The sequence below is a fragment of the Leuciscus leuciscus genome, assembly GCF_965113295.1.
Source record: "Leuciscus leuciscus genome assembly, chromosome: 23".
Lineage (NCBI taxonomy): Eukaryota > Metazoa > Chordata > Actinopteri > Cypriniformes > Leuciscidae > Leuciscus > Leuciscus leuciscus.
The window spans coordinates 32,295,412-32,367,500 of NC_138747.1; the positions used below are offsets into that span (position 1 = coordinate 32,295,412).

A 72,089-nucleotide genomic window follows, 5' to 3' on the forward strand; every position below is an offset into this window, starting at 1 on the left:
AAGCCCACCCTGACTTTTTTAATCATAGTTAGGACATGCAGAGCAAATAAAAATTTTCTAGTGGTATGTATTCTAGTGGACTAGTGATGGGGACGAGACCGCCTATGCCGAGTCCGAGTCAAGACCGAGTCTTTGAAGGGTCGAGTCCGAGTCGAGACCGAGTCTTTGAAGGGTCGAGTCCGAGGCGAGTCCGAGAAAGCAGAAATCGAGACCGGACTCGAGTAGCCTACTACATCACTAAGCCTAATAGTCACAATAAAAATAATAATATATATCATAACACAGTCTCAGAGGTGAGAAGTGGATTATCCTTCCCCTGAAATGTTTGTCTTTTCATCCTGAAATGCGAGACAAATGTTGGATCACAATAATTAGGAAGCACAGTTTCCACAAATCCCTTCACTCGACTGGGATGTTCTCTTGTATTCTGGACGGCGAAGGCAGTGACTGTAACATCGAGCGTATTTTGCAGTATTAAAGACGTATTTATACAGCCGAAAATTCTTCAAAAAGAACATAAAGAATGTCCTTCCCAGCTGCCGTAGTGTCAGCTCTTGCGTCATCAGAACAGGGTGTTCGACGCAACACCGTTTCCGCTTAACAAACGCTTGCAACTTTCTGTCGGGGATGAACGTCTTATTGACACATAGAGTGACCAATCATAGCTTGTTTGTTTTTACATGGGCTTCAGGTGAGCTGTCATCTAAAATAGCAGATATAGACTAACATGAAGTAATTGCTCAGTATTCTGTTTTACATCCCAGTCACCGTCCGAGGATTGATAGTCACTCTCATTCCTCAAGGACTGCATGAAGACTCTCCTCTCGCACAAAGCACTTTGGGTGCTTCTCATTTCTATTTCTCACCGGAGTGTGTCAGAGGAGGCATGCAGAGTGGTAAAAGAAAGTGTAATTAAATGAAATGCATTGAAACAGTCCTAATGCAGAGATTTCATCAGAGAGAAAAGCATGATCTCTCACCTCTTCTGTGATTGTTTCAGAGCGTTTCTCATCATCTCATCATACAGACTGAACCGCGACTCAAAACACCCAGCCGCTGCATGTGGATATGAGATGGTTTGATTAGATTTATTAGACAAAAAATTATTGAAATACAGTCATTTGTCAAGCATAAAAACTTGTGTAAAGCACAAACTTCTCTCATAGTGACAGGTTACTTTGGCAGTGCATACTATTATAAATACAAAGGTACAATAGATTTTAACATTTGCAAAGTTTGCAATGATTAAACATCCAGGGGAGGCACCATTGTGTCAGAAGGGAAGCCCACTGTCTTTGACTTTAAAAATCCCTGCAATGTTCATCACTTTACTGGTCTGTACCATCCTTCGTTCCTGCAATAAACTCCCTGTGATTGGGTTCATCCTCAAAAAACTCTTTAAAGGGTTAAGACATTCTGATGGTTTCACATAAGAGGTCATTGTAAACAAATACTGTTTCAGACCTGATAAATCTCTCCTCACTGCAGAAATAGAAAACCATCACAGCTGAAACGTTTGTTTGAGCGGCGTCGCATTTCCTTCAGCCTGAGGCTTATTCATTTCATTTCTGTGAAATATAACTTTGTTGTTGTTGTTATTAAAAATAAAAATAAATCACAAAAAATAAAAAAATCAAGCAAAGCCCAGGTGAGAAAAAGTAAAGCAAAAGTAACAAAACACATTAATTTCCAGAAAAAGTTACTAAGTAATGCAATTAGTTACTTTTTTTTGGGAGTAACACAATATTGTAATGCATTACTTTTAAAAATATCTTTCCCAAACACTGATCACTACACCATATTGAAGTTGAAGTATAGCTCTTAAAAGTAACAGAGAAATTGTTTAGAAATATATTCTGTGTGTTGTTTATTGAGTAGACCTCTGCTGCCATCTGAAACAGTAATGACGGAAGCCCCTGGAGAGGTTATGAGTGATCATATCTGTCTCACGAGGGAGGAGTGTGTGTTAGTGAGTGAACCTCTGCTGTCATCTGAAACAGTAATGACGGAAGCCTCTGAGGGGTTATGAGTGATCATATCTGTCTCACGAGGGAGGAGTGTGTGTTAGTGAGTGAACCTCTGCTGCCATCTGAAACAGTAATGACGGAAGCCTCTGAGGGGTTATGAGTGATCATATCTGCAGGTGAACGTCTGTCTCACGAGGGAGGAGTGTGTGTTAGTGAGTGAACCTCTGCTGCCATCTGAAACAGTAATGACGGAAGCCTCTGAGGGGTTATGAGTGATCATATCAGTCTCACGAGGGAGGAGAAACACGACAACTGATGCCCAGACCTCCTGCTGAATGCAAGCTGCCACTACACACACACATATCTCACAGCACTACTGCACACAGCATGGACAATGATATCTAATGACAGCCTTATGAAACTACAGGGGCAAATCCTTACTGAACTAATCATCAGAAGTGCTCTGCTTTTGTCTTCTTGCAATTCAGACCTCAGTTGTAAGATGAAAGAGCATTCAACATTTTGACCCAAAATACACAGATGGATGGATGGAGCTTTTCATAAAGAGGTTACTACGGGAATTTCTACTCTAATTTTACATGTTTAACAGGACTAAACCTACAGAATGCCCCTCAAACAGAACAAATGAACTTCTGTATAATGGAATAGTGAAATCCCACTAAAGTGAGCGCAACACCAAAAACATGTTCGTAGCTGTTCAGAAAATAAAGAAATAACTCTCTTATCCGCTCAGTTTCTTAAATAGCCTTTTATAAACACTTGTCATGCATATAAGCTCATATATGTAACATATCCTATGGCCATCCTGAATAACAACTGATCTCCACTGATCGTATCATCCTACATTCCTCCTGAGGGTTCATATTCTGTGGCAGATAAGAATCTTTTCCTAATTTATTCTCCAAAAAAACAAAAAAACAAAAACCTTACTGGTTATTCATTGGCTTAATTAACCGGTTGCACATTGTACACTTTTTTTTTTTGGCCAAATTTTAGGAATCATTAAAGATTGATTTTGTGCTACAGTGTGACTGACTCAACAATGCACTGGTTAACTAATATATGATCCGGAGTGCAAAATATAGAGTACATATAAACTGATCGGATTTTTTCAGATTTATGAATAATGTATTATTATATTATTTCACTTGGCATGTTGTTTTAAACATATAGTAAAATAAATAAATAAATAAATAAAACAGGGACATTTCTGGGCACATCTAATAAAAAAAGTAAATGTTTTGCCTTGATATGAAATCAACATGTACCGGAAACCAAAATATTTTCTTCCTCAGTTTTTTTTTTTTTTTTTTGTCTTGTTTTCCAATACAAATATCTAAACATTCTTAAATCGAGACACATTTAAATTTACAAGATACATTGTATAAGATATTAGGTAACTCTTGTTTACTGAAAATCAGATCAAACGTGTAACTTTTGTCCCTCTAGTGGTGAAAAACCAAAACTGCATGTATTTTGCGGAAGAACATTGTTGTGGTCGTGCTTCGGCTCTGAGCGGATGAATATGATTCTCCTGCTGATCATAAAACATTCACTGCTAGAGATATAACCAGTTTAGATGAAAGATCTCAAGCTGAATAGCTGAAGAGTTACTGTAGTTTTACACATTAATAAACTCCAGCGCAACAACCATAATGAACCGATCTTCACGACAGATACTGCTTTACAGTGAACTCTGTTAGAGAGATACTTATGAGTTTATCTGTTTAATAAAGCCAAGCTGATGTTGATTCTTGTTTTATTACGAGTTCTGTCTCGTTACCGCCAATAGTGAATTAGGGTTAGACAAAAACACATATTAGAACAAGGATTGGTGGTATATTTACTCATTATTAAAATTTCGTTAATTTTGAAAAAAAATTATAAAAATACTACACCTTTTAAGTGTGCTTAAAACAAATATTTGCCTTATTATTTTAACAAATAATCTTGTTTTTCCATTTAAATTTTTTTTTTTTTTTTTTTTTTGCAGTGAATATTACACATGCAAACTCAATCTTTCAGAAAGTAGATAGCTCAGTATATGTATATGCATATTTATTCATAAAAATTCACTCTCATTATTCGTAAATATGCCTCTCCATTGACACTTTGTGTGCTGCAATCGTTCACATGCATTAATGGCATGTGTGAACATGAACATCATATGGGTTTGGAAAGACATGGAAAAAGCAATACAACATCAGAGTGATATTGAATAAAAGTGCCATTTCCTTATGAGAATTAAAGTGCGTTTTGTTGACTAAGGCTCTATGGTCCAGTTGTTTGCGAGAAGACTTTATCTCAAGCTTTCTCCGCTGAGAACACACACATTTCCCTGACGTTTAACTTCCTTTTCTGCTCACTCCTCCACCCTTTAACAGCCTGGGAGAATGAGAGAACACAAGGGCTAGTTATTCTCCTCCCTGGAACCAACATTGCCATAGAGACTCACACTGTTTGTGTTGCTCAACCTTGTTTTCAGCTTTGTGTCTCTCCAAAGCCTTCAAAGGAGCTCTTTTGAGTGCTTTAGCAAGGGGCCACCTTTTATACATCATGTCGCAGTGATATATGTGTGTTTCCCGTCCATCCTTTTCATGGGCTTGGTTACACAATGAAAGGAAGATACGTCCAAATTGTAATTGTCCCTAATTACATCTGATTGTGGGACAGAACTTTATGGCTGATGATGTCCATCTCTCTCAGTGGACAGGTTAGGGGCCCGGGGACTTTTAGAAAAGATCACAAATTATTATACAAGTCACATAACCCTAACCATCTGTGCAAGTGCTGCGTAAAGGAAAAAGCCTATTGATCAGTCGTACAGATCTGGGATTTTATAATTGGCATGCTTCACATGATTCCTAGATGGCAAATTACATCTATCCCAGTTGTGGCCCACATCTCCCACATTCTTCTGGCCCAAATAGCACAGGGAATGATGGTGATGACTCAGTCTGAGTGTGGGTGTCAATAGCATGCATATCCGGGCCTCATCTGGGCTAGCTATGACACATATGGCTCAGTTCTGGCATCGGTAAATGTCACATGGGCCACATCTGGGCCACACACAGCAAGCCACAACTCACACTAAAACCTGTACTCACCTGTACTCACACTAAAAACTGACCAGACAGCAACATGGCGCTGGCCCAGATCCGGCCCACATCTGGTCCAAGTGGATTCCACACGTACCAGATGTGTACCAGATGTGGGCCGGATCTGGGCCGACACTATGTTGCTGTCTGGGTGTATCATGAAGCAGAAACCCAGATCGCATACATTTCCGGGCCTCATCTGGGCCAGCATTGACACATAATGGCTCAGTTCTGGCATCGGCAAATGTCATATGGGCCATATCTGGTCCACGGCCCATTTGCCAGAACTGAGCCATATGTGCCATAGTTGGCCCAGATGAGGCCCGGAAATGTATGCGATCTGGGATTCTGCTTTATAGTACCAAAATTAACTCTTGATTAAAGTCATTGTGTGTATGAGCAACCAAAGAAGAACAAGGTATTGCATTATACAGCTACAACGAGCTGTGTGTCCAGATGATCAAGCCATGTGGATTTACACACAATTGATTGTCATTCACAAAGTTTTACACGTCCGATGCCCCGGTGTGTTTATTTATTGCTTTCAGCCACTAATGCCAGCTCACAGCTCCATGAAACACATTTTACAATGTTTAAATCCATTCCGCAGATTATCCCCTGGTGCAAAACATCTATGTGAGCCTAATCATAACGGCTATGATGACTATAAAGATTAAAAAAAAATTGGATTATCATTTTCCAAAGGACTAAATTATCCAAAACCACAGGCAATAAGGCTAAAAGTCATTCCCTTCCCTTCACCAAACGAATATTTTAATACGTTTTTTTTCATCTCTCTTGCATCAGAGAGGAATAGCAGTTCCTATTTGGAAACGGGCTTCTTGCATCAGGTCATGGACACTACATGATGGATAATACTACAGCGCCTCCTGGAGGAGGAAGAGATGTGACACTTCCCGGAGCTTTATCCAGGATCATTTGATTCTGCTCATGCATGCTATGAACTGCTCCATCTAAATGCATTTCTCTAACAAATGTGTATCTGTGAATCATAACTGCACCACACACATTCATTACTGTACATAAGACAAGAAAGCAAGTCAATTTGATTTTATTCAGTCTTGTGCTCTTCACAGACTCTTTCAGAGCAGCTTTACAGGACAATATTACAGTAACAATGACTTTACTTCCATAAGACCCTCATTTAGCATTTCAAGGGCAACGGTGGCAAGGAACAAAATATGTTAATGTTACTGGGGATGATACATATAATATGTATATTAGCTTACTAAATAATAGCAGCACCACATGCATCATTTTCACATTAATCTGTTTTCTGTGTATGTGAATGAATGGGGTTCTGCTGTAAAAATAATTTTAGTACATAAACTGTTCATTTTAATCAGGCAATTAAATTATCAAGTAATTAACTCAAGTTGTTCCATTCAGTTCAGCAGCTTTTTAAAACAGTGAAGGCAAACAAATTAAACATTATAGTTTATATATCATTTCCAGTTAGATAGGGAAGAACAATGTGCATTTACTTTTAAATTGTAATATATTTTGATATGTATAGCATGTGCCAGACAATAATGCATCAGTCAATGTGTTAAGGTTTACAAAATAAAAACTTTTGCTTATTTCGTTTTTATTGCACAAAATTGTTTTATTACTAGGGAAGATTTTTAATGGATGTATAAATTACTTTTGTTATAATTACTATACTAAGTGTCATCAATATAAAATATTAAATCAACTGTTCTATTAAAAATTGTGTTTTAACAATTTAGTTGAAACATTGAATAACTGATGACAGACAAGGCAGAATCCCAGTAATAGAGATTCATCTGAACGGTTAATTTGTTCTATGACTTCAATACAGATATAGGGGTGAAGTCAGCAAAATTGGGACACTTTTTGGTAAAATGTGTTTTAAATACAAAGAAATCTATTCTACCTATGCTATTAATGTTTTAAACAAATGCTCAAGGTCTCATGTCTCTCTAATTATGTTTTTTGGTGGAATATGGGTGTGTTTCTTTTATAAATTAAAAAAGGATAAGAAGCTATTTCCATTCTATAGCTGTTTTCTGGTAAAGTGGGACAGTGCAATCGGTAAAGTGGGACATTTTCACCTAGTTTGTGCTTGGATAATAAAATCGCTTACAATAGGATACAAATATTTAAATGCCCATATTTTAATTTATGTAATAATGTGAGCCTCACTATCTGACGTTACAGTTTACACTGTTAAAAAAAAACTGTGAAATGTACGGTAATAAAACGTCAGCTGTGGTTGCCAGTATTTTACCGTAAAAAATATGGTGGGAACTTTTTATGTTTTACGGGACTTACATTTACGGGCAAAAAAAACAAAAACACGATGTAAAAAAAACTATGATATTTACGGTAAAAAAAAAAAAAATCAGCTTGGTTGCCAGTATTTTACCGTAAAAAATATGTCTGGAACCTTTTATGTTTTACGGGACTTACATATATATAAAAAAAATAAATAAAAAAAACACAATGTAAAAAAACCTGGGATATTTACGGTAAAAAAACTCAGTTTGGTTGCTAGTATTTTACCGTAAAGAATATGGTAGCAACCTTACTTTGGACTTAAATTTACGACATAAAAAAACAAAACAAAACATCAGCAGGACTTAAATGTGTGGTAAAAAAAAACATCAGCTGTGGTTCCCAGTACTTTACCATTAAAAATACAGTAGTAACCTTTTAGTTTTCAGGGGACAACCTTTATAGTTCTTTAACCGATAAACTTTATCACTCATTTTCACTAAAGTATTAAAATCTGCTTTATACCTTTGTAATATACCAATAACCACCATAATAATGCAGGCGGTAAAAATGAAAACACATGATGATTCAAAGTTCACCACCAGTAGTTTTCCACAAGCTGAGGCACATATGAATATAATGAAGGTGCACAGAGTACAAAACACCATCATGGTCACACACACACACAACTCCAAATAATGCCATAAACATTCATTAAACAATATATGATGTAATATAAACCCCAAATGTACATAACTGATAACAAAAACTAAGAAGAAACATAATTATGTAAATGAAATAACATCAAATGTGAAGTGTCACGCAGGGGATTCTGGGAATGTCAATTTAGAGAAACAACAAGAACAAGAACAGAAAAAAGAGAAGCGACGAGCAGAAACACAAGAACTACACTGACTTCAGACACAGCCTTAGAAGAGAAAAGAAGACATTAAATCTCTGAAGATCTCATATGGGATTAAACAACTCCACAAACATCACTTATTAATAACCAGATTGACTTTATTTCTGTCATACATCTACAGTTCTGTCTGAGAATTAACAGAGGTTTAGATGTTGATGATTTATTGTTTGATTTGAAGTCACCATGATGGTGATCAGTGTTTGCTGTAGTTGGGCTCTTGACCCTTGACTTTCTAACATTAGATTATCTCTGGCTGCTGTAACTGTGTTTATAAGACACTTTGGTTATGACAAGAAAATCAGAGAGAAACTGAATCAGGTGATGTTGGTTATGTTTTGATGATGACATAATCATCATGTAGTGTCCTGATTCACTGAGCTGGGTCATTGATTTTACATTACTGATTGTAGTAGCCCTATGATTCTACAGCATGTGATCCATCAGTGTCGTGATAATCTGAAGAATTTTAAAAACATTGTTCACAATAAAGGTTTGAACTACTGTATCTTTCAGTCACACACAGACATCAAGATTCAGCATATGAATCTCAACAACGGTGATGATAAAAGTGCAGTGCATGATGGGAGCCATCAATCAAAACTCATCAATATCTCCCAGCATGCATTGCAGCATGAATAAATTATGCTGAATTGCCTTAGAACTTTCTTTTATTATTATTATATGCTTTTATTTTTGCTGTTGTTTTTGTTGCAACTTTTTAGTTGCATGTTTTGTGATGTTCAGAGTTTTATCTGATTATTTCGATGATTGTCACCGTTGTTGAGATTCATACTTTGATTCTTGATGTCTGTGTTGGTCTAAATTGTTCAGTAGTTCAACTCCTTTTTTATTAAATAAAAAAAAACCTTTTATTTAAAGTTTTTAAAGTTCTTCAGATCATCTGTTTGTCACTGCTGGCTCACGCTACAGAGCTGTTATAGTCAAAAACGTGAAATATATTAGTATTAAACATTCCTCATACAATGAAAGATAAGAGTCTTTATGAGATCAGTGAATCTGGCCACAACATGACGATTATATCATCATCAATAAATAGCCAACAACACATGATCATGTTTTCTCTCTGATTTTCATGCCATAACGAATGTGTTTTACAAACACACAGTTAAAACAACCAGAGAAAATATAACGTTAGAAAGTCAAGGGTCAAGAGCCCAACTAGCCCAACTCATCTCCATAATGGTGACTTCAAACTTTATTATTTGCAACAAAACATCAACGTCTGAGCCACTGGTAATTCTCAATAATAACTTTTATGAAAAATTGGTTTGTAATACAATATAAAAAAAAAAAAAAATGTATACCATAAACTGAAGTTCAATGCCATAAAACCTAATTACTTAAACCAGCTGTCACTTTTTTACCGTAAACTTTAGTTTAGTGCCGTAAAAACTAAAATATTTCTACCGTATTTTTTAAGGTAAAATACTGACAACCACAGCTGCCAGTTTTTTACCGTAAACTTTAGTTCAATGATGTAAAACTTAAAAATTGCTCCCGTATTTTTTACGGTAAATGCAACGGTAAGGTTTTTTTTTCAGTGTACTTCCAAAATCCGTACATTTAACAGTATATTACTGTAAAATTACATGAAATGTCCTATGAGAGCTATTACAGTTTTTCACTGTGTATAGTAAGGGTACATACTGTCAAGCAATTAACATGTCTTTTCCATTGCTTTTAACAGTGTTTTACCGTTAAAATTACGGAAAAAATTTACAGTGTACACTTGGGTGTAGCAAAAAACATGATTTTTCTTTTCTTTTTCAAAATCTAGATTTAAGGTTGTTAATGTGTATATTTGAGATGCCACCATTGGTCACTTTTAGTATGACTCCATTTTAATCACATTTGAGCCTCTTTTTTTTTTTTTTACAGCTCACTTAAATAGTCATGCGCTGACACATGAAGTTCAAATATTCCATGAAGACTCTCATTTACTATGAGCTCATAAAAATGAGTGTGTGACAACGATGAACAAATGTTCGAAATTCTAGATTAATAATTGCATGTCACACTGCCGGACATTTCATGACCCTTTTTACATTTGAAGCATTCATAATGATTGCATTAACCCACTGGACAGAAGGTTACACATTTGTGGTCCATTCTATTATGTCCTGTGCTTACAGCATATGATAGAAGAAAATTAATCAATAAACGAATTTTGATATATGTTACATATATTCACATTTGTGAACTGGTCTGAGTAAGATACATATTACTTAAGTTTTGACCTTGGTTCGTAGATATAGGAGCACAGAAATTATGATTTGAAAATTCAAGGGGCCACATTCAGACATGGATTTTTGGAAAGTGGTTATTTAATAATAACAACTACAATATCAATCCAGATGTTCCTGGAAAAAAATAAGAGACAAATAAAACAAAAAAATAAATAATTATAGGTTACTTATTACAAAAATGCAAATATCAGCTAATAACGTCTCAAGAGAGCGTTTGCCAGCATCTTTGGTGGCCTCTCTCTATGCAGCGTCCTGCTTCATTCAAGTTAAAATGACAACTGACCCTTAATTGAGGGGTGTTTAGTGAGTGGGTCAGTCTTTTCCATGCTGCTCAGAACACTAGGGGAACTAAGAGCTCCCGCCATACAAGCAGTTCTTCCTGTTGAGAGACCGAGCTCAAATATCCATGAGACTCATTAAGCTGCATGGAGAAAGCCTTTGTAACGGTTGCAGCTCGAGGCTAGTAGTTTTTCTCCAGAATTACCAGACTAAGTCAAGGCAGTAATGGTGAATGAGAAACACAGAGGCCTTGTCACAGAATACACCATTTCAGTGTAGCAATTTAACTTCAATGTTTCAATGCAATTCTGAATTCACCAGGGACACAATACAGTATCTGTAGGATAATATATGAAAATGTACGGAGCCCCTAAAGGGATGTGGTGGGGGAAAAACTTTTGCGTTCCCCCGAGAAACTTTGCATTCCCTCGCAAAACTTTTGCGTTCCCACGCAGAACCTGTTGTGAGCTCGGAAAGACACTTGCTGTTTAATGTCCCGCTGGCAGGAGAGAGCTCCGTACATTAATGGAGTCATACTACACTACTTTTGCACGTTTTATATCATGAAAAATATTCAATAACTTCAATGTAACACACCAAATTTAGTTCACACATCACTGCTCTAATGTTGGTTATACAACACTTAGTTTGGGAAGTAATTGCACATATACATTATACTGGTACCGTACACAGCTAACATAATTACTTACAACCATAGCTTTTGCATTATATTTGCTTACTGAATTGTATAACAGTGTGAAGTTATTGAATATTTTTTCTAAAAAGGGTGATATTCATAATAAATAATCATAGTAGTACACATTATCACAGTAGTATAACCAGCAGAAGAGCAGTGATGTGTGAACTGAATTCGGTGACAGTACAGTGTCACAGTGAAGCTATTGAATATGTTTAATAAAATGTGCAGAAGAGTTTCGGGATTTGCACTTTGTAGACGTTTTTTTTATTATATGATATGATTAATATAATATTTTTAAATATGATGGTTTCATTATAAATATGGTGATTATATGTAAGGTGGACACCCGATCTGATATATGATATTCACCATCTGAATCTAATGTCATGTCATTAAATGGAAAAGTCAGCTAGCTGTTTATTATCATGTTAATTATTGTGTCTTTCGCTCCAACAGCAGGGGCGCCTTGTTCCCCAAATATACCATACATTTAAATATTCTTCCGATATTGGAAAAACTGCTTAAATTACTTTGAATAAAAATTAAATTAGCACAGGATCAACTTTGCGTTGCTGTTCACAATCGTGTCAAGGATCAGCCAAATTTCCACGTGCATCTTGAAAAGCAGTTTTAATGTTGTTTATGTGTCTATGTGGTGTTTTTAATCTGCTTTAAGACAAACCATGTGTAAATTCATAAGTCGACAGCATTGCTGAGTATTTCCTCCTTCAAACTGCAGTGAACCAAAGACAGTCTCAAACACACGCTTTGAAATCGCTGGTGTTTCTGACGTCACAAACTACCTTGTAACCAATCAGATCAACGTGTGATCGTCAACCAGTGGATCTCTGAGCTGAGTGAGTGAGTGGAGGCGGGGCTCATTTGCATATTCATAGAACCGTGCATACTAAATGAGGCAATGGTGTCGAGTTACATTCAAGATATTTTAAGGCATGACGAATTTTTTCAGGGATAAAATTATTGACTACAGGGGGACTTTAAGAAAAGCACTGAGCGGAAGTTGTGTGCCAGGAGCATTCATGGAACACTGACAAAATATAATATTACAAATACTCGCAACCAACTGATGAACAATCTATATAGGCCTACATAGTTGACAAACACACAGTTCAGGTTCAGGTTCCTTTATTCTGTACCAGTAGGGAAATTAGATTTCAGTTTTCTCTGTTTCTCATACATATATTATAGACAATACAATAGGCAACAAAACACTAACCACTGTAATATTATAATAAGTAGGTATAGACTGGTTTGGCTGTGAGTGTTTTGAGGAGGTGTGATCTGTACTGTAGACTCATGGCTCTTTTCCAGTGAGAGGCGGTGGAGATCAGATCATCTGAGCTCGGATCACAGCAGTAGTGAACAGCTCACTGCCACAGTCACAACACTGTGACATCCATCAGGGATTTCACTTTTATTCTTTTTTTGTCTTTTTTTTGTTTTCCATCAAACGGGTTCAGACTGAAGCATCCCTCAAAGCGGGTGGCTTTTGGGTGATCTGAGGAGGTTCACTGTCCCACCTAAACCGGTAAGTGAGCTTTAGCTCGTTCACTGTGATGGGAGTGAGACAGTGGGGTTTGCTCTGCTCTGAGATTAAACTACATGTTGTTTACCTAAATTCGCTGAATTACTTTCGGTGAATGTGCGTTATACATCTCCTGCTATCCAACCCATTAATACGCCGTGTGCAATAGCCAAAACACATAGAACATAACGCACCCGTTACAATAACGCGACGCGACAAACTGGAACGCTTGCATTTCAATCAAGACGTGACGCGACAACCCGGCATTCTCTACAAATACATTTCAGTGACATTTAACGAGTCAATTAGAATCCGTTTAGGAACTGTTCACACAGAACGCGAAGTTGCAGTCATAAACAACGAGATGCAGTGCATTAGAATAGATATTGAACAGAACGCAGAGTCAAGGCGCGCGTTTAAACTTTAACTTCTTAAACTTGACACGGCGAGACAAAATAGAACACTACCATTAACGATGACTCGAGATTATAACCCAGGCTTTTTCCTGATAAATAATCGCTGATATATATATAAAAAAAACGCGTTCCTTGTTTTCTGTTCCACGCAAGAACGGGCCCTTACGCGTCAATGCTCGGCAACTTGTTTGAAATGGTTCCGCGTCCAGTGCTGACATGTGCTTCAGCTAAAGGTGTAATCCATATGTTTCAGGCTGGAGAACGTCATGACAGCCGAAAAGACGATCCCCATAATAAATGGAAAAGCAGATGAAACGATGGACCCTGAAGCGCCGAACCCGAGCGCAGTGAGCAGCAATGATAAGAAGGTGGTGAATGAGAGAGGACAGTGGAATAATAAGATTGAGTTTGTGCTGTCAGTGGCTGGAGAGATTATCGGTCTTGGCAACGTTTGGAGGTTCCCATATCTGTGTTACAAGAACGGCGGAGGTAAGAGATTATTCATTCATTCTCATTCAATGACACACTTCACCAACTCCTGTCAAAGACTGATGGAGTTTTTCTTCTTCTTTGCCCTTCATGGCTGATATGAACATGGTTCTTTATGCAACAGATATTTCTTATTTCCCTTTTGTAAACATTAAAACTCTTAATGTATTTTTAAAAGTCCATCCACAACTATTTATCTTTATTTCCATCCATGCTTTTAAAGTTTTGCTAGATAGCACATTGGTTTAACTTCTGTGGTGTTGAATGAATTATAAGTAAACATGAAAAGAAAATAGGTTATATGGTAATGCCATGGTACTTTTTAGATTTAGTTGCCATGTGTTTTAAAAGGGCAGCTATAAGACAGCTATTGTGGCCATGTGATTTACTACTAAAGTTAGAATAGGCATACAGCTGATATAGCTGAGCCAACAGTGCGAAAGCAGTACAACATAATTTATAGAGCGATATTAGCACACAATGCACTATTAAACCACACAGCCGGTGAAACATCCAGCAACTAATGGAACCTCTCAAATATTCCTTCATTGAATATGACACCTGTCCCTGATTTGTTATTCTCAGAGTTTGAATTTTTTTTTTAACAGGTTTCAACTGTCTCTAGGTTAACTTTGCATGAATTTATTAAATAAATGTGATGGCTTATGTTTATGTCCATTGGATGAGAGGTGTAACTGTATGTGTCCATTTTTTAGGTGCTTTCTTTGTGCCTTATGTCATCTTCTTCGTCTGCTGTGGGATCCCAGTCTTCTTCCTGGAAACAGCACTAGGGCAGTTCACAAGTGAAGGGGGCATCACATGTTGGCGAAAAGTCTGCCCGCTCTTTGAAGGTAAGGCTTGGTTCACATTTGTCTCATTATTACATTCCTACTCGTTAGGTTGAACATACATCAACGGTGGATTATAAAAAAGAGGACGTAAAACTGCATGGTTTCCTGTCTTTAAGCAATGGTTATATGTCCTCTTATAGGCATTGGTTATGCAACCCAAGTCATCGAAGCCCACCTGAATGTTTATTATGTGGTTATATTGTCTTGGGCCATTTTCTACCTGTTCAACTGCTTTACATCGGAGCTGCCCTGGGCGTCGTGTGGTCACTACTGGAACACGGGTTGGTATATTTGAGGATACAAGCAAGCATTTTTAAGAATTGAGTAAAACATTGTAATGCATGAATGAAAAACTGACAAAATTGTTTTAACAATTGCCTTCTAGAAAACTGTGTGGATTTTAACAATGAAAGCATTGCCAACTTCACCAACCCATATTCCACATCACCAGTCATTGAGTTTTGGGAGTGAGTATGATTCTGGCTGTTTAGCAGCGTTACATACATAATACTGTACATATTCCCAGAAACATCAGCAGCTGTTTGGAGCAAATTCTTATAAAGATCAGGGGGATTGATAACCAGCAATTGTAAAAAAATAAAATAATAAAAAATAATAATAATATGCACATTGACACGCTGGGTTTCCAGGCAACTTTTGGCACAGGTTATCTGCAGAGCAGTCGACTACTGGAAATCCATGGAAATCCATAATCTTTTTCCCTGATAATTTGTCATTCTTTTTGCATTGCTGATGTCAACAAGCATCAAAAGGGCACTTGCACAGCTAGGAATGGTATGGACACAAATTTTGCCATAGTTGGCTTTGTTTTTTTCAACACATTTTCATATTCAAGGCCAAACACAGAGGAAGCAGTCAGACAGTTCTAGCATGTTGCTGGCCTTAGCCTCACACACTGAGCATGCAGGACTCTAGTACTGAGAGGCACAGAAGCTGTCAGTTCTGAGGTTGAATGGTGAAGGTTTGTTCAAAGGGGGCATGGCCTAGGCAGTGGATGTCACCCAAGAACATGTCAAAGATGATAAATGGCAGTGCAAGAAAGAATTGTGGCTTTTCCTCGCAAACTTGCAATTCATTGCGTCACAACCAGTCAGTGTTAAACAAAACTTCAGACCACCTTAAAGTTTGGACAAATAGTTGGGCATGTGCAGTTGGCTCTCCTGGAAGTCAGAGGCTCTTGGAATTTTGATGGATATCATTGTACCTGTACCAAATGTTTTGGGGTCATTGAACATTGTGCACATCAGAAAGTGTCCAGTTGAGTCCGATGCAGGTGTTAAAGATGTTGGATTTTATATATGATATATTCATTTTTCAGTAATAGTCTTTTACAGCGACAGCGAGTCGACACACAAACCCACCTCCCCTCATTTATTCGTTTCATAAAGCTGACTCTAAGTACTAAATTGAGTTCTTTTTCACTGCTTATAGCACATAAACAGTCAAATACACACACAATGATGTCAAAATGCCGGTCATGGCGAGCATTGACGTACACACAGTCAAGTGAACGTAAACAGTTGAGAAAGAAAACGCTTGTGTAACAATATAATGGATCCGTGCATTAGGTCTTAAAGTGATATCAGCCTATCATACCTGCTGCTAAATTATGAGATCATATGAAAAAATATATGGCAGTTTTTCCCCATTGTATCGATGTCACAATTGTGGCCAGTGAAAATGCTGAGTGGCTAGTAACTTTGGAAAACCACTGGCCACAGTGGCAAGTGAGCAAAAAAGTTAATGTCAAGCCCTAGAGCAACCTTAGAAACCTGCTCAAATTAACCTTGCAGTACGTAATTGTCCTCTTGACTTGTGTTCATATGTTGCATTCCTGCAATTCAGAATGTTTTCCCTTCTAGACGCCGTGTTCTCAAGATATCCTCTGGAATTGAAGAAGTTGGCAGCCTTCGCTGGGAGCTTGCTTTCTGTCTACTTCTAGCTTGGATCATATGCTATTTCTGCATTTGGAAAGGTCCAAAGTCAACTGGAAAGGTAAAAACAAAAGGTCCAGTGACCAGAAATGGTGTTGAATGTGTGTAGATGTTAACCAAAGAGTGAGAGGCTGAGTTGGAGATGTCTCAATGAGAGACTTGGATGAATAGGAGAACTTAGCACCCTAATGTTATGCAGTCAATTCAGCACAGAATCAATTGGGTGAGTGAGACATGCAGCATGAGATGTCATCAGCGTAACTCTGACATGTGGAACGGTATGTGAATACAGTATGTGACAATGTCCGGTAACAATGTGGATCCAGTGATTTGAAAAGACTCAAATGCAAACATTATCTGCACACAAAGTGGTAAATCTTTGAGGGCACAATGACGCGTTGAGGCTTTAGACCTATATTGAGAGAATGTCAGCTGTCAAAACTACAGACTCGCATATCAGGCATCAAAAAGGCCATTGAACAGAAACCGGCAATGTTCCAGAAGCCGAACGGAAATGTAGTTGCACAAAGGTTCATCCTCACAATAACCAAATGGTTTATTGGTAAACTCAAACCAAACTACTGTGAAAAAGTGCCTTTGGAAAACAAACAGTTTGCATTATTCCTGTGTCTGGACCACAAAATGCAGCTCTGGCCTTCCTCTACCTTCGCCTTGTACCCACAATCCATTGCATTATGAGGGCCTGTGTCCCTCTGCCAATCTCTGCAACTCAGTCACTAGCCTTCCTCTGGATTCTATTCTTCCAGCAGCCTTTAAGAAAGTCTAACGGACTCAATGAGCCAGAAAGAAAGTGGAAAGAAAGGAAGAGGGATGTGTGGGGAAAAATAAATGGGTTCACATTGTACAGGTCCAGGAGAAAAGCTCGGCAGCAAGGCCTATATCTCCTGAAGTGGCTTTTGTTTGGCCGTGAAGCAAGGGGAAAGAATGCTCCTTCATGGCGAGGCTTTAGCAGCCTGTCCAAGATTGATTTCTGTATTCACAGGGGGAAAGTGGAGCGTTCATGAGGAGCATGCAGAGTTCCTCCACTCGCCTCTTCTCTTCTGTGAGGAATTATGTCTGGCGGATAGCAAACTGCTTTCTTCCTTTCCTTTGACCACTATACAGATTGCAGCATTCAGGACATTTGCTAAGCTGTTCATCGCAGGTCTTTTGTGGCTGTTTGCGCTTCTCCCATAAGCCAGCGGTAGATTTATGGCATGGGGCTGACCTGTGAATGTGGGGCTTAAATGTTTGACCAGGGAGAGTTGGGAGAAAGTCAGCGTGCGTTAAAGTTTCACGCCGAGCTTAAACATTGGTCTATTCATTGAGTAAAACCACACGCATGCATCTGAAAGCCTAGTGGGGGATTCGCTCATTGCAGTGGCCATGGTTTTTGGATGTGGATATGTAATCATTTTACAAGACTAATTGAAAAGGATGTGAATTAGTGAGCTGGACGAGCTTTGCCTCGCTCATACTGTGAGGTGCATTAGGATTAAAGGATCTCCTTTGTTATACTCTTACAGATCTCTGCTTAACACAGTTGGTTTGTTTATTCCATTGGATTACTTCGTTAAGAAACATTACGAAAATGTACAGCGATTATCATATTGCAGTTCAATACATTTAGGCGCAAACGAGAAATAATTTGTTTGTTAAGGCCAAAAACTTCTTGTCACAAAGTGCAACGCATTTGTTCATTAATGTGAAGATGCGTTTGTTGTCGTTTAGTACAGTAAATTACCCAGGTCAGATTGAAGTCATCTGCAATTGTAAGTTTCTGTGCCACACATTTTCCCACACTGCCAACACAACCCAGTTGGGCTCCTTCTGGAGGGAAACAGGGTAGAAGCTTTTGTGTCCAAACCCTGTCTTGTCCTCGTATGGTCTTGACCGGGTGCCAGAGGAACAAGAACCTAGTGCCGCCCCCAAGGGTGGTTTTGTTCACGGGATTGAAAGAGCTTCAAAATGTTGAACTCATTTCTGTGGGTTGTGAATGCCATTTTGCAAAAGCATTTTAGGTTCTCGAACTTGAAAGTATACTAGAGAAGAATCACGCCGTGATCTTATAACACTGTCGGTCTGATTGCGCTGAGGATTCCAGCCTCTGTGTGTCTTGGGAGACAAAGCTCTTACACTGATTGGTTGAGACTTGGTAATAATTCAAGACTCTGAAGATCATGTTGACAAGTCACAACATGATGGTGGCCTGACTATTCTATTTTTGTCTTTTTTTGATGTGCTGTGTTGCACTGTGGAGTGGTTTCTCCATCAAAACCTCTGGCTCAGACCAGCATCCCTTCCTCCCCCTTAGAGTAACTCTTTCAATCAGCGCTCAATTAAGGCTTTGGGAGAGTACCTGCCCCCTCTGGCAGACCCTCAGAGCATTCTGTAACCCCTTCACGTTAAGTGCACTGCTTCATTCACTCGATCATTCATTCCCTCGAATCCCTTTCTTTGAAAGGTATACTAGTAAGACATCTGATTTGCACATGATAGCCCATCACAAAATAGGGTAAAAAATGTGTTTGGTCTTCCAATTACAGACAATTTGACACATTAACTTAATTTGAAAGGAATAGTTCAAAAATGAATATTTTGTTGGTGTATGCTTCCACTTTTTCTGTGGAACTCAAAAGGAAAAAATGTAAAGAATCTTTACACATCTATTTTCCATACCATGCCATTCAATGACCAAAAAAGGACAAGAACACAATGCACCATTCTTTTTTCTGAAGCCATTTAAGCCATTTTCCAAAGTGTAACTGACTTTTACAGTGAATCTATTCACATTCCGATTATGGCGCGCAACTGATCCAAAGCGTCATTGACAAATATCTTATCTTGTAAAATGTTTGGTCAGTAACACCGCTCCCTATACATCGAGTTTAAAGATGTTATGGAATTGCATTGGCATGGTTCAAATCATACTTATCTGACCGTTATCAATTTGTAGCAGTAAAATAAGAGGTGTCATATCGATCGCAAGTTCAGTATTAGTATCTGAGTACCACAAGGCTCAGTACTAGGAACGTTGCTTTTCATCCTGTACTGTACATGCTACCCTTATGCCGAGTTCAGACTGCACGATTTTAGCCCCGATTTTGGCTTGCCGACAGGTTTTGAGAAATCGCAGACAAATGCCCGAAATCACAGGCAAATCGGTGCTCGTTCACGCGAGTGACAATCACGCAGTGTGAATGAGCAAAGATGCGATCTGAGAGAATCGCCGACGAGTCGCCGACGCCCGTGAGATATTTGGCATGCTAAATATCTGGACCTGTCGGCGATTCAAAATCCTGCTGTGTGAAAAGTGTTCTGACTGAAAACTACATCGGCGATGACCGACAGCCAATGAGAGAGCAAGATACAGAGCAGCGGGGAGTTCAGGGAGGAGTTATAGGCCACAATATCAGTATTTTAATAGATATATTTACAATTATATCAAAATGAAACAAAGCACAAACATTTGCTTGACCAGCAGCAACAGCAGCACATTGCAAAATTATTTATTTATCCCCAACTCTCTTTGCATAACACACAGTCCTTGCTCCCCTTGTCTTCCCAGCCATTTCCTCATGCATAATATGTTTTTCTTTTTCTCCTTTTCGCTGCAAATCAGTGCACAGACAATTTGGATCGCAAGCTTCTTGCAGGCTATCATTTTTAATAACAATTTCAGTCTCGCGCGAGAACTGCGGTCTACACACGCGGGATTTTGCGCTATTTCCTTATCACTTCTCGCGTGTGTTTGGTTGCGAAACGTAGTTTGCGGACCAGACAGAAGTTGTCGGCGATTCTTCCCCCTGAAAGTCATGCAGTGTGAAACCTCCTGTCGCCGATGCATCGTGGAGTGTGAACACACCAGCAACTGAATGTTACCCTGGATAGTCACGCAGTGTGAAAAGAACAGTGACCCGACTACTTTGAAAATCGTGCAGTCTGAACTCGGCTTTGTCCCAAGCTTACCATAGTCAGCCGGATCTGGACCATATCTAGATCAGATGTGGACCTGCACATAGACACGACCTTGAAACAAAGCTGCCGTGATGCCAAAACGCCCAATGGAAGAAGAAAGCCGTGGTGTTTACTACTGTGACAATTAGCGCTTATCAGGATCAACTAAATGCTGGATTTGCAAAAAAATGTGAAGTTCCCAGCATAGACTCTTTAAAATACATCTGAAAGTTTTACACATCGGTCTGTTATTGTAGCAACATCAACTTTACATTTTCACGCCCCTAAACATGACCATAAACAAAGCAAATTGTGATTGGTTGCTTTACATGTCAGTCAGACGGCCTCTGGGCGGTCCTTGGCCTTGAAAACTGCTATGGAATCCAAACCTTCTGCTGTCAGTCTAAAGGTATTGCTATGAGGGACTAACAAGAACCAAACCAATCCCATGCACAGATCCCGATGGCCAGCTTCATCTCCATACCGGCATGATAAATCCGATTTTCAAGCAGAAGGAACTGGATTAAATATTTTGAATGATACCAATCCACAATCTGACTTCTGACTCGTGATGCAGCCTGGAATTAAACCACACCAAGTTGTTTTGTTTGGCCAGAGGAGAACTCCTAGAGCTTTTAGAACTTTTAGAGCTGCTTTACAGAGCTACAATTGAACTATGTTTGCATCATTGAATCATTATTTTCCAGATGATCAATCTGAAACAATCTGTATTGTATAAAGCACTATAAAAATAAATGTGACTTGACAGAGTACACATGATCGTGAATTGGAAAGTGAAAGTAAAAAGCGAGCGTGCATTGAAAAGTGATTTCAGTACCCCGCATTTTGGTTGAGGCTCCTTGATGCCCACAAATGATATACAATATAATTACCCAACTATATAATTGTGAGAAAACGTAAAAGCACTGAAATATATTTTTTCCTCCCATCTCACATTTTTTTCCATTGGGGGTCCGTAGATAGCCTGGTAATACCAGACTCTGCTACTTCACTTTGCTTCGTATACAGAGTCTGGAATAGCATAAGAGAAGTGTTTTCTCTCTCGCGGGGGGGCGCTTGTCTGAAGTTTAAAATCATTGGTTACCCGTAAGCCAATCACATAACGTTTGGTTATGGCGTGTGTTATGCGCATGCTCAGCCGCATCTAACTTCCACTGTAAACGCATGTATGATGCAAAAACTAAACCATCGAGCGAAATACCGGAGTGAACATGGCTGTGAATGACTTTTGGAGATTATGTGAAGTAAATCTACGCATCCACGGTACAATCAGCGTCTACGTCACGGCTCTCAGCCCGCCCTCTGTTCGTTGATTGGCCCGGCTGTTTTCAGGCCGGTGGAAAACTGAAAGATAGGCTGCTATCTCAGACTGACTACAGGAGCAAAATGAAATTAGCGGAAGTAGGAAGTCTGACGTAGTCAGGCTAGTCCGTAGATAGATCCGTAGATCCTTTCCGATCATAGTATTCGGCTTTTGGCAAATCCTTATAAATGAGCCTCCAGATCTATCTATATTGTATTTTTTTATGTAGCAGACATGTCAGTGCCACAGTGTATTCGAATATAAATAAAGCTTTAATGAAATAGAATCAGCATCTGTTGTTTTCACTTGATCGAGTGATAACATTAAAGGTATAGCGGAGGATGTTTTACTTCCTGGTGGGTAACCTATACTATTGGTCCTCCTAATTGTCAATCATTCTGGTGAATCAATCAAACTTTTCAAAAAGTGGAGAGGGTGGGTCTTATCTAAAATTTGGAAAGATCCTCCGCTATACCTTTAAACCACTTTATATGATTTAAAGTACTTTAATGTACTTTATATCATATAAAGTCTATAATGGTTCTTTATGAGTTTTTTTTATTTGTCCTTTTTTGGAACATGTCACATGTGGTCACTATAAACTGTTGTTGAATGAAAATAGCTGCATGATGATTCTTCAAAATGTATTCTTTTATGTAAAAAAAAACTATGTAATACAGATTTGGAATCACATGAAAGAATAAATGACGACTAGAACAGATTTAGAATAGATTCAGCATCTCCAAAGATGTGAACATGTGGTTGGTGCAGCTTGATGACCTTTATTAATGCACATGTTTTCCCCCTGCAGGTGGTGTATGTCACTGCAACTTTTCCTTATTTCATGCTGTTGATCCTTCTTATTCGAGGAATCACACTGCCAGGAGCTGCTAATGGAATTAAATTCTACCTGTACCCTGATATGTCTCGTCTGTCAGATCCTCAGGTATGAAATATTTTATTAAATTTTATTCAGATTGTCATTTAGTTTGTCAAGTTTACGCCAAAATAAAAGCTTTTGGCAAGTATTAAGATATCAGTATTATAGTTTTACTACTGTAAACTAAAATACTATACTTATTATGAAATATTTTTTTCTTTTACAACGCAGTTGTTTTACAATAGAAATGTATTTCTTTCTTAGAGATGCACATGCCCCTAGATCGCCTTCGAGGTCCATCCATCATACTCTCACGAAATACTGTGAGAAACATGCAGACTGTGTGCTCAATCATTATCAGATGTAGCAGGTTATGGAGGGGGCAAATCTCTCCTTTATCAAATGCATTTATGAAAGAGAAATTCAGCCCCTGAAAACGTAATTTACATTAGCGTATGACAGTGAAAGCAGAGAACGTCTCGGGTTACGACTGTAACCCTTGTTCCCTGAGAAGGGTATGAGACACTGCATCGACTACGACACTTTGGGGAAAGCCCCCCAACGTAGTGTCTCTGAAGCATGAATGAAACTAAGCCAATCGTGATTGGTGTTGCGTCATGACGTAACGTGTGACGGCATACACGGAAGCTACTAAGGGATGCCGGCACACAACAGCGTCAGCTTCTGTGATGAAGCAAGTCGCTCCCAGGCAGGGGATGGCGTGGCGAAGGGACGCAGTGTCTCGTACCCTGCTCAGGGAACAAGGGTTACAGTCGTAACCCGAGACGTTCCCTTTCGAGGGAACTCGAACTGCGTCGACTATGACACTTTGGGGAACGAGTACCCACTATGCCACTACGAGCCCTGCCTGTCCCAGTGTGAAGCTGCGCACAGGCACACTTAGGACGAGAGCACTTGAGTGCCTGGCGTAGAAGGGATGTCCAGACTGTAGAGCCTAATAAAAGTGTGAGGGGTGGCCCATCCAGCTGCATCACACACTTCTTAGATAAGGGCCCCTGAAAGGAGGGGCTCTAGAGGACGCCATGCCTCTGGTAGAATGAGCCCTCACGGCCAAAGGTGAAGGCAAACTGCACACCTGATATGCCATAGATATAGCCTGAACAATCCAATTGCTGATGGTTTGTTTGGACGTGGGAAGCCCCTTCTTGGGCGACCCGAAACACATCAGCAACTGGTCTAACTTCCGCCATGAAGAAGACTTCTGAAGATAAATTTCTTAGACCTCTGACAGGGCAGAGCAAATTAAGCCTTTCCTGATCCAATGTCACATGAGGTGGAGGATGAAATGCCTACAGAACCATAGGCCGTGCCACATTAGATGGTACTTTAGGCACATAGCCCGGCCTGTGATGCAAGATAGCTCTAATGTCGCCTGGAGCAAACTCCAGGCACCCATAAGATATAGAGAGCACCTGAAGATCTCCTACCCTCCTCAGAGAAGTAATGGCTAATGAGAAGGCTACCTTGAAAGAAAGGTTCTTGGCCTCAGCCGACTCCAGAGGTTCAAAGGGGGCCTCGACCAGACATTCGAGAACCACTGCCAGATCCCATGTGGGAACTCTGACACGAGCCGCAGGTCTCATCCTCCAAGCCCCACGGAGGAAACGTACGACCAGCTGATGTCTCCCCAGGGGCCCATCACCCAGAGGAGTGTGGAAAGCCGCAATGGCAGCCACGTACACCTTGAGTGTGGACGGGGTAAGACCAGCCGAGAAGCGATCTTGGAGGAACTCCAGCACTGAAGCAACCGGGCAGTTAACTGGGTCCACCTCACGCTCTCTGCACCAAACGGTGAAAAGTTGGTTTAGACTACTCCTGCTGACAGGCCGGCCTCTCGGTACTCTGCCCCCTCAGGGGCCAGACCCACAGTTTTCATAGCTCTGGCCGAGGGTGAAATATTGAGCCCTGTGCCTGCGTCAGCAGGTCTCTCCTGATGGGAATCTCCTATGGAGGGCCGTCTAAGAACAATGAAAAAAAAAACATTCTCGGGTTGGCCACAATGGGCTACTAGTAGTAGACTGACTCCGTCGCGACGGACCGTCTCTAGAACTCCCGGGAGCAGAGCGATCGGGGGAAATGCATACAGACGTCTGCACCATGGTCTGCACCACGTCTGCACCATGGCATCTAACCCCAGCAGGGCTGGATGTGTGAGGGAGATCCACAGTGGGCAGTGTGACGTCTCTCGAGACGCAAACAGATCCACCTCCACTGGGCCGAACCTCTGACATATTGACTCCACCACCTTGGGGTGGAGTCCCCATTCCCCGGGCCTTAGCCCCTGCCTTGACATGATGTCTGCTCCCTGATTCTGATCCCTTGGGATGTATGTTGCTCTGAGAGACAACAGTTTCTCCTGGGACCACATGAGGATCTGATGCGCCAGTCTGCATTTAGGGCGGAATCTCAGACCCCCCTGATAATTTATATATTTATACCAAGTTTTCTTCCACATAGATAGGGAACGAGGCCATATGCGCATAACCCTGATCATGCAGAACGGGTTCCCCCTCGGGGAAAACCCCTTGGTTTTCAACCACCACTGCAGGGCCCTCATGTGCAGCAGGCCGAATTGAATGATGTTGCATGCTGCTGCCCATGAGCCCTAACACTTTTTGAAAGTGTTTTACAGTGATGCTTGGCCTAGTTGTATCCTGGTCACCGTGGCCAGGATGGACCCGATCCGTGCAGGAGACAATTGTGCCCAAAAGTAACCCAACTATGGGGTGGTGTAGCCCCTTCCCAACTGTGGATTAATCGAAAACGATTCTCGAAGCCCTGTATTTCTCCTTGATGCCCATAAATGATAGATTTAATAATAAATGTCTCTCTGAGATTGAGACCGCCATAGCCGCCATGGAACGGCAGATATCTTGGAGAGACAAGTCTGCAGCCTTTCTTAACTCTGCAATATCATCAGGAGTTGGTCCCTCGCCCTCATCGATTTCTTTTAGAAGGTCGGCCTGGTATGCCTGCAGCACTGGTATTGTTTGCAGACTGGCAACCCACAGCCATATAAGCCCTGCCCACCAAAGAAGATGTATCACGGCAGGGTTTGGTGTTCATCGGGGTCTATAGGGATGACGGAGCATCGGGGGAAAGATAACTGGCCAATGGCTCTTCCACCCGAGGCATCGTCCCATAACCGTTCTTTCTCGCCCCCACAATATTGCTGTAATCTAATATTGGGGGGTTGCAAATATGAGAGGAATATGGCTTGTTCCATGATTTACACAACTCGTGTAAATCGGAAAAGAATGGCAAACCCCGGCGTGAGGTTGTTCTCTACGCTGCAGGAAGTGCTCATCTAACTTGCTTTTTGTCTGCACTTCCTGCCTTTCATGTGGCCAGCTGATGTTTAACTGGTCCACGGCGCAAGAAACAACCACCACCAGCTCCTCATATGCGGGGACATGGAGTGGCGAGTCATCTCCATAATCCCCACCTTCGATGCTGAGCACGTCCACTTCCTCGGAAGCAGACAGCTCGAGCATCGGGTTCTCCACTCGTGGGGAAGAAGCCGCTGGGCGGGCTTCCACTCGAGGCGGGAGAACATCGGAACTGGCAGAGGAATCCTGAGAAAGTGCCTCAGCAGTCTCAAGATTCCTTGCCAGGTCCATTTGCGAGCCCCATGATGAACGCCGATGCACAGCCTCAACGGACGCGGGACCCGCACCCAGGTGTTTGCGAGCCTGGCCATCCCAAAGTGTTCCCCAAAGTGTCATAGTCGATGCAGTACGAGTTCCCTCGAAAGGGAACGATAGATTTAGTTTAGCTGGTGGTATAAGTAAAACAAGTATAAATCTTTTAAATGACATTCATTTTACTAGATAATGAGATGCACTAATGAATAGTTTACCAAAAACAAAACTTCTCAGGTGAAGATTAATCATTCAAAATAAAAAATGAAATAAAAAAATTTAAATTAAATAAATTTTTTTAAATATTTACACTGTGCAAAGAAAAATACTGCTATTTTCAATAAATATTTTTCCTAGTCTAACAGAGATTTAGAATGACAAAGAGTTTGTTTTCCCAAATCTAACTGAAGTGATGAACATCAAGGAATCAGTGCCAAGTTTTTCCGGAAGCAGGGAACTCTGAGGTCATTTGGTGGGATTACAGGATGGCTAAACATCAGATGTGTCATGCTCCACCGTTTCATCATCCCAGTGAACAGAAAGCAGGACTGAAGGAATGTATGTGAAGTAGCATCGATAGTCTGAGAGAGCGAGCGACATAAAGCAACGCAGTGAAAGAGAGAGGGTGATAAAGGGCGGCTGTTTGGTGATGGGGCTCCTCCGACACCAATGTTTAATTAGCTTTCATGCCACACAATAAGAGGTCTGTTCACATTCTCTATGCTCCGTTGTTTTATTCACCATCTTCCTTCACAATCTCACCACGCAATTCAGTTTTCTGAGCCAGAGAGTTTCCATTTCTGTTTGAAATTGCATGTTTAGAGAACAGAAATCTATGCCTGATTTGGACAAAATCATCTTTTTGGTGTTTTTGTGATTTCTATGGTACTGTGGATGACAAATATCATCATTGAAACTGACTAATATTGTCACGAATTGCAAAGACTCAGTAATATGCAAAATACCTAACAACCTGTCCATGTTGGCATCTGTGTGATTTGGCTTGATTCTAAGAGAGAGATGAATTTACGCCAAAGTACCATAGTGTTGGACACAAAGCCTTTGACATAAAAAAAAAATAAGAAAAAATAAATAAAAATAAGCCATTTTATCCTTCTTTTTTTTTACAGTTAATAAGTCTTTTTTTTTTTTTTACTGTCCTAACTAGTTGCATTTTATTAAATGCATTTAGCATTGTTTTTCCCCCTCATTGATGACTGTCTAGTATTAGAATTGCACTTACTTAATAATGTTGTGTTATTAACGGTTAATAACGAGTAACCCAACTATGGGGTGGTGTAGCCCCTTCCCAACTCTGGATTATTTTAACCCAATGCATTGGGTTAAAAGTAACCTAACAGTTAAGTTAACTATTTATTTATATTTATGACATTATTTTAATAAATAAAATACACTTTGTTTTCAAATACAGATTGTTTATTTGTATTTAACAATACATATGTCTCAACAAATATATATTTAAATTACAAACTAAATATTGGGGAGTCTAGAATTGAATGTAAATACACATAATTGTGTACATAATTTCAAAATACCCAAGTGTACATACAACATACGTATTTAACCCAACAGCCGGGTTATTACTAGAAATTACCCAATGATTTAAAAAAATGACCCAACAGAGTGACCCAATATGTGTAACCCAACGGTTGGGTTATAAAAAAATAACCCAACTTTTTTCCAAATCTTCCAAATTTCCAAAAAACGCAACTTGTCATTCATTATAATGAACGAAAAGTTGCGTTTTTTGGAAGATTTAGAAATAATGACTAGAGGCGAGTTTGCAATCAAAATGTTTCTTTAGGATGCACTTCCTGGCTAAAACAAGACAAAACAAACCTCCAAATTAGCCACAACATCAATGAGCAGCTTTTAAAGAATGCAGTGGCGTGTCCGAGTAATGCCAAACCAGAGCAATCGCACCGGCCCAGTGTTAAACAGAAGAGACGTAAATGACTGGATGTTCTTGGAGGGAAGTTGCTCTGTGTTGTGAGGTCAGAAGGGTTTCCCCGGTTACTCGCTGGAGGAAGCAAATACTGCCAGTTGTCAATTGTTTTCCCAGTAAAGGAGATTAGTGGCTCAATGGATATGTGAGAGCGTTTTAAAGAGGTGCTGGCTCATTTTCCTCCGACTCACATGGATCCCCTATGGCCACATTTTTACACTTATCTTCCTCTATGGGGCAAAATAACTCTATTCAGAGCATTCGAGCGCTATGAGAACATTTTAGCCCGTTGTAGGTGAGAGAGTTGTGCATCAGAATCAGAAGCACGAGATAGAGATCTACTGTAAAAAATACGATTCTGTGGAGATTTTGCTCAACCAATTCACTGTCATTATATAGAGACAAGCAGAACACAATTATTTGTGCTGAAATGCTGTGTAATAAGTGGTATGTCTGGATACCGTATCTCTTAAATGTCCGTCTAGTTTTTTAAAATATTTATTTAGAAAAGGGACAGTGTACATTAATTAACATTCATAAATGTAAATGTACCCAAATTAGCCCGAAGGCTAGTTTTCATTGGTAGTCCCTTTGCCAGATGTTAGGGTTAGGGTTAGGGTTAGTTAGGGCTAGTTTGATCTTGCAGCTGAAACTGCTCTCTCCGCGGAAGCTCCGTATCAAGTATCCGTGTAATAAGCAGGATAATGTACATCCAGCCGGTTGTTTTCTCAGAATAAACCCCATCAGGCTGATGAAGACCTGATCCTGATCACCCTGTCAGGCTTTATTCTGAGATAACAACCGGCTGGATGTACATTATCCCTAACTTAATGAACTCAGTGTCAATAACTGAACACATCTTCTCATTCAGAACACATGACACTAGAGCATGTGTCTTAGGATCTTGTTTCAGTGCCAGTATATTGATGAATAAGAGCAGTTATGGTTGTGTAATTGATCTGTAATTTACACAGGTGTGGGTGGATGCAGGCACTCAGATCTTCTTCTCGTATGCTATATGTCTGGGTTGTTTAACGGCTCTCGGCAGCTACAACAGCTACAACAACAACTGCTACAGGTGAGAGTCTGTCAAGTGTGCTTTGTCGAAACATACTCTCTGTTTAAACTGTATCCTCTGTTGTCAATCGTGTGTCGATCAGCCTTGCTCTGGTTACTATCATTCTACATACTCTCTCTGCAAAACTGCTCAAGCTCACTCAGGTTATATGGAGATCTTTCACTTGTCCTCTCATAATTGCACTGAGATCTGGACTTGATCAACTTGGCTCTCATCAGACCATAGAAACCTTCATCCCATACATCCCGGTCGCTGAGATATGACACATTTAAAGGCCTTGTTCACTTCAGAATTAAAATGTCATGATAATTTACTCAGCCCTACGTCATCCAAGATGTTCATGTCTTTCTTTCTTCAGTTGAAAAGAAATTAAGCATTTTGAGGAAAACATTCCAGGATTTTTCTTTTCAATGGGATTCAACGGGTTGAAGGTCCAAATGTCAGTTTCAGTGCAGCTTCAAAGTCTCTACAGTCTTATCTAGCCAAACCATCGGCCATTTTCTAAAAAATAAATAAACATTTATGTACTTTTTAACCACAAATGCTCATCTTGCACATCCACGACTTAATGCATAACGTAATCACGTTGGAAAGGTCAGGCGTGACATAAGCAGAAATGTAGAGTAGGGTGAAAAACTCCATCTCATTTTCTCCTCCGACTTCAAAATTGTCCCACATCATTGTTTTACTTTTTATTTATTTTTGTAAATGGCGTTTGACATCGTCTTTGCATGTTCGCTTTGTAAACACTAGGTCGGTACTTCCGCCTACATCACGCATGACCTTTCAACTAGTGATGCACCGAAATGAAAATTCTGGGCCGAAACCGAAACCGAAAATTTAGGATGCACTTGGCCGAAAACCGAAACTGAAGCCGAAAATGGCTTCTTTTAAAAACGTATTATATATATATTATTTATATATTTAAATTGCTTGAATTTAATGGATCTGAAATGAAAAATCACAATATAATAATCAAACTCTTATTAACAGTTACATAACAAAACATAAAATATTTTTAACAATAAATATAAATAATAAAACCAAATAATATTATTCTTCAAGTTTTATGTTCCACCAAATAAAATAGTTTTTTAAAAGTTGTGCAAAAAAGAATCCACAATTTTGGAGATTTTTGCAGAACAAATGTTACATATTGCAACTTTGGTGTCCTCTAGTATAGGGCTGTCCCTTTTGTGAAAAAAAAATCCTGTTCGATTTTTGAGACATAAGTGTTCATTGAATCGTTAGTAAATTGCCTATATTTGGCGTTGATCCGTTTTCAACACCAAATATAGGCAAATCCACGAACAACTAAACAGGCATCAGGACGAACGTAAAGAGGGCGCTTGAGACGCGCACAAGTCAGCAATGTGGACTGCCATAACATCAATGAAAAACATTACTGAAGGCTACATATTATGCACTATATTATGCAGAAATAGGCTGTGTGTGTGTGTGTGTCAGAACCTGCAGTTGCTGTGTGACGCGCGTTCGCTGCGGGCGTATCGTGACGAGCTGGACGCGCTCCGAGAGAAGGCCGTTAAAATCGATTCCCTATTTTCGTTTTCGAAACTTGTGTTGGTTGGTCCGATCGATTGTGCAATAAGTGACAGCCCTCTGACATAGCCCTCTGATAGGCAGACGCGTGATAGTGCTTGCGCACGGATGAGAGGGGCGGGTGACATTCATTTTCGGTTTACGTTTTCGGCTGTTTTTTTTTATTTCGGCCCGAAACCGATAATGCCATTTTCGGCCGAACATTTTCGGCGGCCGAAATTTCAGTGCACCCCTACTTTCAACCTTGCTACACAAGACGAGCATTTGTGGTTAAAATGTATATAAATGTTATAAATGTTTTGTTTTTTATATGAAAATGGCCTATGGTTTGGCTAGATAAGACTCTTATTCCTCGGCTGGGATCGTGTAGAGCCCTTCTCATAAACTTTCCCATAACTGTCTGTTCTGTCTCTCCTTCATTGGTTTTCTGGCTGCTTCCCTCATCTTCTTCAGTCATTCAGATTTGGAGATTTGGAAATTGTCTTGCATCCATCCATCCCTTGCCTTGTCTTTTTGTGTACTGTTTTCTTCAAGTTCTAAAAAAAAAACAAAAAAAACTGACATCCACTGCAAAATACAACAACAACAACAATGAAACGATGTTCTTCCGCAGTATTTTTTTCTTGTTTTCCCGTAAAAATATCGTCTAGGTTACTATACGATTGGGATCTCAATTCGTCAGTTCAGTTCTGACGTAACATCGAGCGTGACTGAGTCTGATGGGGAACTAAACATTCTTAAATCAAGATACATTTACTTGAGAAGCAAAATGACTTACCAAATAACGTCTTGTTTTCTGAAAAATTTTGTTTTGAGTTTCTCTTCTTCAGTGAATGTATCCATTTAAGAATGTTTAGATATTTGTGTTGGGGGAAAAAAGACCAAAATACTGCGAAATAACAGTGTTATGAGGTGTATTCATGCTACAATTAATTGAAACACACATGTAAACTCCATTTCAATATTTGTGTGACTTCCAAAAACTGAATAGCTGCATCAGATATGTGTCATATTAATGGGGCTGAATGCTTATGAAATCAATTTTGTTTTTATTTGTTAATATTTAAATCACTTCAGTCCACTGTGGTTCAATGCTGAGAGTCTAAAGAGGGGTGAACACTTTTGCATTTGCTGTGTGTTTGCAGGGATTGCCTCATGCTGTGCTGTCTGAACAGTGGCACGAGTTTTGTGGCGGGATTTGCCATCTTCTCCGTGTTGGGATTCATGGCATATGAACAGAATGTGCCAATCGAAGCAGTGGCAGAGTCAGGTCAGCACAAATTCTCGTTTGGACTTTATTCTAATTATCCTTATCTCATTTATATAGAAATGGAATATGTGCATGAGTTAGTTTGAGTTTATGTTTGATATACAGTAACCTACAGTTGGATGTCTAAGGCTAAGTGTGTTCGGACTCATGCAATTTACAGCACTTCTCAGAAAAGCTTTTTATTATATGACTTATTCAACAATTCAGCATTACTTATTTACTACAATAGAGCAAGACTGACTATGGAAGTGACTGAAACACACTTTGAAGGGGTTTAGAAATTGTGACAATATTATTAAGAAAAATATTTTATTTGCTATTCAACAACATATATTCAGCTGTTGAGCCACAACATTAGAGCATTGGTTCTCAAACCGGTTCCTGTACAAAATTGAAAAACAAGTGTTCAGCCGCTATCATTTAAAAAAATAATCCATAAATCTTGTTCAATGAGCTTTTACTAGAGCTCCACTCATGGCATTATATAATGAAGAGTAGCTCTGAGTTCATATTTTAGCATATTACTCTAGAGTTATGGCACAGGGATCTCTGCTCTTGGCCTGCTGATTTTGGACAGTGTCTCTGTACTGTAAAACCAGAGCCAAGCCACATGGCATCGTTATTTCACCAGGACCGTCACTGAGATAATTAAAGAGGAGCTATTATGCCCTTTTACAAAGTTGTTTTAAGGCTCTACTAGAACAGGTTTTCCTGCTTGAATGTTGATTATTTTCCTCATATTCTCCATTGTTGCAGCTCCTCTCTTCCCAGTCTGTCAGTAACACTCTGGCTGTGTTTCCCGTATAACGCCGCAACTCGCTGCTTCACTACTATAGTACGATGCATCATTGAAGAAATCATCTAGCTAGTCACGACTGTTTCCCGAAACCGTACTGTCGCAAATTGGTCGTTCGATCACGATGGTTAATGATGTCACGCAGGTGTTGGAGTAATAATACTTTCAATGAATCTGTTTGAGACTGAATTAACGCTAGATGTTTTGCTATAAATCATGAACATGTCATCTGAGGAATATTTCTCATTTTTCTCAGTTATTTAGCTTTATTTCCAGATTCAATCATAGGCTCGTTCTTACACTAGAGCTCGTTCACACATGCGCACTCTTCAACAACGATGCTTTAAATCTCTTGACAAACTAAAAGACGTAAATTACATTTGTATGTGTTCTAAATAAAAAAGATATAGATTGCACTGAATGTTATCTTAATTTGCTCAAGATCAGGATTTATTGAATCCACATGTCATGAACACTAGAAACTCTTCTTCTAACCACAGGTGGAGATCTAGATCTGTCGCTCCAAACACACAACTCTGTGATGCTGTTTGTGAATGTTCGTTGGAATGATGGTTTCGGGAAACACAGACTCGTTGAACTGCTGATAACGACAGACCTCGCAACCATAGTTGGCTAACGATGTTTTTGGAAACTCACCCCTGTTTAGTTCCTGTCTCTATGAAGGCCCTCCTTCTGAAAAGCACACTGTGCTCTGATTGGTCAGCTGGAGCAGTGTGTTGTGATTGGTTGAGCGTTGCAAGTGTGTTTGAGAAATGCCCCGCCCCTTACCATAACCACCAGTTTAACTCACTACTAACTAACTCAACCAGGCCCAGCCCCCTTATTCTGCGTATTAATTATTTAAATGAGGAAGAAACTCAAGACTACACTGGAGGCGTTTCACAGACACTGACACTGATATAGAGAAGAACTGGAGCTTTTCATGATCAAACAGCAACATTACACACTAAAGACAAAAGCATAATAGGACCTCTCTAAATTTGACGCATGCTCCCTTAGAACCCAAACAGAACGTGAAGGTTAAGGTCAGTGTTTTTACCCCTCAATAGGACCAACTTTGTACTAACGTTCCATCTTTCCAGCTTAATTAAAATCAGAAAGTGTTAGTTATGTTCTGGTGACGTGTATTCCAGGTCCTGGTCTGGCGTTTATAGCGTACCCTAAGGCTGTGACCATGATGCCCTGGTCTCCACTGTGGGCCTGCCTCTTCTTCATGATGCTCATCTTCCTCGGACTCGACAGTCAGGTCACAAATACACACATTTTTAACCTTTAATAATTCACTCGAGAATAAAATTGCTGCCATGATCAGCTTGTTGTTTGAAAACAAGGTAATAATATTAATATTTACAACATTTCATATTTGATATTGTTAATTAGTGTTTTTTTTATTTCTAATTTTTGCAGTAAAACTGCTGTGGTTGTTGTTCACAGAGACCCAACATGTTTGGACTCTGTCGCCCCACTTAATGAATGTCACTGTATTATAGGCCTATACAAAATATCAAAACAATTACATTTTTCAGTTCAATTCACATCTATTTGTATAGCACTTTTCACAATACACATCATTTTAAAGTCCACATTACAATTTAGAGTGAACTGTTATCAGAGGAAACTGTATTTCAGAAATGTACATAAACAAATCACAGTCAGCTAAAAATTTACTAATTTAAACAATGTAATAATTTAAGGCAGAAACAAGTATCGGTTATTGTAAAAAAATAAAATAAAAAACACTTTTCAGAAAGTGACGTTAGTAAGGAGAAATGTTCTGGTTGTAGTTAATGATAATAATTCCTCTCCGTCTAGTTTGTGTGTGTGGAGAGTCTTGTGACCGCGATCATCGACATGTATCCCAAAACCTTCCGTGTGGGATATCGGAGAGAGCTTCTCATCCTGGGAATGTCCGTGGTCTCCTTCTTCCTGGGTCTAATAATGTTGACAGAGGTAAAGTCATCACTTTATGTTCTTTCCAGTGGTATGAGTATTTCCTGTGATTTAGTACGACACAACCCAGCAAGCAATAGCCGTCATTTCTCCGTCTAGGTTAACTATAGACCCGATATAGTCCGGCTGTGAGACACTTCTAGACAAAATAACCTTGAATTCGGTTACATGTTGTTTTTGCCAAAATAACTTGTGAGATGAGATGTATGATACTCCATCATGAAAGCAAAGTCAACAGTGATTTCATTTCTTCACTCATTTCATTTCATTTCTTTGTTGTCTAATTTGATGTCTAGTCTATTCTCAGGCGATGGTTTAGACGTCTATTAAATTTTCACTGACAGCCCAAATTTTCCTTGTTTTATCCAGACGTCTGGGCTGTGTTTGGGCGGCCATTAGACGTCTTTTAAACGCAGAATTGCTTGCTGGGAATCTTCCATCACAGATGGATGAACATAGATTTGTTGTAAGCACGCTTCAACACAATAATTAATCTTGTAAAATAAGCTTAATACACGATAATGACAAATCCAGGTGTCTTGTTCGTCAAGGACAAGCAGATTTGCTGTTTACATGTTGGTTTGACATGCTTGGGTTCATTTAGTTAATTGTTAACCTAAACCCCCTGATGCTGGTAAACCATTTTAATGTGTAAAAAAAGCGAGATTTGTAGTGGATTTGCCCTGTAATGACAGAGACAGAGTCCTTGCATATTGCTGTCGGCACCTGGCATGTTTCTGCTTGCGTTTATGGCTGGAGTGAGTGTAAAAATAGACCGGAGGACGCTCTCCACCAGTAATGTGCAGTCAGGTGAACGCTTTCACTCGGCGTTTCATGAATAAAGCCATCCCATGTGGAACGAAGCCTCTCCGGTGTGACATTCTCTGTTACTAGGGTGAGAGGGAGATGAAGATGCTTTGAAAGCCATTTTCTATATGGCATTAGTGCTCTCAGTGTTCTGTCAAATACAGTGAGCATGTGAGCGGATAACCATGGTTTTGTGAGATTGTCACTAGCTGTGTTTCCATCCAAAGTTGCGAAATTGGCATATTGCATAAAACATTTGTGAATAAAGCAGCGTTTCCATCCCATGTGTTCAAGAGAACCTACGCCCTAGAAGTATGTACTCTTTTGTGAAGAAAAGGAAAAAGTGGATACTTTTGAGTGTGTAGCAGACGAGTAGACAAACTTTGGGACACACACTACAGTCTCAAGTAAACTGACCTGTCAATCATCTTGTCACAGTTCAAATCCTCCACATTTGATTTTCTACCGTATCGCACAGAAATGCAGAAGCTCGTCGATCTGCAGTCGCCGGTCTTTCATGCGGAGACGGTCCTCATGTTAATGCAGAATGATGCATTTAAAAGTTAATGGCCAAACGGATCTTTATAAAAGTCCACAATGTTGTTGCAGATGAAATATAACACGGATAACATTAAATAAATAAAAATTTTGATCAGGTTAAACTTTGATTAGTCACTCAAACCTTTATCTAAACCTCTCACCGTCGGTCGCGCGAATCCACCATGTTTTGTAACACTTTTTACTCGTGTTTGTAATGCAAATTTTCTTGAGGATTCTTGAGTTTGTTTTTCTTCCTCCTCGTGTGAATTTTATTAAAAAGTATGTTGCATTGGAATGTTGTAATATGAAGATATGTATGTGGATTATGATTGTTTTTAATGTATGTTTTTGTTTTTGTTGTTGGTTTGTGATGTGATGCCACCGCTCTAATATAATTGCCCGGTAACAGTAGACGATCCGGGAGCTTCTGGCACACTTTATTCAGCATACTATGCTTTGGGACACACCTACTCTAATCTCGCATAGCTACTATTTAGGATGGATAGTATGGACATTGGGATGAAGGGTTTGACTCAGGTGTTTCAGAACCACCAAATTAATATTTGAGATGCTGCGATGCCATTGGTCCGCTGGTTAGTCCAGTTATCCAATCACAGCCTCCGCTGAGGCATCAAGGGATTTATTCGGTAAATGTGTTTCCATCGTAGTTTAAGTGCATCAGTGTTTATCCGCCATACGTTTTTTATCCACATTTGTATAATTGATGCACATCTTGGCATTACTGTTGCAACATCACAGAATTTGGTTGTGTGCTAAACATATCACGCTACACCCGCCGTAGTCTGTTGTGTTTCATGTTGGTCCTGTATGTGCTCTGTCAGGGTGGCATGTACGTGTTCCAGCTCTTCGACGCGTATGCAGCCAGTGGCATGTGTCTGCTGTTCGTGGCCATCTTTGAGTCCATCTGCATTGGCTGGATCTATGGTAAGACACTGCTTCGTGTCTGACTATAACAATATTCATCAATTAATATTCACATCTTCTGTACTAAGCATCTATAGTCGCCATCCGCTGACGAGTAATATCTCTCTAATGCAGTTTTTACTCCTTAACTTCCAAATGTTATCTGGTATTTAATGTCCTGGTAAGTGTTACACTGCAAAAACAATGATCTTCCTCAGTATTTTTGTCTTCCAGTTTTCTAGTACAAATATCTAAACATTCATGAATCAAGATACATTTACTTGAGAAGGAGATCAAGAAAAATTCTCTTTTAAATAACTTTTTTTTCTGACCCAACTGGCATAATTGGCCATTAGCACTCACTTAATTTTGCAGTGATGTGTAGCATATCTTTATGAATGACCTCCCACAGAAACAAGGTCTATAGAGATAATAAATCCATTATATTTCTATCAGACAGTGTCACATTTTGTCACACGGTGTAGCAAGAGCCACTGTAATCCATCAGAATCTGTCATTATTAGACATGCATGATGTGCCAGCAGATGCTTTTCTGCCTGAATTATTAATGTCAATGTTTACAGTATCATCAGATTCCTGTAACTGTAATGCCACCTGCTGGCAAGAGTCAGACAGTGCATGTAATGAATCATTGGAATATGTTTTCAAGCAGAGAGAAACAGCCATTTCAATGTCCTTTAAATATAAGTTTTATATGTCTAGTATATAAATGCATTCAGTGTGTTTTTGCTGAGAGATATTTTTGATATGATTGATCTTTATCCTCAGGTGCCGACAGGTTTTATTCAAACATTGAGGACATGATTGGATACAAGCCCATCTTCTTCATCAAATGGTGCTGGAAGTATTTCACGCCCGGCATCTGTGCTGTGAGTTGAACTCGATGTGCCAAGAGTCGAGATATTTACAGTCTGTGAGCGATAAATGCTAAGCTCTTGGTCATACGATTGTCTTTTCAGGGCATCTTTCTGTTCTTCTTGATCAAATACAAACCGCTGAAGTATAATAATGTGTACACGTATCCAGACTGGGGTTATGGGATCGGCTGGATGATGGCCATGGCCTCTATGGTGTGCATTCCTGTGGGAATCATAGTCCAGATCTGGAAAACGAAAGGAACTTTCCGTGAGGTAAAAACCTTCTTTTTTATTCTAGTTTTTTTGTGAACCTGGTCTTTGTCTTTGTGTGTGTGTGTGTGTGTGTGTGTGTGTGTGTGTGTGTGTGTGTGTGTGTCAGAGAGGTTTCTTTTGTAGTGGTATCTGGTTCAATCAGACAAAAGTGGGCGGAGTCAGTATAAATAGCCTCTGCCAACCAGGCGGCCTATTGGCCCTTGGTGTAAATAGACACTCCATAACGTTTCTCAGGTTTTCAAAATGCAATCTGTTTATTTCCAGGTTTAAATTTAATTTGTTTTTCTTTATATATTATTACGTTCAAGTCAAGCTATACTGTCAGTTATGAGTATGGTTTCTTCAGTTTGTTTATTTAGCACATATTCAACATTGCTGATAAACAACCTCTCATATTTCTGCCAATGGTTTTAGATAGGAGGTAGAAAGTATTTTTCAGCCTGTACTTGAGAAACAAACATCACATCTCTTGATGTGCGTGACATGCCGAAGATGAAAGTAGCTCTGGCACTGCGGTGTAGAGATATAGAGAGCGAAGCGCAGGCTTGATGGCACAGTGTGGGCGTGACGCGGGCGATGCCCTGACGTGACCCCATTGTGCCATGTCGTATTGATTGTGTCTGCTTCAGAAAACATACAGAGCTGTGTGATGAGGTTAGTGTACAACACTGCAGACATTTTTTTCTTAATCAGTCATTTTCCACGAACATATCTGAACAGCTTTAAAACAAGAAACAAGTAAAACACTGAGTAAGGGGCCGGTCACACAGAATGCGTTTTTCCATTCTACTGCACTACCTTTGCACTGCTTTTCTATGTAAACCAAGCGGCAACCTTCCAGTCTCTGTCTTGAATCCAACACTGAAGTGACTTAAACTGCAGTTCATCGACTGGCCACTAGAGACAGGCTCCAAAAGAGAGTCAATCCCATAGACCCGCATGTTAATATGCCCAACTTTACAGCAGAAAAAAAACATGTTTACAGCCTGGTGCAAAAAGTGGTTTCTGTGTAGGTAATTTTGCCCTTCATGACAACCAGAGCATGTGAGCGGAGTGTAGCGGTGAGAATCTCAGCTCATCGCTCATGGAACTGTTCACCCCTCCGCTCCCCCGCTCAAAGCTAGGCCGCTCCGCTCATTATCGCTCAGCGCTCAACGCAGCTGCTCCGCGCTCCACTAAAATCACACCCCACTCACTCCAAAAAAGGAAAAAAAACTACATGTAACATGTAGCCTATATCACTTGTAGCTTAGACCACAGCCTTACCTCCTAAAGAACTAATTAGCAACAACAACATTTTTCAAATAGAAATGTTTTATTTCAAATGACAAATTAGGCCTATGTAAGAAGGAATATAGCCTACACAAAAAGTCCTGTAAAATTAAACGAATAAATGGGCCTAATAATATAAATCAAAATTATATAAGCAAAAATATACATAAAAGTTTAAAAGTAAATTAACTATTAGGTCCGAATTTTGATAAGTGAACTTTTGCGCGACGCGCACGATTAAAAATTAAATTGGCTTATATCCATTGTACACACAAACGGCTGTAAAATTAAACGAATAAATGGGCCTAATAATATAAATATTAATACGGACGACACAAATTAAATAAAACGAACCATTAGGCCTACTTGAATGACAAAACAAATTTGTTTGAATATTACGTTATATTTAATTTACACTTTGTTACAAGTTACCGTATTCAATTTGCTAACCTTTTCCTTTCTTCCCAGCGTGTTCACACTTTCATGTTTTCGAGAGATGTGTCTTTTTAGATTCCAAAATGAATCTTTACTGACTGAAACGATGTCTCCACATTCGTTTATATCATTGTTAGTTAGTTTTATATTAATAGTACACCTGTATGACTGCTCATTTTCCTTTTTGGATGTACTTTTTGAACTCCATTATTGAGCCGAGTTTTGACTGAAAATAGTCTACTGTTGATGACTGTGCAAGACAGATGGATTCTGGGTCAGGCTTGACTGAGCATGCTTCAGACTCGTGGTGTGAGCGGAGCGAAATTGGAGCGGGAAATAGTGCGACGCTCAGTCCTTGATGAAATGCCGTTCTGCGCTCTGTCCAAGATCCGCCCGCTCGCTCCCGCTCCACTCCGCTCACATGCTCTGATGACAACTGTGAGGGGGATGATTTTTTTTTAATAACTCATCTGTTTAAATTGTATTAAGCCTTAAAGTTCTGCATAATTAAGCGCGTGGCCACTTGAGTGACAGGTGGACTGCCGCTGATGTTACTACTAGTCGCTGCACATTTTCGTTTATCCGGGAGTGACGCTGCCAAGATGGTGACGGCCGGCTCCGCCCACTTTAGGCTTCAAAAACGCTCTTCAGAAACACTACGAGTCATGTCACGCACACTACGCCCATATTTGTTTACAGTCTATGATGTAAACATGCGCTAGACGGACGTCTTTAACCATCGCTCCCGTCCTGCAGCATCTCGCTCATGACACGGCGCTCAGGTTACATTTAGTTCATCTGGAAGAGAGGAGTCATTATGGTAAGCCTTCAGGGGTGATGTTCTGAAAACCCTGCCACAACCGCCTAAGTCTCTGTCATTCATGAAGTGGCTGTTTAGTGTTTGTGCGTACAGCCTCTTCGCCTTCCCGATCCCTCGGGACAGATTATTCCCTGCCAGTCTGTGTGCTGCAGATTTAAATGCAGCATTATGGGCCTCAACAGTGAACAGACATCTCCAGTTAGCCATGGTTTCTGATTGGCTCGCCTCTTGATGGGCTTGACCCCTGTCACATCATCTATGGATTTATTGACATAACCAATGACAGATTCTGTATATTCCCGAAGGTCAGTAATGCCACCTTGTGTTGCTGCCTCTCTAATAATGTCGCACTGTGTGGTTTCAAAACAGTCTTGTATTGCTGAAGTGGCTTCCTGAGGCCACCTCCTAATTTATCTTTATTTATGAGCTTTATGGGCTTTATATGAGTCCTTAATGTTTGTATACACTAGATCTAGTGTGTTCCTATTCATGTGCTGATAGAATTTAGGTAGAATAGCTGGTTGAAATCTCCAGCTGCAATGAAGAAAGCGTCAGGATGGTCCGTCTGTTGCTCACTGATGTTATAGTTGAGCTCTGGCATTGCTTCCTTTACATTAGCGCTCAATGGGACATAATCAGCAAAGACGGCAACATAGTGTCGGCCCACATCTGGGCCGCGTGTGAGCCGGATCTGGGCCGCGTGTGAGCCGGATCTGGGCCGCGTGTGAGCCGGATCTGGGCCGCGTGTGAGCCGGATCTGGGCCGCGTGTGAGCCGGATCTGGGCCGACATGATGTTGCTGTCTGGGAGCCGTTATGATGACTGCTCTCATGTAGAAGGGTCGGCATTTTAAAGTCATTAGTTCTACTTTCGGAGAGCAAAAAGTAGAAACCACCACAGCATCTTGACATCACGATTTGTTGGCGTACACAGCCAGACCGCCTCACCTTTAGCTTACCGGCTAGCGAGGTTATACGGTCCGCTCTGTATAGCGATAGCCCTCCAGCTGTATTGTGGCGTCTGTAGTGTTTTGATTTAACCACGTCTTAGTGAAATCATAGACAGCGCAGTCCCTCGCTCTGCGTTGCGAAGCTCTTCACAGTTTGACGTAATCCAACTTGTTGTCAGGGATCAAACATTTGCCAGCGTGAGTGTAGGTACGGCCGGCTTGATGTTCTTCACCAATTTTCTTCTTAAAACAAGAAGAAAAAAAATTTGTCAAAAAAAAGAAACAATAATAATCAAGTAGGTCTATAATACCTGGAGAAGCACTCCAGTTCATTTGAATGGCAGTCGCTCAGCTGGTGCTTGAATCCGGCATAAATCTGGCATCTTTGCTTAGACGAGCACAACATTTTGGGCCAATTTCCTTAGCCATTCATTTCATGTAATTTAATTACTCTGGAGTAGCAGGAAAATGGAATGACAAAACTAAAGGCAGGACACATGATGTTTTAAACCCTGAAAATCCTAAACTGTGACGTCAAAGTCAATGCAAAATGCATTTTTCCCCCCCAAAAAATTAATCACAGCATCACCAGGAAGGTTTCTCAAATCCGGCCCTCAAACCCTGATCAAACTCACTTACCTGTTACTCATGGTCTGTCCCAGTACCCACACCTGCAGTCTTGGCCACTTAAGACTGTGTGCACGCATTAGTGTGCAAGACTGTCCCAGGTCTGAAAAATGTCAAAGCGCAGTACACTTGATGCCCACTAAATCTCTACTGGCGCTTCAGTATGGGGTGAGATTTCGGTCACAATTCTGCGCGCGCAAGATCACATTTTGAGCGTGGAAAAGGGCATTTCGCACGCGCGTGAACTGAGTTTTGAGGAGAAATGTTCGTCTCGCAGATAAGAAAATATTGCGAGCGAACGAAAATCAATTTTGCATTTAAAATGTGCGCGGACGTTCTCTTTCGCGTGTGCAAAGTTTCACTTTCTTGCTCCTTTCATACCAGCCGTGAGCGCTCTCTAAGCGCAGACGGCTCGCTTGCTCAACACAACCCAGCGTTACAATATGCCATAATTCCAGCCAATCAGAGATGAGACTGCTAAATTCTGATTGGCTGGCTTGAAAACCAATCACAAGACTCCCTGCATCACCTACTGCGGAAGAGAACTAGTTTTTTATTTATTTTTTTATTTTTTATTTAGTCAGTTCAAATACAAAAACATTTCAGTACAATGCAAAAAAAAAAAAAAATGGTTACAAAGTATTGACAATACAGCTCAAAATATTTTACCAAAATAATAATAATAATAATAATAATTATTATTATTATAAAATAAACATAAACATAAGAACAAATACAAAAATATAAGTATAAAATATCAGGGCATTTATATGTATTTGAAAAGCTTTAATATTTGTATTGCTTTTATAAGCTTTTTATTTTGTGATCTCATGTTTGAAAGAGTTTCAAAATATATTGTTAGATCAGTGTTATAGAAGGCAATATACCGTAGGAGGTTTTCTTTTGAGTTATTCTTGTCTTATGAATATAAAATTTCGCCAAAATGATAAAAAGATTAATTATATAATTTTGTTTTTCAGAAAAAAAAGGGTTTTTGAAACAAAGTAAAATATCATGAGGGTCTAAATCAAGACATCTGTTCAATTTTTTTGTCATATCTATTTTAAAGTCAGTCCAAAAAGAAATTGAACATTTATTTTTATATTGCCCTTTTTCTGTCTTCAAGTGATGTGTTACAAAAAGTGCACTTATCACAAACAGCGTGAATATATCTACTAATGGTTGCATTTACAGGATAGCATCTATGAATAATTTTGTACATTACTTCTTTGACTTTATTAGAAATAATAAACTTATAGGGCATAGTCCAAATATTGCGCCAAGATATACAATAAGGTTTAAGCCACTTTGATTTACATGGAGGACTGGATCCAACATTAAAGGAGTTTCTTATAAAGTTGTTATTAAAACCTTTATCAAATAAAGAGAGACCATTTACAAAGAGTTGAGGATTTTGTAAAGATGTATTATTGATATCTACATCTGAAAATTTGTTTAATATTAGTATGCCATTAGGAATAGCCTTAATTACTTTGTTAAATTCTTTTTCATTTACAAATAAACCATATTTTGAAATAAAATTAGGGTAGGTGTAAAATTGCCCATTTTTGTCAATTAGTTGGCTAACAATTAAAATGTTGTGTTGGACCCAATTCTCCATGTACAAAGATTTTTTATTATGAATGATATTACTATTGTTCCATATAAAACACCTACTGGGAGAAAAATTGTGTTTGTACAAAAGGGACCAGAAAAGTAATGTTTGTCGGAAGAGAACTAGTGCAGTTGAGTAAAGTTGGCAGTAAATTCACAGATTCGATTGTTGTATAACCATCAGGACAGCAGTGATGTGTGAACTGAATTTAGCAACAATACAGTGAATTACAGTAAAGATATGTTTCATAAAAATCATAAAAATTATACATTTACAATTGTATAAAATTTAAAATATATATTTTCCCAAAATAAGTGTTGTAGTATAACCTTCAGGACAGCAGTGATGTGTGAACTAAATTAGGCAACAATACAGTGAATTACAGTGAAGTTATTTAATATTTTCATAAAAATTATACATTTACAGTACAATTGTATATACAATTTAAAATAGGCCTATATATTTTACCAAAATAAGTGTTGTTGTATAACCATCAGGACAGCAGTGATGTGAACTGAATTTGCCAACAATACAGTGAATTACAGTGAAATTATTGAATATTTTTCATAAATAATAATCATAAAGAATATATGCAAAACGATATTTATACAAAATAAGTGTTGTTATAAAAAGAGGTGTCATTTGTGCAGTAACAACGTTTAGCTCACGAGTTATTGACCCGGGAAGTTCGAATCTGTGAATTTACTGCCAACTTTACTCTCAACTGCACTAGTTCTCTGAATCCGCAGTAGGTGATGCAGGGAGTCTTGTGATTGGTTTTCAAGCCAGCCAATCAGAATTTAGCAGTCTCATCTCTGATTGGCTGGAATTATGGCATATTGTAACGCTGGGTTGTGTTGAGCAAGCGAGCCGTCTGCGCTTAGAGAGCGCTCACGGCTGGTATGAAAGGAGCAAGAAAGTGAAACTTTGCACACGCGAAAGAGAACGTCCGCGCACATCCAAATACTTATTTTAAATGCAAAATTGATTTTCGTTCGCTCGCAATATTTTCTTATCTGCGAGACGAACATTTCTCCGCAAAACTCAGTTCAGGCGCGTGCGAAATGCCCTTTTCCACGCTCAAAATGTGATCTTGCGCGCGCAGAATTGTGACCGAAATCTCACCCCATACTTCAGAGCATGTCCCATCATTCATCGCCCCAACTTTCCAGTGTAAGTTAAATTAATTAGATGTTACTATAATGGTAATGGAGTCCAGGCGAGCTTGAAGAACCCAAGTGCAGTTATTTAATAATCAAAACAAGATCAACAATGGACCAATGACAACATTGAACACATGGAAGGATCACATGACTAGAACAGGGGATCACATGACAGACATGAAACAAGAACATGAAAATGGAAAATGGAAGTGTATTTTAAGCATTGTTAAGTGTATGTTAAGCATTTGCAACACTGCTTTTCATCACTAAATTAGAAGCACTACAATTAAATTGTGTTTGTTACATAGGGACTGAATTGACATTTTAAAGCTTATTTTAAAGAGTAGCCTTTAAAAAGCTAAATGTGTAAATAAAGCTCTTCCTTTTTTACAACACTATGTTGTAAGTGTGTACCATCTGGTAATCAAAAGTTGCGGTCTTGCAGTCTCCATGCTCACTTGAACACTTGGGCCAAATACCGGAAATGTGACATGCTTAAAACGGAGAAGTTTTTCCTTTGAGCTTTCCCTGTACAGACGACACCAGTGTCAAAACCATCCCCATTCACACGGATCCACGAAAACGACTAAAAACGCTGTATTCTGCCAGGCCATTAGATGACTATAGACTGAACACATAATACTCATATTCATGACATCATCGTCTTCAGAGATTCACGTTTCTGTTGTTTACATGGAGACCGTTTTCAAAGTTTGTGTTTTCAGGCACCCAAAACGCAGTTGTCGTGTAAACCAATGGCCAAAACGCATAAAAAGTTTAACGTTTTTAGTTGAAAATGGTGTCGTGTAAACAGCCCCTGAGTCTGAAGATCTTGTTTATCTTGTTCACATGTCTTTGATTAGGGTTGGAGCTAAACTCAGGACACAGTGGCCAGATTGGGGGAACCCTGCCTTAGACCCTTATATCATAACATATTCTCGTGACAACTCACAAATCGTTAGCCTCATAGCATAATTGCCTAAGTCATATTTAAAAAAAAAAAAAAGACTTTTCAAGCAATTATGCTTGAGGCTAACGAAATGTTAGTTACTACACTCTTAAAAATAAAGGTTCAAAAATGGGGTTTCACAGCAATGCCATATATTACAGGGGTGTCAAACTGTTTCTGGAGGGTCATTGTCCTGCACAGTTCAGCTTCAGCACTAATTAAACACACCTGAACCAGCTAATCAAAGTCTTCAGGATCACTAGAAACTTGCAGGCTGGTGTTTTGAGGAGCCGAACTCCTCCATTTCCAGGAGCCGAGTTTGACACATGAGCCATAGAGGAACCATTTTCCCCAAAGAAACGTTCAGCAATCAGTTCTTAAAAGAACATATTTGTTTGTTTTTTCAGTGTGAAGAACATTTTTTTAAATCCATGGAACCTTTTGCATAATGGAAAGGTGTAATGGTTGTTGAAGGTTCTTCATGGAAATACAAAGTTCTGTCGTGAACCTCTAGATGGCGCTGGCTGATCGGTCCTTCACTCATTCTGCTTGCATTGCAATCACATCGTTATCCATAGGGCTCAGCTGATTGGTTCCTGCTGTATCAGTAGCCAATGAGCTCGCTGCTCAACCTTCAAATACTGGGTCAGTGTTTGCTGCAGCATCTTTCAGAAACCCTCCTCCTTCCCCAGCTCCACCTGTATATCTCTGCTATGGGTTAGTCATGTGTGCTGTACTGTACTGTACAGCAGCGTGTCGTGGATCTATTGACTTCAAAACATTCTAACTTTAAACTTCTTTAAACTTTAAACTACTTCAGACTGAAAATATTTAGCTTTTCAAACTTTTCTGGTCCGGTTTTCTCAAGCCAACTTAAAGTTTGTCTCGACAAAAAAGGTTTTAAGTTGGCTTGAAAAAGCCTATCCATAAAGTTTGAAGTAGTTTTAAAAGCTTGAAGTTTGAAGGTTTTCAGTTTTAATTAGTTAAAGTTTTAGTTTAGTAGTTTTAAAAGTTTAAAGGTTTTCAGTTTTAATTAGTTTAAGTTTTAGTTAAGTAGTTTTAAAAGTTTGAACTTTGAAGGTTTTCAAGTCCCGTTCTTGCTCTGCAGCAGAAGCGTAGCAGATCTATTCCGCCAAGACCAAACATATCAACATTATCATAACCATTACCATGCCAAACACTCTGAGAGTTTTTTGGGCAGAACTACTGATGCTTTTTTAGAGTATATTGTAAGTAGAGGACAATAACCCAACTGTGATTAGATGTTCTCAGACTGCTTATTATAATGCGCGTGTAATTTTGCAGAGGATCAAGAAGCTGACCACACCCAGCGCTGATCTGAAAATGAGGGGACGCGTCGCCTCCAGGGGTGCTTGCGCTATCAATGATGCTGATGCCAAAATGAGGGCCGATGGCAAGATCTCCACCATCACAGAGAAGGAGACACATTTCTAAACCCAAGACACGGACATCACCGGCACAACAAACAGAAATGTGAAGAAACAAATATCTTTGCCTTTATTTTTAAAGAGAGAAATCTATTATCACATTTGTAGTGTTGCTTTTTTTGCACAAACAGGTAACACATCACAATTTAACGTCATGATTTGTATCAAGAGTGTATCTAAATCTAGATGAAACTGTCGTATTGCGTAACTCTTTGTCATTTTAGTCATTTCTGTACGTGTAGAATGAAGCCGAGGTATAATGTGCTGTGAAATGTTTTTACACATTGCCTGTCGGCTGAGTGCAGATTACTGTAGTTCTGTTCTAATGGATAGGAGATGTATTGATGACCACTCCAAACGATGGCTGTATGTTTGTAGATGAGGCTCAGTGTTGTCAGATACGCTGTGATTCGCTGTCCTTCAGCTAGCATTGACTCGCGGGGCGAGCGTGACGTATAGCGAGCACATTCTCCACGCTGTCTTACGCGGCTCGAATTCTTGGCCATTTCACACCAATTAAACTGAGTTTGATTGAAGGTGACAGACCAAACAGTTTATCACTATGATTTTTTCTTCTTCAGTCTGGTGATCCAGAGAGTCATCTCATCATGAACCCCTCATTAAAGTTCATGAACATTTAGTGTTAATAGTGTGATGTGTTTTTGTCTGATGGGTTGCATGTGAGAACAACATGAAAGGGGTCGTACTGCTTGCCGTGGAACGCAAAAGTGCACATATCATACAGTTCTTTTCAGGCACCATGAAAGTAAACCAGACAACTCACTATATTCACTGATAATCTAGTCTGCGTTCACGTTCAGATTAAAAATGACAAAATGGTATTGATGCCCCATTATTTAACGTACACAAATGTGGGCTAGACGTAAGGGTGAGTACATGATGACAATGTAGAGAATAGTTGAGGTCAAATGTTCTTGTATTGTAGTAATAAATAGATTTGCTATGGAAAGATTGATACCATCCAAAGTATAAAAGGCCACTAATTGGATGCTAGCGCTGTCATTAAGAGTACAAAGTCACGATTTTCTTCTTGTTTTCCAGCACAAATATCTACATTCTTAAATCAAGATACATTTACTGGAGAAGACATAAAATATTAAGTATTGTTTTCTGAAAAAATGTGCAAAATGAAGTGTTTGTGCTTAAAACAAGAACAAACATCTGCCTGTGGGGTCAGAAAATCAACTTGATCCAAAAGGAAAACAAGATTATTTTGTTGATCCCATTGGCAGATATTTGTTCTTGTTTTAAGTAGAAATCAGTGTTTTGCAGTGTAGTTCTTTCATGTCTATTTGAGGGATTGTAGTATTGTTGTTGACATCCATTAAGTCATTAGGAAGCAGTGGAAATGTGTTCGAATAACCCATGCAATTCAACAGCCATGAGTCGTTTAATCGATCTGCACTGGATCTGTGATGCACTCTCTCAGTGAAGAGCACTTGTGTGTGTGTAGTTCACTCACTGTGAGCCCTGTGCACATGCATGCAATCTTTGGTCTGGTCTGTTTCATCGTGACATCATCAGTTTGTGCAAGTAAACTTGTGAGTGTTTTAATATCCGGTTAACTTTTCAGATAAATGTATATTTTTACACTTCTTTAGTTTTTTTGTGTACTATTTCTTGATGTAAAAAAAAACAAAAAAAACTTTCTCTGAGGACTTTTGATATGTCATTCAACAATCAAGTTCTAGGTATATGATGGAATTGTTATATGTACTGTTTACACAGATTTTGGTATTCACAGAACATATGAATTGTGTGCTTACTCATTTTTAAAAATAAAAGTTAAAAAGGGACAGATCTGTTCGAGTGTCTCATTCACTGTCGCTGCTGTTAAAGTCATCACCAGTCATTTCTGTAGTAATGTATGGGAAAGTGTATTAGATGGTGGTGTATTTATTTCTCTCAACATGCTTTCTCTAGTGAGCCCCTAAAACACTAGAAAATAAAAATAGTCACATGACCTTATTTTCACCCATAAGGCCAGTGCCTTTAAAAACATGAAAATTTAAAGGGCCCCTATTATGCCCCTTTTCACAAGATGTAAAATAAGTCTCTGATGTCCCCAGAGTGTGTATGTTAAGTTTTAGCTCAAAATACCCAACATATCATTTTTTACAGCATGGTTAAATTGAATTTTTTGGGGGTTCAGAAAAAACGCGCCGTTTTAGTGTGTATCCCTTTAAATGCAAATGAGCTGCTGCTGCCGGCACAGGGGGCGGAGCCTCATGAGCTTGCGCTCAGAGCCAGGACAATCTCATCTGATGATATCAGAACAGAAACTCTCAGTAGCGGTGTTCATTTTGACCCGTAGTCGGACAATAATGCCCACAGGTCCAGAGAATATTTGCTGTATGGAGATAGAACAGGTATAGTATAGTTTAATTATGGTTATAACTTATTTGTCATCTGCTTTTATCCACTATTACAGTTTTTTACAATCGCTATGACAATTTTTTCAATACTTTTAACACATTTCCTAAACTCTTAACGCACCAACACACCTACAACACACAATTGGCAAAACAGTTCATTTCATGCTCAAAATCACACATTGTAAACTAAACTCCAACACTAATTTTCAAAATACAATAATACACTAACAACAATACACTATGTCTACCAAAACACTGCAAACATGTCTCAAAATCAAATAATTTTTACTAACATATGTTGTCGTCCAACAGGAAGATTTACTGTAGTCAATCATAGGACAATGTCCATAAAAACACTATCATCAGATGGAATTACAGAAACTGCATTATTTTATATGTGTCAGGTCTGCCCTTATACAACAGATAGTAGGGGAGAGCGGGGCACAAAGTAACGCTTTTTGACTTTCTCAGTTTGTGTAAATCTACTTATGGTTCAGAGTATTTATTTTTTCCCACATTAATTTCCCACATGTCTAGTACAATTATGTGTTTTTGTTTTATTAATACAGTACATACTTTTTTTCTTGATATACCCTGAAAGAATGGAAGTGAAATGTGACAACATGCCCCATAGGTGGGGAACATTGTAACATGACCATATGACAGCTTAAAATGTTATCTGATCTAATAAAAAAATAATACAAAACAAACTAAAATAAAATACAATTAAAAAACTTTTTCATATAAAATAATGGCAATTTTTAATAATTAAATATAAACTCATTTTTGAGTTTTGACTACGAACACATGAAAACACAGCTATACAACATAGTTCAAAAACAAATAAATAATTAGTAATTTCTGAACATTGACTCTCAGTCTTTATTCACCTTTTTCTCACGTTTTCTCAATAAAATTAATAAAACTATAGAATATAATAGCATATTTCTAATAGGGGCACATTGTAACGCAGTGTTACAACATGCCCCCGCCTGCACAACTGGGATTTAAACCCGGCTAGTGTCTTCTGCTAGTTAGTGAAGCATTAAAGAACTATCTCAACTGTTAAATAACATCTTGGAGATTAAAATAATATCAGATTTGTCTTATTTTAAATAAACACAAAAAATAGAGATGAAAAATTAACTTAAAGGAGAACTTGGTAACTTTTTTAACTTACAGTTTTTTACGATTGCTATGACAGATTTTTCAATACATTTAACAATTTTCCAAAACTCTTAACACAGTTAGCACTACATCCGTCTGTGTAAGCTAAGCTATTAACACATTTCTTGTTGCTTTAACACAAAATGCATACAGTTAACACAAATTTAAAATGCTTGAACTTCTTTTACACACAAGCTCAAACAAGACCAAAACAATGGATTTTTACTGCCAAATTTACCAATGCTTTAACTCTGTATGTCAGAACAGATAACACCATGTTCTAAACCTAACCTTACAGGCTAAAGTCAAGGTAAACAGCTGTTTATATTGTGAACTGAAACACAAATATATCCCCTGTATTTTATTCTATTCTTACTGAGAAACAGCTGATTGAATTATGCAAATAATTAGAAGATGACTCTTTTTTTTTTTTTTTTTTTTGGTGCCTTTTCTGTTCGTATATTTTGTATTTTCACATTATTCCATTGCTAGTGAGAAACAGCTGATTGAAGTTATGCAAATATGGGACAATGTGGCATTCCACCATTCCCGTCTAGTCACAGACTGGTTTGACGCCCATCAGAGGATGATGTCCACTTTCCTTGCCCCTTACTTCCCTTTCCTCAACCCCATTGAGGAGCTTTCTCAGCCTTGAGATGAAAGGTTTTTGACCATAGTCCACAGGACCAAATGTCCCTCCTGTATGCAAAAGATGCTGCATACCAAGACATCACAGCTGAACACTACCAGGATAAGGCATGTTACTGTAAAAGATTCTTCCCAAGATGCCTTGCCAGGGAAGATATCATGTGTGATGTGGATGAGAACGTGGACAAATGTAGAAGACCGCGCAGATTAGAAGATGGCCTTTTCTGTTTGTATATTTTGTATTTTCACATACAGTAATACTGTAAATGGCAGCTATATGCATATTTCTGTTATCTTGCAGAAATGTCCTGTTGCAAATAAAGCCGTTACTGCAGCAATTCTGTCTCTGTCTTCTTTTTTTCATAAACCATACTTTCTATAAAGCTACTCTAAGAAGGGTCATTTCTTTTTGTTGTATTGAATTTCTGCTGCAAAAAACAACAACAAAATGCATGCATTTACATTACAAACAAAACAAAAATGTAGAGAGACTAAATGTAGAAGGAAAAAAAAACTGCAGTGCAAAACACAATCTATGATCAATACAATATAATGTCTATTGTACAGTATAAGGGCAGACCTGACACATATAAAATAATGTAGTTTCTGTAATTCCATCTGATGTTAGTGTTTTTTTTGTCATTGTGTTATGATTGACTAAATGTTCCTGTTGGAAGAGAATATGTGTTAGTGTTTTGAATAATTATTTGATTTTGAAACATGTTTGCAGTGTTTTGTTAGACATAGTGTATTGTGTTAGTGTATTATTGTATTTTGAAAATTAGTTTTGGAGTTTAGTTTACAATGTGTGATTTTGAGCATGAAATTAACCGTTTTGCTAATTGTGTGTTTTAGGTGTGTTGGTGCGTTAAGAGTTTAGGAAACTTGTTAAATGTATTGAAAAAACTGTCATAGTGATTGTAAAAAACTGTAATAAAACTGTCTAGAAATCATTTGGATGGTTAAACAACCTGTTCTGGTGATATTGGTGACTTTCCCCGCTCCCCCCAGCGTTCCCAGGCGGAAAACCAACCTTGCAACTTGCGCACTGCCGTCCCGGCAAAGTGAAATTGGAAGTCTCGTGAGAACCGAGAACGAGAAGAGAACGAGCGCGAAACACAAATTTCTTTACGGCAATTCGACATAAACACACACGCATGTATGATGTATTACCAGATTACTCACCTCGGTAGACATAGCTCCACACGATACAGTTGGCTTGCTCCGATCAAAACAAACGCACATGAGCAGCGGTAGAGAGGGGGAGGAGGCCGCCGCAAGTGAGTTTTTTTACGACTGTGTTGTGAAATATACGCCCCCCCACAGCTGTAGGGGGAGCTCATGGGGAAAACACGCGACAACAAAAGGGAAAATCAGCGAAGAAGTGACTAGAGTTCGCTAGAGTTACAGAGTTCTCCTTTAAGTAAGAAATTTTCTTTTGCTATGGTTTAATAAATGTCTATGGATATCTTCCCAAAAAAACAAACATTTTTGGCGGAATTTTTTTTTTCTATATAGTGTTGATATGGCAACTAGTAAATACACAAAGTTTCGTCATCCAAGCATGTGCGGAAGTATTTAAAACAAGCGTGTTACAACTAGCCCCGCGTTACGTTGTGCCCCGCGCTCCCCTATATTGTGTTGATCATAGATTGTGTTTTGCACTGCAGTTTCTTTTGAAGCCTCTCTACATTTTTGTTTTTTTGAGTTTAGGCTTTTGCTGCAGAAATTCAATCAAAAAAGACCCATCTCAGATGCTTTATAGAATGTACGGTTACCGTATACCATATGGTCATGTGATTGAAAGGCAAGGCAAGGCAAGGCAAGTTTATTTATATAGCACATTTCATACACAATGGCAATTCAAAGTGCTTTACATAGAAGAAATTAAAATAATAAAAAGAAATAAGAATAATTAAAACAGTTTAGAAAAATAAAATGAAATACAGTACAGTACAGTCGGACGAACAGCGGCACAGTGCTCATTCAGTAAATGCATAGCTAAACAGAAGTGTTTTGAGTCTGGATTTGAATGTGACCACTGTAGGAGCACATCTGATCTCTTCTGGAAGCTGGTTCCAGCATAATAGCTAAAAGCAGACTCACCATGTTTAGAGTGAACCCTTGGTATTTCTAGCTGATATGATCCTAATGATCTGAGTGATCTGTTGGGTTTATATTCAGTGAGCATATCTGCAATGTATTGAGGTCCTAGGCCATTGAATGATTTATATACCAGTAATAATACTTTGAAATCAATCCTAAATCTAACTGGGAGCCAGTGTAAAGACCTGAGGACTGGTGTGATATGTTCATATTTCCTGGTTCTGCTCAGAATCCTAGCGGCAGCGTTCTGTATGAGCTGCAACTGTCTTATGGTCTTTTTGGGAAGGCCAGTGAGGAGTCCATTACAATAATCCACCCTGCTGGTGATGAAAGCATGCACAAGTTTTGAAAGAACCTCAACACCTGAGTGTGTTTCCTAGATGGGAATCAGCTGTGATTGATATATTTGCATAATTCAATCAGCTGTTTCTCAGTAACAATAGAATAAAATACAGGGGATATATTTGTGTTTCAGTTCACAATATAAGCAGCTGTTCACCTTGACTTTAGCCTGTAAGGTTAGGTTTAGAACATGGTGTTATCTGACATACAGTGTTAAAGCATTGGTAAATTTGGCAGTAAAAGTCCATTGTTTTGGTCTTGTTTGAGCTTGTGTGTGTAAAAGAAGTTCAAGCATTTTAAATTTGTGTTAATTGTATGCATTTTGTGTTAAAGCAAGATAGCTTACACAAACAGTTGTACTGATCCATCCTCGAGTAACAACCGGAGTAAATGAAGACTGCTATGTTCATTCTTACATCCAACAACAACACACCTCAATCGCTTAGGAGACATTCTTCTCTACAGTTGCTCCATCGTCGAAACACTGGCGGACTCTGTGTCCAGCTCACTCAGGGCGGGCTGCTCAAACTGCAGTGTCAATCAACAGTCGTGGGCGGGGCTTGTGTCCAGCTCACTCAGGGCGGGCTATGCTCAAACTGCAGTGTCAATCAACAGTCGTGGGCGGGGCTTGTGTCCAGCTCACTCAGGGCGGGCTATGCTCAAACTGCAGTGTCAATCAACAGTCGTGGGCGGGGCTTGTGTCCAGCTCACTCAGGGCGGGCTGCTCAAACTGCAGTGTCAATCAACAGTCGTGGGCGGGGCTTGTGTCCAGCTCACTCAGGGCGTGCTGCTCAAACTGCAGTGTCAATCAACAGTCGTGGGCGGGGCTTGTGTCCAGCTCACTCAGGGCGGGCTATGCTCAAACTGCAGTGTCAATCAACAGTCGTGGGCGGGGCTTGTGTCCAGCTCACTCAGGGCGGGCTATGCTCAAACTGCAGTGTCAATCAACAGTCGTGGGCGGGGCTTGTGTCCAGCTCACTCAGGGCGGGCTATGCTCAAACTGCAGTGTCAATCAACAGTCGTGGGCGGGGCTTGTGTCCAGTTCACTCAGGGCGGGCTATGCTCAAACTGCAGTGTCAATCAACAGTCGTGGGCGGGGCTTGTGTCCAGCTCACTCAGGACGGGCTATGCTCAAACTGCAGTGTCAATCAACAGTCGTGGGCGGGGCTTGTGTCCAGCTCACTCAGGGCGGGCTATGCTCAGACTGCATTGTCAATCAACAGTCGTGGGCGGGGCTTGTGCAATTCTACGTCACATTGGCCCGAATCTGAAAACGGCTTGTTCTGAGACAGTGCTTATGATTTATGGGGATTTTTAAAAAAAGCACTGTGTGGATTTTCATCATTATAGGGTGGTTGTGAACACACACTGCCAACACACATTTATGTTCAAACACCATGTAAAAGTGAATTTTGCATAATAGGTGCCCTTTAAACCACATACCAGCCGGTTAAACCATACACTGTATCATCTAAGTCATTGGATGACTAATATATAAAGAATATCTAAAACATAATGGACAGAAATGAGTAGGAAAATTACTGTTTTAATAACATTAAAAATATATATATTTTGATCTGCTAATCCCATTCCTAATCCGCAGTCCTCTCTGGTGCTATATAATAGTTTTGTATGAGATACAGAGCAGAATTTAAGTTTTTATTCACTGAAAATCTTATCCACCGTTGCCAACCAATTTGCATGAGAAGTTGATAGAAGCAGGTCAATTACTTGCTAAAAGCTGCTAAATGATGTTTTGATGTAATTTAGAAGATGTGTTGGTCACATGACAATGACAACATGGAGGATGATATAATCAGAGAATGTCTAATAGGAAGAGAATTGGCACTCTCTGGTTACTTCCGGTTTCTGGACTGGCTGCAGTAACACGTCTCTGTCCATGCGGGGGCGCTCGCAGGCGAGTGCAGAATGAATGGAGGTCTATGACGCTAAACCATCAAAATCCACTTTTCTCAGGATATAATTTTTTGTCTAGTAATTTGAATGTTGTATTCGAAAGGAGATGCAAAGAAATTACACATTGCTGGGTGTTAGATTTTTTAGAGTCACTTATTTGCTTTAAAAAGTCTTTTAAAATGTCAATGACGTCATACACATCGTACGACCAGAGATACTGCTTGACGGCAATTCTTCAGTCGCCTTGGTGCTTTCGCTCTAGGCACTTTCTTTTCTCTCGAGGCATCGACAACACAGCTGACACAGGTAAACACACAACACAGCTGACACAGGTAAATACACATGCTAGAAGAGTTTTGGTTTTGTTTGTTTCTGGTCCCGCTTTGGATGCCACGATGCCATCAAGCGGCATCTCTGGTCGTAATCAGTCCTTCACTGACCAATCAGCGTTCATTAGCAGAATGCTAGCGTGTTATGGGCAACAACAACTCAAACTGTAAGAAATCGAAAGGACATAAGTACTCGTTCATTCAATTTTCGACCTATAACCCATGTTGAACTTGCGTTTTGCTACAATAAAATCTGAGATTTCTCAACGGCAATCGGGTGAAAGAAACAAATTTAGCCGTCTAGCCCCATAGACTACCATTCATTCTGCACTCGCCCGCGATCACCTCCAGTGGAATTCTAATGGAACTGCAACCAAGATCGATAAAATGGGGCTAATAGGAAGTGCCAAGGCTCTCCGTAGACGGGCTCTGATATAATTGCATATGAAGGATTTTGTTTTCTGTTCAGCATGATGTTTATTTCAGTTCAACTTTATTACTCAGTGTTTATAAATCTGTCCACAATACATACATTCCAGTGAATTCTCTTACTCCAAATGTCATTAAAGGTATAGCGGAGGATCTTTCCAAATTTTAGATAAGACCCACCCTCTCCACTTTTTGAAAAGTTTGATTGATTCACCAGAATGATTGACAATTAGGAGGACCAATAGTATAGGTTACCCACCAGGAAGTAAAACATCCTCCGCTATACCTTTAAGCATGTTTAACTCTCTTCCACCAAATTTCATTGAAAAAATATAATTGAGGTAAAAGAAGACTTGAAGTCCAAAAGTCATTGAAAACGTATCAATGAAGCTAAAAAAAAAATTATTCAGGTCCAAAATACATTAAAAACAAGTCGGTCAACCAAGTCGACAAAGTGTGTGTTGCTCTGCACAGAGCTTTGACAAGGGTTTGGAAGAGGGTATGATGAAGTTCTCTATTACCAAAGACTATAGAATTACACAAGACGTGTCACTCATATTGTTTTGAATGGGGAAAAGTGCAACGCTCAAAATTGCGGAATAAGTCCCGCCTTCTAAATAAGAGCCAATCACAGATTGGTATAGTCATCGCATCAGTCAAACGCACGCTTCCACTGCGCATTAGCTTGATCCAGCCTGAAAATGTTCATTTTCTGTCATGATTCGAGCGTTTAGAAACAAAATGTATGAGACAGTTGTTGTCAAATTTCATTGGTGATTTCAAATATGAAATTTAATTGTAAGCTTGGCGAACAGTTTTGGAGAACAAAAAGATAGGAGCTGCGCTTGCATGCCCGAGAGGCGTTTCAAAGATGGCCACCGAGTGAAATTTGTCTTAAAGGGACATTGTTATTACCTGGACGAAGGCTTGGAGGAGGACTTGGGCTATGACTTGGAGAACGCTTGAGTGAGGATGATGAGGGGTTTTGGAGGCCTCAGGTGCTGCATTCTGTTCTGATGTCAAAATAGGAGAAAAAAAGAGCTTGGTCTCTGCGGATGGGATCTAGTGTGTAGATCAATTGCCCCTAAAGCCTGCTTGTGCATTCTGTGGCTTTGCTGCATTTTTCCAGGCCTTTGAGAGCAGGGGCAAGAAGTGGTCTCTGAGGCTTCCTTCCACTATTCTCTCTGGTGTAGATCTGGCCCTCCAGGTCACAGTGAAACTTCAGGCTTTTGAAGAATGCCCTGTCAGCTGGCTGGAGAATGTGCTGTATGAGAAGGGAAGCACATTGTGGTCTCTCATAAGTGTCAGAAACACAGGGATAGGACTAGTGTGAAAACGTGAACAGTCAAAAAGCTGAACCCAAATGCAGATAAACCAGATGACAGTTCTGGGGGAACATTTTGAGATCTTTAATAAATCCAAAAAGTCAACGCCAAAAACTTCCAAAAGAGTTTGACAACAGTTCCACATCCCCAAAAGAGTTTGACAACAGTTCCAAATCACAATCCCAAAAGTCCACGAAGTAAATCCAGAAGATTCACAAAAAAATGGAATAGTTCCAGCAGGCAGATCTCAAAAGTTCACAAAGAAAATCTGTGTGTAAACTCCCAAATTTTCAAAAAGCAAATGTCAATAAAACAAAACAAAGAAACCATTTCCAGGAACATGAAGTAGATTTTAGGTTAATCAAAAATGCACCGCAAGAGAATGCCCTACCCAGCAAACCACAATGTACCCAACCTTCTAACAACATTTTAACAACATGGCCAAAAGGTTACTATAACTACGTTGTGTAGTGAAGGTTGTACAGCGATGTCACAATGTTGACATTGAACCACCGTTCAGGGCCATTGCTTAAGGCTGTGCCTGGGGTGTCTGGACGACCACTGGACGACATATGCACTCGTCACTGCCCTGAAGAGCCAATCAGACTTTAAAATTTCAAGAATTGCATTTAATTTACCTCAGCTAAATAAGATACATAATTATTCAAACACAACCTACAACTCCCTTGTCTAATGTGACATTTATTTGTTCAGTCTACCTCAAGGGACATAATAACGTTTGCTGGTGATAATTCATGGAGTTTGCGATCTTGTGTAAATTACAATACTAGTGTTTGCTAACGTTAGCTATATTGCTTTTAGTATTCAGATATCCTTTAATCCTTACCATTAGGGAAAGTGTTGAAAATCTTCTGGTCAGGTATGACAAATATTTTTACTTTATGTCAAAAGTTATAAGCCATAATGAAGACAAAATTACAAAATTAATCATGAGTAATTGATATTTCAGCACTCCTTAAACAGACAGCGACTTAAGCGCGTAACTTACTTTTTTTCCTTTTTTGGAAACGCACACCAGTTTACTTTTTCCTTTGATTTGTCTGCTATTTAGTCGCATTCGTTCCTCTGGATTTGTTGATGTTTCTTGGACTGATTCCAGTTGCCGACCTTTATCGCCCGGCTTTCGACTGTTATCCCGGTTCTGTTCATAAAATGTTCTGATCTGCCTTTGCTTTTTATGTTTTATGTTTATTTATTATACTTAAAAGAAATTTGTATATTCGTGTATTTAGTTTTTTCTCTTTTTTTTTCCACAAATGTATGACTTCTGTAGGTGCAATTTGATAACCATAAGCAGTTTTCATATAGTTGAATTAGCTAACCTTCTATGTCATTTTTACTCTTCAAAGTGTACACTTGCAGGTGCTGATTATAATTAATTTACTATTTTGCACATTAAATAATAATAAGGATAAACAATATTTTAAGAGTATATAATTATCTGACTAATCTGACCACAAAACATAACATGCTAAATGGGGGATGTCTATATCTAGCATAAAAAGAATTGTCAGAACGTCGTCTCGCAGTTGCTGAATGTCGCGCAACAACGTTGCTACAGCCCTGTCACGTCTTACAATTCTACATTGTTACAATGTTGCGATCACGTAGACAGCGACGTTGCCATAGTAGAAATGCAACGTGCCATAGACGTTGCCACAACGTAAACGTGTTTGCTGGGGATACATGGTCATGGCACAGGAAACACTGTGCAAAGTATTCAGGAGAAGGGTGACTTAAAGGGAACAAGGCACAGGTGACAACAATATGACGTAATGACAGAGACTGAAAACCACCAACAGACGCAATGCCAGCCTCTAGTGGCAAAAAATAAGTCTTTAACCCTGACTTTAAGATGAAGGAACTCAATGTTAAACACATGACTGTTGTGTCCGTCAAGCAGAAGCACATGTGGACAGGGATTGTCTTTGGGCAGTGAGCTATGAATTATTTTCCCCAGTCCAAGAACACTACAGAGTCGATCCATCCATTGTCTGGTATTCTGACAAGGGCATTGATTGGTGCCCCAAAAAACCCTTCAGCCCTAAGTCTTTTGCCTTGGAATATGACAAGTACTCATACTCTCCTGCTGCATTGTGTCGTTGTTTCTCCCCTTTCATTTGCAGTGATTTGAAAGCGAGGTGATCCTACTTCAGCCACAACTCTTGCAGACACAGAGTTGTCCTTTAGGCCTGTTTCATCCCAGTTCCAGATGTGTCCTAGAAGGATCCCAAGCTCAGTAATAATAATCGCTATAAGAAGCAAACTATTTTCTCACAGAAACAGAGCTCGGGTAGAAGAGAGGACCTCCAGCTTCCTCATACTGAGGCCTGGGTTTCTCCTTAGAAAGTGTTGAAACCAGTAGTGAACTGCCTTTCTATGGACAAGGCATTTTAGTCCATTTGGTTCTACAAATTGGGTTGCAAGAACTTGTGTCTCTGGTTTTCTCATGGGGAACCCTCTCTTGCTCAGATCTTTGACCAGCTCTGCTAGCATGACCATCCTCTTGTGGAATGCAGGACTTACTTCCACCATTGTACTTATAGCCCTTTACAACTCCCTGCAGAGTTGATTTTGGCACGTTCCAGGCTCTGGCCAATAACCTTACCTTGGTCCCTGTCTCCACAATTTCCTTGTACCCTTCAATGGCCACTCCTTTCCTCAATCAACTTCTTGTATTTTTTATAACTGTTTGCTTGTTCTTTCCATTTGCTCTTCCTTTTGGTGTCTTCTTTCATCTCTCTTGTCTCACTGGTGCAATTCTACTCTGCAATAGATTAACTTAATCAGGATTAGTTAGGAATGCATTAAATGGTCAATGTGTAACTGTCATGGGTTGCACAGATTAAGAAATTGAGAAGCACCAGATTAGAGCATACAGAGCACACACAATGGTTATCTGTTGCCAGGTTAATCATTTTATTATTTAGCAAAGGTTTTAAGAACTGTCCCAGTCCCCCAAATTGGGTTTGGGTGGATGGGACAAATTAAAAACCACCTAATTCTGAAAATAGAAACATGATATTAACACATTCCTCAGAATTGATTGCAAGTCAATTGGCCTTTCAATGGGTGAAAGGTTCATTTGCATCAAGTTGTTATTTACTCTGATTCTTTATCAAGAAATGGACAATCTGACTTAAGACAGGATGTTCTCATAGAGACCCTCCAGACCCTGTTCCCAGATCTAGGAATAAATGTCTTCTTTTTGTGGATTATTGCTTACGTGGGGATTTTGGGAAATGAAATGGTTCCACATTATTTCGATAGTCCACTTTAGACATTCTACTAACTATAAGTTACTTTTCAACTACATGTCAACTAACTCTCATTTGAGCATTAGTAGACTGTTAGGTGTTAGGGTTAGGGTTCGGAGAATAAGTTGACTTGTAGTTGCCAAGTTACTTAACGTCAGTATAATATCTTTTGGGGGACCAACAAAATAAAGAGTTAGCAGATATTAAGCAGACAGTCTACGAATTTACTAGAGCAAAGTTACTTATAGTTAGTAGAATGTCTAAAGTGGACTATCGATATAAAGTATAACCATTGAAATAGCAGATGAGTTGGCAAAAAAGGCTTGCAAATTACAAGGTATAAATGCAATGTTAAGTTCACACCATCTTTCCGCGGTTGAAACACTGATTACATGATACATGATACACAGTGTATTATTGTCGCGTTTACTTTGACAGTCCTAAATTCAACACAAGAGACAGTTTCTTCACACACGGTGTGAGTTGCAGTCTGAGACGTTTTTTAGCCCCCTTTTGATTGACAGGATACAGTCAGCCATGATCATCGTCTGCTTTTAAACAATCGGTTGTTGGTGATACTGGTTTTCTGCAATAAAGCATATTTGTCTCCCTTTTTGTGAGAATGCTAAAAGTAAACATTTGTGATTATGCATTTTTTTACCCCTTGTTCCAGTCAGTGTGCATCAGACTTAAAACTTATCATTCACACACTGTCACTATTTCACCAATTGATTACTGACAATTCCCAACGTATTGCCTAAAGATGTTGGTAATTTGCGTCCTCATAAATATTCAAATTTCAGCCTGTTTCTCACACGATGCTATCATGTGGCTTCAAAAGACAAGGAATACAATTTTAATTCCTATTGTGCCTTTGCATCCTTTTTGAAGCTTAAACTCTAGATTAAATGTTTTGTTTTGTTTTTAATTGCATGACCTGTGCGGATCAATATGACCTGAGAGACCTTAACATTTTGCCTTTGATTTCTTTTTAAGAAAAGATTGAAGGGTCAGTTATGACCATAACATAATTTTTGGGTGAACTATATCTTTAACATCTGATATTATAACCAGGTTTGTTATTTTTCAACAAATAATTCATTTGCATCTGCATTCGATTTATTCAGCAGGCCTATGTGTTTCTTTGTTTAGATGTCTGTCACTTATGTTCAGGAAGGATGCTCCCTCTACATTTTACTGAAAAGCATGCATCAAAATCCAGGCTCTAATCATACATAATCGCTAATCAGAGCATTTCCTCCCTTTTTTTCCTCCGGAAACATGTGCTTGATTTGGCACTGCGTATTCGGAGCGGCTGGCGTATGCAGAGGCGTATGAAATGATTCTGCTGCATAATGCGAGTGATGAGGCTTTGGCGGCAGAAAGAGCGAGAGAAAGGGAGAATGAGTGAGCTTTAATGGAATGCAAATGACATCCAGCAGAGATGATAAGCAGGCAGAGGGTCAGCGGGACGAGTCTGTCCCAGCGTCTCACACAAGCTGCCCTTCAGCTCAGCAAAGTTCTCGGAGAACAGGAATTGTGTAGACGGACAGGCAGAGACAGAAACATGCAGAAAAGGAAATTAACTCGAATAAGGATAATAAGTAAAAGAACATGAATATCAAATGAATCACATATATCAATATTTGCTGCAAAAAGGTCCTCAATTGAAGATAATTTCATTATGAAGAATATTTTGTTTATCTGACCATGCAATATTTCAAAAGAAATAACATAGCTTCTGCTTTTACACATTTTATTCGGTAACATTGTCCCTTTTAAACATTCTGTTGACTGTAAGTAACTTTGCAAATACATGTCAACTAACTTTCATTAGAGTATTAGTAGACTGTCCTTGAGTCAATAAGCAAGACCTCTGTCTTATCAATATTAAGACACAAAAAGTGTTGGGTCATCCATATTTATATCACAGAAATGCAATGTGAAAGAAAAGAAACATCCTCGTTTTGACCAGGCTTAGAGTGAATATAAATATGAGTATCATCTGCATAAAAGTGATAATTAAGCCCAAGTGATTTGATTGATAAATGCTAAAAAAAAGTAAGGGGCCTACAATTGAACCCTGAGGGACACCAGTAGTGACAGAGCCAATCTCAGACCTGAAACCACAAAAAAAGAACTGGCAGCGATCAGAGAGATAATATCTAAACCAGGTTAAAACAGTCTCAGAAACACCCAAGACTTGGTGGATAAGAGGTTGTGATTGACAGTATCAAAAGCGGCGCTAAGATCAAGAAGGATAAGGATGGAGAGAGAACCAGAATCTGAAGCTATTAACAGATCATTGGTGACCTTGACCAAAGCTGTCTCTTTAAGATACTTTAGTGTGTCAAGAAATTCCTCTTTGAAAAACATGAGACCTGCTTCCTGTTCCATCCCATAGCACTGGGTTTGAACGCGAGAGCGAATCATGCGAGAATGAACTCGCTCTGATCTCAGAAAAACATGAGGGTGACATGAAGAGTCAGTGCAGTCACAAAATCTGCTTTTGCATCTTATTTCCAGAGCTGTAGTAAAACATGCTGTAAACTAGATGTACCGCATCGCGGTACAAAATATGACCGCCGCTCAGGCCTGCACTGGCTTTCCACAAAAATAAATGACGTGGAGTAATTTGGCTGTATTGCGTGTTTATGTATATACCTAAAAAAAGTAATAGTATGTGCATGTCTGTCTGTGTGTGTGTGTGTGTGTGTGTGTGTGTGTGTGTATGTGTGTGTATTTGTGTATGTGTGTGTCTGTGTGTGTGTGTGTGTGTGTCTGTGCGTGTATGTATGTGTGCGTACATGTGTGCGCGTGTGTGTTTGTGTGTGTGTGTGTCTGTGCATGTGGATTTGTATGTGTGTGTATGGGTGTGTGTCTGTGCGTGTGGATGTCAGTGTGTGTGCATGCTTGCGTTTGTTTGTATTCCTGCATGTGTGTGTGTGACAGTATCATCCTAAACCAGCAACCCTTCGCTCAACAGCACCATCTACAGGCCGATGAGTGTACAGTCACTAAATGTGCACATAAATGAATTTATTTTATACCCCCCCATGGATGAAATTCTACAAAACTTAGCAGAGGATACCCCCAGAGGTTGTCAAGTTAATCATACACATGAAATATGGTGCAGTTCTGAACATCTCCACTGAAGATAGGGGCGATTAAAGCAGAATAATATTGCATTTTGCATTTTTGGTCCCCCAGGGACCAAACGAAATTTTTCCGTAGAAGTCTAGTGGGGCTACATGCCCACCAAATTTCATGTTCCCCGGTGCTTCGGTGTCCCTGGTATCGTTGACGAAAAATTTACGGGGGCCCCAGCGCGGGGGGGGAAGTGGCCCCGGGGACCAAACGAAATTTTTCCGTAAAAGTCTAGTAGACCAACATACCATAAAAATGTCTTCATCCTCGGTGCCACGGTTCAGGTAGTTATTTAGGAAAAACGGCATTTTTGGGGGTTTGGGGGGGCCCAGCGCGGGGGGGGAGTGGCCCCCGGGGACCAAACGAAATTTTTCCTTAGAAGTCTAGTGGGGCTACATGCCCACCAAATTGCATGTTCCCCGGTGTTTCGGTGTCCCTGGTATCGTTGACGAAAAATTTACGGGGGCCCCAGCGCGGGGGGGGAGTGGCCCCCGGGGACCAAACGAAATTTTTCCTTAGAAGTCTAGTGGGGCTACATGCCCACCAAATTGCATGTTCCCCGGTGTTTCGGTGTCCCTGGTATCGTTGACGAAAAATTTACGGGGGCCCCAGCGCGGGGGGGGAAGTGGCCCCCAGGGACCAAACGAAATTTTTCCGTAAAAGTCTAGTAGACCAACATACCATAAAAATTTCTTTATCCTCGGTGCCACGGTTCAGGTAGTTATTTAGGAAAAACTGCATTTTTTTGGGTTTGGGGGGCCCAGCGCGGGGGGGGAGTGGCCCCCGGGGACCAAACGAAATTTTTCCTTAGAAGTCTAGTGGGGCTACATGCCCACCAAATTCCATGTTCCCCGGTGCTTCGGTGTCCCTGGTATCGTTGACGAAAAATTCAGTAAGGTGACAAAAAAAAAAAAAAAAAAAACTTTGACAATCCCTATATGACCGGCTAGCTACGCTAGCGGCGGTCATAATAATGATTGTGATTTGAACGGTAAAAGACTGTAAAAATGCGACACTTTAAATTGGTTAACAGAAAGTTTCTGTACTATATATGGTAATACGAATATCTGTGATAGATCTAACCGTACATTTAATGTAATTTTACAGTAAAATACCGTTAACAGTTTTACAGTTAACATTTACAGTTTTGGAAGTGAAAAAGAACAAGTTATTGTATAATTTTCAGTGAAAAAAAACATAAATTGACATTCCCACAATTCCCTGCGTGACACTTCACATTTGATGTATTTTTGTTGAAATAACTGTTTCTTTATATTTTTTCTTATTTTTTTTAATCAGTTATGTACATTAGGGTTTTATGTTACATTTAATGTTGTTAAATTAATGTGTATTGCATTTTCTTAAATTTCATGTGTGTTACGATGATGGCGTTTAGTGTTTGTGTAAATTACACTGTGCAGCTTCTGTATATTACTATTATATTTCTTGTGAAAAAGCTGCTTGTGATGAGCTTTGATTGATCATGTGACTCTCACCACCGCTGTGATTGGTGCTTATCAGTGTATTAAGGCTGATTTATACTTCTGCGTCGTTGTCCGCGTTGACGCGCAATTACACTTGCAGAGGGAGCATGTGAAACCCGAGGGAGGGGTCCTAGCAAACCAATCACAGCGCTTGCGTCCGCGTAGAGTAGACGCGTTGTTACATTTTTGGAGAGGTGCACGTCAGGGTACGCCGAAGGGTACGCGCGCTACACACAGCCTACGACGTAGCTACAGTTCGACGCAGAAGTATAAATTGGGCTTTACAATAATACAATACAGATATTACTACTTCAATAGGTTGGTAAAATATCTTTATATCAGATAATGAAAGACGTTTTTTTTTTTTTTTTTTTTACTGTATAAGTTAACATTTTTTAAACCTAAAATGTTTCTACCATATTTTGTACCGTATTTTTCAAGATAATTTTTTTTTACCGTAAATATAACAGAATTTTTTTACAGTTCCCTCAGACAATTTAAAGTGATCCCCTGATTTCGCATTCAGCAATCCAGTTGTTCCCTCAGACCCGTAACAGTGACATTTATCACATGGCTTCTGCAATTCTGTTTGGTCAATCTGTACAGTGAAAAGTTTTTGTATAATCAACATTAAACCATAAATGTAACATTCAAGTGCTATACTTTTTAATGTTTCTTTCTGCCATTGCTCTGATCTTGCTTTTCATATCGCTTTTTCATTCCATGTTTTGTTTTGAATACTTTTTTTTACAAAATACTTGCAGATTTTGATTCCCAGAGCTTGACCTAAATTCTCAGGAGGGCGAGATAATTTGTATTTTGTAAGGATGCTGAAGCTGAATTAATTACATGAGGAACCTGAGTTAACAGTGTTTGATTCATTCATACGCTAATGTCTGCTGGCAAACCAAAGACTGTGCAAATCTGACAGTAATATCTCTGCTCACCTCAGAAACGGGGCCGAGAGAGAGAGAGAGAGAGAGAGAGAGAGAGAGAGAGAGAGAGAGAGAGAGACGGAGGACTTGCGTCAGCAAACTGAGAGAATAAGATTCAGTCTCTTTTGTTAACTAGCAATATCTCACAGAACGATGACTTGCCATTATTCCTATGATTATCATCCACTCATCATTATTATCTTTCATAAACGATGATAATTACAGTAACATTTGCTGACAGTCACGTTGATTATGACTGAACGGCTACTGATAAACATTGCAGGATTGTCCAGATTTCATTTTCCTCTTTGGGAACCAAAATTAGCGTGATATTTTAATGACGAAAAGGCCTTTGAAAAAGGTCATTTTACTAAATATGTATTTCTACATGGAACATTTTTTTTAATTCACATTTATTTGCACAGCGCTTTTCACAACACACATCGTTTCAAAGCATTACACATTACAGTTTAGAGTGTTCTGTTATCAGAGGTAACTAAGTTATGCATTTCAGAAATGTAGATATACAAAATCACAGTTAGCTAAAAATTCAAAAATGTAATAATAAATTATTACAATGTAATAATTGAAGGCAGAAACAATGAGCTCATTGAGCTTGTTGAAGTAATGAATACTTGTTTGTTAACAAATTATTATATATGAACATTTAGAAAATTGTAGCATTGGTGCATGTTGATTCAAAAAAGAAAAGAAAATGAATAATAAAAGCTAAAGATTTATCCAAAATGTTAAAGACTGGATGGACCAATAGAAAACCGCTTATGATCGGCGTGTCAACGTCAACAACGTTCTAAATGTGCAGATTCTGATTCATTGTAACTCTGTTCTTCTTCATTTTAGAAGAAAGACTGAGAGAGAGAGAGAGAGAGAGAGAGAGAGAGAGAGAGAGAGAGAGAGAGAGAGAGAGAGAGAGAGAGAGAGAGAGATCAGCCACCAGAGGGCAGCAAACACAAGAAATGTTGCTGTTAAAAAGCTATGTTTCTTTGGTGCGACAGTCTCTTCAAGCCTGCAGTGGCAACATCAAAGGCATAAACGTGATAGTATTTTCTCCAGTGACATCCTAAGTATTTTATTTCACATTAAAGCTTCCCTTAACGCGTCTGGAACCTTAAAATTATTCCTGGATTTCAAAGCCATGCATGTGAAGGACAGCACTATCTGTGCAGTGTTGCTATAGTAACTCCAGGGCTCGGAGAGTGTGTCAGGTAATGAAATGCTGATGAACAGCAGAACGTGAAAGCAAACTTGAATTTGGAGAGGGGCTTAACCAAACATATAGGCTATAATCCTTCCTAGCAGTGCCTTGTAAATGTTAAGAGGGGAAAAAGACTCCCGAATAAAAAAATAAAAAAATAATAATCAGTGAGGATTTCTGTAAAAAAAAATAAAAAAAAAATCCAAATGTGCAGCGTGCGCAACATTAAGTCGACATAAATAACCATTTTGAGGCACTTTAGGTTGGTCGTCTGGCACTCAGTTTGCAGTGAATTCACCGGCTCGGGTTTCTATAGTAACTGAACAATGTGTGTGGGGGGGAAATGGGGGGAAAAGACAATTTTCCACATAATGGAAAAAATGCTGAAAGGTTGTGCATGTGCTTGAGATTCCAAATGTGCTCCTGAAGGCACATGTTCATCGAGATTGGCTGGCAGAAGAATGAACGCTTTTACTATAGCGAGGATGAACACGTGCAATTATTTACAAGCGGACTGTCAATGCACATCCAGTCCAGACCAGCTCAGGTGAACCATAGGTTATGATGGGGACGTTCGAGGTCGTTCAGTGCTTGTGAAGATCAGGGTGAAATGTCCCCGGGCCCCGGAGCCTCCCGTGAGAAGTGTGGTGTCGCGGCCCCAGGGACTCTCTCTCTCTCTCCATACAAATCTGCAGATCTGACATGCTTTCTCAAGAGCTATTTATAAGCGAAGGAATGCAAACGACTTCAAAGGGTCGCACAAAGAGGATAGACATAGTTGAGACTGAAGTACAGTAAGAAAGATCAGGAAAACCACAGTCCAGTCCAAAAATGATTCAGACACCAGATTACATTTTTGATATTTTTTTCACTAGTGTGATCAGGACACTATAGTTCATTACTGTAAGTGAGGAGAGCAAAAATACAGTAAACTGTGACATATTATACCCAAATATTCTTCATACAGTGACTACCAGTAACATTTATAAACATTTGAGACCAAAAATGATTGGGACACTTTGAGCTGATCATGTTTCGCTGAAGTGTTTTGTCTTTAATTGCTAATGCTCTTTTTACACACAGACTGAACAAAATGAAGCATTGCTTGGTGATTGGTTGAGCTAAACTGGTATTATCTAATTGTGTAGTTAAATTTAACAGCTGACAGATATTCAACATAATTCATGTGTGAGACAGTCTAACAGAAGGACGGACAAAACCAGTCAAATATCAACTGAGTTCTGCTCATATTTCATTTCCATTGTCTAAACTATAGCGAATAAACTGTGATAATGTGAGAAATGTTGAAGGCGTCTGAATACATTTTGGTTTGACTGTATATTAAAGAGGTCAAATGTTTAAATTCTTCATTCTTCATTTATGAACCGTATAAATCAACAACAAATTTAATTTAGATGTTTCAGTGTTTAATAAACAAAGTGACGAGGGTAACACTTTAGTTTAGGGGCCAATTCTCACTATTAAGTTGCTTAGCTTGCATTATATTGGCTTTTTATTCAAGCACATATTAATGCCTTATTCTGCATGATCATACATAAACATAACCACAACTGCCTTTATTACTGGTGTAACGATGCCCTGCATTTTTATATTGCGATATATTGTGACATGATAAATTGTTACACCCCTACTAACTATTACAAAGCAGTAAATTAGGAGTTTATTGAGACAAAAGTCATAGATAATAGTGAATATATGTTCCCCAAACTAAAGTGTGACCGTGACGAGTTCTTTATTATCTCGAGCTTTACCTTTAAAGTTCACGATAAGGTCCTATTAGTTAACATTAGATGATGTGTTAACCAGTGAAATGCATTATTAACTTATTAAATACTGTAATTTAATTACTTCTCCCTTAAAGAAGTAAAGTAAGGGATTATTTAGCCATTGAATTACAGTTACTTCTGGTGTAATCGCATTAAAAAAATACTGTATAGACTATAGAACAATTCTATATTAAACAATAGAGGATTGAACATCGAAATTTAATGTTAAAATGTTAGTTTTTAATGTAACCTTCTCCCTACATACTTTAGTCAGTTCAAGAATAATTTATGCAATTTTATATTATTTATTTGGAAGAATTAAAAGAGCCGTTTAATGTCTATCCTTGTGTTGTTCAACTGGTCGAGGTTAATGTAGCATTTAACACTTTATAAAGAGAGTAATTTGTACAGTTGTCTAAATTACCCAACACTGGCATTAACTAACAAACATTTGTCACATTATTTTGTTAACATTGGTTAATAAAGTTAATTATATAATATCGACAGATGCAACTTTTGATTTTAATAATGCACTCTAAAAATGCTGGGTTGTTTCAACCCAACTTTGGGTCAAATATGGACAAACCCAGCCGTTGGGTTACATTTTTAAATTACATTTTTAACCCAACGTTCGGGTTTGTCCATATTTGACCAAAAATTGTGTTAAAAAAACAACACAATTTCTTAGAGTGTTTTACTAAATTTTAAAATGAAAGTATTTTTCATTGTTAGTTTATTAATGTTGGAACAGTGGAAATGTTTACAGAGATATTAATGGTATAATGTTAGTCACTCCTGCAGGTAATAAACACCCTTTGATATTTTCGTATAATTATATAATTTCTGCTACTAATGACGATTCCCATTGATTGCCATTTATGTATATATCTTAAACATCATTAACCTTCATTTAAAAAAAAATTTGTCATCATCATCATCATCTTTTTCACTTTTGTTCATGCTCATAAATAATGCATGACCTGATGGCAAGATGTATTATTGAATGCAGATATGGATATTGCACCACGTCATTGATTTACGTCTTGATCCATTAAATTATTTTTTCTTAGATTGTATGGGGGAGCATATTGATTTTTCTTCTGTTCAAATTGATTCACCTTGAGGTAATGAACAGTGTTTCACTGGCTGAGGATGGACAGATATAGGATGGAAACAAAGAACAAAGGAATCCAATTTAGAGTCGTTTGCTGTGGGGAATGAAGGCTAATTGTGTTGATTCAACCCGAATCCTCTGTGTTTCTGCTCTCAGGATCTTATCATGCTAATAACAACAGCGCACAGGTCAAACACTGTGACATCAGCACCTTTAATCCTCACCGAGAGACATTCGGATCTCTTGAAAAATACACACAGACAAAATTAATAAATGTCGGTCCTTATCGCGTTTTTAGTGTGTGTTTGTGCGCTGAATCTGGAGTATATTTACCTCCGCTCTGCTGAAGTAATGGGCTTTGGCAGCTGTGTAATTCTTTTTGATTTACTCTTGACCTATGACGAGTTCTGCTGCACATCCAATCTCAAAAAAAATGAATGTGGACCTCCGTCTGCAGTGTCACATTTTCCGTCGGATAGACACATCAGGGCCGACCCCTATGATAATACTGTCCTCTGTGTCTCTGTGGGCCGTGC

The 72,089-nt window shown here is 39.2% G+C and overlaps 1 protein-coding gene and 1 long non-coding RNA gene across 2 annotated transcripts; one reads left to right on the forward strand and one right to left on the reverse strand.

The window, feature by feature from the left end:
• The first annotated feature begins 12,834 nt into the window (after positions 1-12,834).
• Positions 12,835-49,750, forward strand: slc6a11b (solute carrier family 6 member 11b). The gene is made up of 15 exons (XM_082156455.1): positions 12,835-13,062; positions 13,729-13,964; positions 14,681-14,815; positions 14,956-15,096; positions 15,201-15,282; positions 16,699-16,831; positions 22,863-22,997; positions 29,534-29,637; positions 32,343-32,467; positions 34,418-34,530; positions 35,097-35,234; positions 37,424-37,526; positions 38,295-38,395; positions 38,486-38,656; positions 47,791-49,750. The coding sequence occupies exons 2-15, from the start codon at positions 13,742-13,744 to the stop codon at positions 47,938-47,940; spliced, it is 1,854 nt and encodes a 617-aa protein (XP_082012581.1). The 5' UTR covers positions 12,835-13,062; positions 13,729-13,741; the 3' UTR covers positions 47,941-49,750.
• On the reverse strand, positions 38,715-45,591 carry LOC309488371. The gene is made up of 2 exons (XR_014202093.1): positions 45,499-45,591; positions 38,715-42,908 (listed from the first exon to the last, which is right to left on the reverse strand). It is a non-coding gene; the product is annotated as an uncharacterized lncRNA (long non-coding RNA).
• Positions 49,751-72,089: the final 22,339 nt, after the last annotated feature.

Coding starts and splice junctions, on each gene's coding strand:
- slc6a11b (XM_082156455.1), top strand. CDS start 13,742: ATGACAGCCGAAAAGACGATCCCCATAATAAATGGAAAAGCAGATGAA. Junction 13,965..14,680: donor GTGTTACAAGAACGGCGGAG/GTAAGAGATTAT, acceptor TCCATTTTTTAG/GTGCTTTCTTTGTGCCTTAT. Junction 29,638..32,342: donor TACAACAACAACTGCTACAG/GTGAGAGTCTGT, acceptor GTGTGTTTGCAG/GGATTGCCTCATGCTGTGCT.